The sequence below is a fragment of the Sphaeramia orbicularis genome, chromosome 16 (assembly GCF_902148855.1).
Source record: "Sphaeramia orbicularis chromosome 16, fSphaOr1.1, whole genome shotgun sequence".
Taxonomy (NCBI): Eukaryota; Metazoa; Chordata; class Actinopteri; order Kurtiformes; family Apogonidae; genus Sphaeramia; species Sphaeramia orbicularis.
Window position 1 is genome coordinate 59,503,144 of NC_043972.1, and position 62,500 is coordinate 59,565,643.

General features: G+C 39.6%; 3 protein-coding genes across 3 annotated transcripts; 2 read left to right on the plus strand and 1 right to left on the minus strand.

Moving 5' to 3' along the window:
- Positions 1-1,153: 1,153 nt before the first annotated feature.
- On the minus strand, positions 1,154-20,778 carry LOC115436377 (HORMA domain-containing protein 1-like). Its single transcript, XM_030159239.1, has 16 exons — positions 20,677-20,778; positions 19,720-19,757; positions 17,599-17,743; positions 17,409-17,472; positions 13,024-13,060; positions 12,867-12,887; positions 12,663-12,689; positions 12,494-12,561; positions 12,261-12,409; positions 11,479-11,636; positions 8,592-8,657; positions 7,778-7,835; positions 6,600-6,661; positions 3,133-3,216; positions 2,913-2,996; positions 1,154-1,385 (listed from the first exon to the last, which is right to left on the minus strand). The coding sequence occupies exons 2-16, from the start codon at positions 19,750-19,752 to the stop codon at positions 1,290-1,292; spliced, it is 1,152 nt and encodes a 383-aa protein (XP_030015099.1). The 5' UTR covers positions 19,753-19,757; positions 20,677-20,778; the 3' UTR covers positions 1,154-1,289.
- On the plus strand, positions 20,356-28,350 carry LOC115436379 (alpha-endosulfine). The gene is made up of 3 exons (XM_030159241.1): positions 20,356-20,546; positions 23,710-23,832; positions 26,727-28,350. Exons 1-3 carry the CDS (start codon positions 20,490-20,492, stop codon positions 26,895-26,897), a joined length of 351 nt encoding a protein of 116 aa, XP_030015101.1. The 5' UTR covers positions 20,356-20,489; the 3' UTR covers positions 26,898-28,350.
- A 5,697-nt stretch (positions 28,351-34,047) lies between these two features.
- Positions 34,048-36,588, plus strand: LOC115436378 (induced myeloid leukemia cell differentiation protein Mcl-1-like). The gene is made up of 3 exons (XM_030159240.1): positions 34,048-34,675; positions 35,269-35,519; positions 35,666-36,588. Exons 1-3 carry the CDS (start codon positions 34,159-34,161, stop codon positions 35,780-35,782), a joined length of 885 nt encoding a protein of 294 aa, XP_030015100.1. The 5' UTR covers positions 34,048-34,158; the 3' UTR covers positions 35,783-36,588.
- The last annotated feature ends 25,912 nt before the right edge of the window (positions 36,589-62,500 follow it).

Below are 62,500 nucleotides of genomic sequence, written 5' to 3' on the forward strand. Positions count from 1 at the left end.
ACCTGTTCCTGCTTCGAACTACGTCAGAAGACTTCATCCATCCGCCGTCAAGGTCGTGCCAGTTGCTGCATCCGCACCGCAACAACTTGTAAGAAAACTTGCTCCTGATTTATCTGAGTTGGTGTTATTCCAAGTTAGTAGGTTTACCTCAACGTAACCTCACTAACATTATAATCTCTTGAATATAGCTATCTGCCAACTTAATCTACTATTCTCCCTGTCCATAATCTCCTGCTCCTTTTGTTGTATTTGTCTCTTGTCTTATGTTATTTGTGTGTCTTAGTTTTAGTTAATAAATTATTTATATGTATATAAATCCATTGTTTCAGTTGTGCTTTGTGTACTGTTATTCCACATGGGTTCACTGTGCAGTCAACGAACTATCACCTATGCAAGATTTCCAAATTATTGTTTTGGGGTTGATTTAGGTTTAAGCTTAGTTATAAATCTATAATTAAATAATCAATGAATCAACACTCAATTAATCAATAAATTGGTATCCTATTCGTTGCTACAGCTAAAATTAATTTGTTTTTGATCAAGTAATAGTTTGCTATGCTATGTTGTAAATAAATGTTAATTTAGATGACATTTAGTCTATATAATGTATATTATTGTGGATTGAGGCAGTAAAGCCAGGTGTAGATTACTGCACAAAGTGAGAATTTTTTTTTCCTTGATCAAGATATGTACAGTCAGTCCAGCTTGGATTTACAAGGCTGCAAATTAATACTGAACAAACAACTCAAACTATGAACTATGAAAGAGCTGCAGCATCTGAAACTGACCACAATGAACATTTGAAAGATAAACAGAACCACAGTGCTGCAGTTTCAGCTTCAGCTTGTCATGTCTTTTATGGATTGTGATTGTCTCTGTCAACTCATCATATATTTTTATTAATTATCTATTAATATTTTATAAGTTTTTGGGGTTTTTTTATCAATTACTAGAAATTTCACGCAACCCCATTTGAATTCCAGGCGACCCCACAGGGGTCCCGAACCCACGGTTGAACAACACTGTATTAAATGCAGATTTGTAAATTCAAGACTTTTCAGACTTTTAAGGGATTTGTTCTGTTTTTATTCAAGTGTGTGAAGTTAGTGGTACAACGCAGGCAGTGAAACAAATACAGCAGGAACACACACACACACACACACACACACACACACACTGCTCTGAGTCCTTGAACTTGGTGAATGTCACGTTTTCATCTGTAGTAACACTGAGTATAAAAATCCCACCTACAGGACAGAGGTGAGGACTTCCTTGGACCCTCCACCGTGTCAGTAGTGGTCTTTGGGTTCACTGAACTTGCGTTTCTTCTTTGCTGAAGAGGTGGACAGTTTTTCCTGACTGTCAGGAATCTCATACTCAGATACCTGGAGAAGAAAACAGGAAAAACAGGACCTGCATTAGTTTGGACATCTACTGAAAACAAACACTTAAACATGAATCATCACCAAAACAGAGATGGACAGAAGTTTTAGGTGAAAACACGTTTCCTCTGACAGAAAAACCATTAAACTAAGACCATGTGACGATCATCGAACATTACAGACAAATGGAGAACATGCGATGGTAGAGGGAGAGGAACACAGACAGCCTCTGACTGCAGTCTGTTGGTGGACGACAGACAGACGGACACACAGACAGAAATACAGAGACAGACAGAAATACAGACAGACGGACACACAGACAGAATACAGACGGACAGACGGAGAGACAGGCACAGACAGAATACAGACGGACAGAGACAGACAGACACACAGAAATACAGATGGACGGACAACATGAGACAGATGCAGAGAAAGAAATACTGACAGAGACAGACAGACAGACAGGACACACAGACAGAAATACTGACGGACAAACGGACAGACAGAGACAAACAGAAATACAGACAGACAGAGACACACACACACAGATGGACACACACACACACACAGACAGACACACAGACAGAAATACAGATGGAGGACGGACGGACAGACAGAGAGAAATACAGACGGACAGAGACACCACACACAGATGGACACACACACAGACAGACAGACACCACCAGACTGACACACAGACAGAAATACAGACAGACGGACGGACAGGCAGAGAGAAATACAGATGAACAGAGGACACACACAGAGGACACACACACAGGGGACACACACACACACAGAGGGGACACAGACACACAGAGGGGACACACACATACACAGACACACACCCAGACAGATACACACACAGAGACAGAAACACAGACAGACAGACACACACACACACAGAGACAGACACACAGACAGACACATACACAGACAGACAGACACACACAGAGACAGACAGACAGACAGACAGACACATACACAGACAGACAGACACCACACACAGGACAGTTAGACACACAGACAGACCCAAGCAGACGTGATGATGCGTCCACTCCCTGGTCCTCCTCTGTCCACCTCCATGTGGGCGGAGTCCTTCAGCGGTATGTCCACCTGACGGAGGACAAGGGGTCTGTAAGTGGTCTCTGAGACAGACACATACACAGACAGACACACACAGACAGACACACACACAGACAGACAGACAGACAGACAGACAGACAGACAGACAGAGACACAGACAGACAGACAGACAGACAGAGACACAGACAGACAGACAGACACACACACATACACACACACAGACAGACAGACAGACAGACAGAGACACAGACAGACAGACAGAGACACAGACAGACAGACAGACAGAGACACAGACAGACAGAGACACAGACAGACAGACAGACACACACATACACACACACAGACAGACAGACAGACAGACAGACAGAGACACAGACAGACAGACAGACAGACACACACACACACACAGACAGACAGAGACACAGACAGACAGACACACAGACAGACCATAGCAGACGTGATGATGCGTCCACTCCTGGACCTCTTCTGTCCCACCTCCATGTGGGCGGAGTCCTTCAGCGGTGTGTCCACCTGACAGAGGACAAAGGGGTCTGTAAGTGGTCTCTGAGACAGACACATACACAGACAGACAGACACACAGACACACACACACACACACACACAGATCGACACACAGACCGATACACAGACCGACACACAGACAAACCGTAGTAGATGTGATGATGCGTCCACTCCTGGTCCTCTTCTGTCCCACCTCCATGTGGGCGGAGTCCTTCAGCAATGTGTCCACCTGACAGAGGACAAAGGGTCTGTAAGTGGTCTCTGAGTGGTCTCTGTGTCCTGTTGACTCAGGGACCTGTCCACTCTGGACATGGACATGTCTGGTTTTATTCATTATTGAAGCACACACACATGCTCAGATACATTTACCTGTTCACTGGCAGACACTGACACACCTGAGTGGAAACTACAGCTGTCGACTGACAAGACACCGTCCTTCTTTAATGAGATTAATGGATTTTTGCTCCGCCCCCCAAAGGGGAGGCAAGGGCTATGTTTTTGGTTTGTTTGTTAACACTCTAGCAGTAAAACTATTAGTTGAATTCATACCAAATTTGGGTTACAGATTGCCAGTGACCAAGAAGAGATGTGATTACATTTTGGGAAAAGTAGGTCAAAGTTCAAGTTTTTAATGAATTTTTCTTTTATCTTGTTTCCCCCCATTTACTTACGCTGGGTGAAAATTTCACATGTCTATAAAAGTATCCATTTGTTTCAATTTACCTCAAACTTGGCCAATATATAGAGGCAGTTGATATGACATCAGCACATGATGACATCAGCTGGATCCATGACAAAATAAGCTACAATATGTGTGAGGGGCGGAGTTTGTTGTGCCTGGAACCACTTGTTTTTAAATGATTTCTCAGTATGATTTAACCTTTAAGCTTTCATTTAAGTTAGAGAACTTAACTTTAATAAATGGCTGAATTTGGTGGTTGTTCTTTTTTTTTTTTGGGGGGGGGGGGGGTTTACATAAATGTAAGGGCCTGCATGATGGGAAATGAAGTTCAAAACAGAAATGCCTTTCCTCCCGGCTTCGTCATGCATGCAGAGGTTGTAGTTGGAGTTTAATGACGAGACGATGTTTCTGCTTCAACTGAGCGTTTATTACAAAACATGCTGCAGCTACAGAACACAAACAGGGAACTGGACCTCCACATCTGCAAAGGGCACAGTTTTTTTTTTTTTGTCAACACAATCTAAGGTACTTCCTGTTTTGACAGACTTCAAAATAAAAGCACTTCCTGAAATTACTTAAATTAAAGCGTTTTCTCTTTATAATTATCAGCTTTGTTATGACTCTCTTTTACTATTAACAATCAACTGAAATATCTGAAAATAATTAAAATAAATCATGCATGCTTTACTATAAACTTAACCCCACATGAGTTGCCTGGTTTTCTCGAAACTCAAATCAGCGGTATTTCAGTTCGACCACATGCTGGGACCCAAGCCTAACTGCAAACTGGTCAAACATTAGATAAGGACACATTATCTTTGTCTGAAATAAATACTTTATTTCTGAAAGTTTTAAGTGGTGATAATGCTTTTGTGTGTGTGTGGGGGGGGGTGGTTCAGAAAATCCTGGAGGAAACCCTGACAGAGATAGGTAAGGTGCATATGGGCACTTGCAGAGAACTCCCTCTGCCCTGGTCTTACAAACTGTTCACCCCCCACCCCGTCCGTGCACTTCCTGTGTACCTCACAGTTCACTCAGCAGGCGCCTGAGGATTAATACTGGATATTATTTCCTGCTTACATTTTAAAGAATGATTTACCAAACAATTTTTATGTCACTACTGATAAAATATACACATCTTTTCCCAAAAGTCAACTCTCCCCAGCATAAAACTACCACATGTAGAAGCCGTGGTTCCCCACAGGTCACATACTAGTTCTTCAATAATGTCATGGGGTTCCATGTCTCTCCAGTGAGCTGCATTCAAATTCCCTGGTGTTTTTCTCCCTGGTTGTGGTAATGTTTCCTCTGATACTACAGCCTTCCTACCACAGAAGAAGTGGATCCACCAGTCAGCTGAGCCCAACACTCTGTCTGTGGAGTTTTTCTACTTTTGTATTTACCTCAGTGTCTGTTTTTTGGACAAGTTGGACATTGTTATTTCAGACCACTGTTTTGGTCCTGGTTACATTCATGTGTCAGATGTGCTTGGATACTTCTGCTGCCTCTTTGGTCTGTCATTTCCTACATTCTCTTCAGTTCGTCATATTACAGTCCAGGCAGTGCTGTATTAATGTTGGCTGTTTCATGTCTTGTTTCTGTCACCTGCCTAGGGACTGCAGATGAAAAGTAGCTATTTTTACTAATTCTGGCAGATTTACATGGGTGCATTTTTTATACAGCAATGTTCACAAATATGCAATGTCCCCATTAAATAAACCAATAAAATAAATAAAGAATAGAATCTCCCAGGTGTGTGTCTGTGTAAGCCCCCTCCTCTTCACCTTGCTGACCCATGACTGCACACCGAGGCACAGCTCCAACCTTTTCATTAAGTTTGCGGACGACACAACTGTAGTGGGTTTGATCAGCAATGACGACGAGACCCACTACAGGAGTGAGGTGAGCCACCTGGCGACGTGGTGCAGGGACAATAATCTGTCCTTGAATGTGGATAAGACAAAGGAGATGGTGGTGGACTTCAGGAGAGTGCACACCCAGCCTGCTCCTCTGACTATTGATGGTGCTGCTGTGGAGAGGGTGAGCAGCACCAAGTTCCTGGGTGTGCACATCTCGGAGGACCTCTCCTGGCTATAAACACCAGCATCACTGGCCAGAAAGGCCAGGCACGCCTATACTTCCTCCGCAAAACTTAGGAGAGCCAGAGCCCCGGCCCCTAGCATGCACACGTTTTACAGAGGCACCATCAAGATGTCCTGACCAGCTGTATCCTGTGTGGTTCGGTGTCTGCACCGCATCCTGTAAAAAGACCCTCCAGCATATAGTGAGAGCACTGAGAAGATCATTGGAGCCCCTGTCCCCTCCCTTCAGACATCTATAACACCCGCCTCCCCGAAAAGCTGTCCACATCATAAAGGACCCCACCCACCCGTCTCACAGCCTCTTCAGCCTCCTGCCATCAGGGAGGAGACTGCCGAGCCTCAGGGCCAAGACCAGCAGACTGAAAGACAGCTTTTTCTCCACCGGGCTATCAGAATGCTGAACTCCCTCCCTGCTCTTCCCCCTCACACTCACACTCAGGACTCTAACCCCCCCCCAACCATCGCCACTTTAGTGCAAGTGATGCACATTGCACCTTGTTTGTTCTTTGTTACTCCTCTATTGCACTCTTTTATATTTACCTTCACACTCTCCTATGTTATTTGCACTTTCCGTGTTATTTGCACTTGATGTTTACTGCACTGTGGGGCCTCAGAGTCCAGTAATTTCAGCTCTCTCTGTATTCAATGTACATGGCAGAACTGACAATAAAGATGACTTTGACTGTGTATTGGATGTAGATCACCTGTACAAACAGCCTCTCCTATTAGTGCCTGTTGTGTATTGCGGCTCCCTGTTAAATGTGACTGTCAATGTTTTTTGAATGTGTTTCAGTATCTTAGAGTGTATGGGGTTAATGCGACACTTACCTCTGTGATCTCCACAGTAGTTCTGATCTCCTCATGGCAGCTCAGCTCGATGTCTGGAGTTACTACAAAACCAGAAAAATACTCAATGACATTCACACAGAAAATGATTTTCATTTATCCACAAATATCACTGACATTTACGTTGATAATCCTCATAGTATATAGCCTAAGTCATATTTTGCCCAAACTGTGGTATGTGTGTAACTTTCCTCTCCTAACACTGCTTCATTTTGCACCATGGCTTTGTCCTGAACAAACAGACCTTAGGTAATTATGCTACCAGACTAACCTTATTTACACATTAACAGACATATCTTTTTTCTTTCTTTTTGAGAGCTGATCTCAAGAAATCATGCTGGTTGTCATGCCAGTTCTTATGGCATTTGGTGTGCTATACCTATGCATTTTCAACCTTTCACATGTTATTGAACGCCATTTGATCATGTGTCAATTAACACCAAGATCTCCGGTTCACTGAACCCTGACCCTAACCCTACCCCTGACCTGGGACAGCAGGGTTAACCCGCTGTTCGCAGAGAAGCTGGTAACAACTGGTTGACCTTCTGGGATTCTTTGAGTCCCTGGGGGCACAAGTAGGGAGGTGCACTCACGACGAGGCAGGTAACCCCAGGGGCAGCGGTTTCCACCAGAGTGGAGCATCTTTTCTGCACTTTCCTTTTGTTTAATGTTTTATTCTGCTACTGCCCTATGGAATTTTATGTGTTTTTATGCCTTGCAAAGCACTTTGAATTGCCTTGTGTGTGAATGGTGCTATACAAATACATTTGCCTTGCCTAACCCTAACCTCTAACCCGTTTTCAACCTTGGGGTCAGGACCACATGGGGTCACCTGGAATTCAATGGGGTCGCCTGAAATTTCTTACTTACATGATACTCCATTTTAAAAATGCAAACCTCTGTTGGTAGGAGGATTATTTCTGAGGTGAAGAGTATATAATACACATTTGTTATCATTCTAAGACCAATTTTTCAAAAACTCAATAAACTGGTGTAAAGAATTAACTTTGACATTGTTGGATGGTCCACACCCAAAAGAATAACCTCAGACAAAGATTCCCCTACTTGAACCACTGTCTCTTCATGTCATTGAATGTGTTCTTTAATGGCATCAGTCAAATATCATCAGGAACATGTTAAAGCCACAGGGCTGGACTCACCACTGGCATCCATATGGGAGTTGGTGTCAGGCTCCTCCATCTCTTCAGTTACATAACTCTAAAGATTAAAACATCTTGTCTGAACAGTGAATGCACAGTGTCAGTGTAGATGTGTGAGGACATGCTCAGTTCTGACTTTAGGCCTTTCTCAACTCAAGGATGGTTCCATGGTAGTAACTTCAACCCGTCTGAGTGGAACAGTGTAAGAGCATCAGGTCAGTGGATCAGCTCCACATCCACACACAACACTAAGATTTAACTGAAAACTAAGACACAGATTTACAGCATCATGATAAAGATGATGCAGCGTTTTTAGGCATTCTACTGCAACATGAAACAAACTTCATTTAAATGTATCCCAAAGGTCGATACTTTTAGGTCCAACAAAAAATTCACTTGTCATGTGTCTGTGTTTTAACTCTTCATTGATTTTTATTTCACTGAATTCAGGACTGTTCTTTCTACTAATCATTTTAAACATTCTTTAATATATTACTTGTTCTGTTTGATCATTTATGTCCATTCTTTTCTCAATAATTCTGGTCTTTTTATGGTTGTATTTTCCTCTGGATATTCCAGTTGTGTAGAGGCACATTAAACTGCCTTGAACTGTAAGAATAAAATAAAAGTCTTGCCTTGTCTAATAAGATCGCCTGATAATTACATTTAAATGCATTTTACATGACCAGCTCTTTGAGGATTTATTCACTGTTGGCATCAGCAAAATCCGATGACGTAGCTTTATATAAAGAACTCTTGAAGGATCCTTGTTTGTGTTTGAGAAAGGGCCTTTGTGTACTGTTAGTGTGCTGACCTGTGACAGGACGCCCTCCTCCATCTTCAGAAACCACCTCTTCATCTCATGGATGCTCTCCTCCACCTGGGCACATGATGGTGATCAAACAGATGCTAAAAGTGCAGACTTTCATATATGGTGATGATTAAGAAGCAGAGGCCAACAGGCAGCAAGATGACAGCAACTTTGAAAATGTGAGTTTCCTATTTAGATCATTCATTTTAGGGAGAGTTCAAATGAGTAACCCAGTGTTTCAGACGTGTAGAAGTGGGTTCACTGCTAATTGGACAATTATTTAAGACCCAAAATACGCTTGAACCTATTGAATGTGGAATGACTGTGACAGTTGTACGTGGAGGAGGCACTGCTGAGAACAGACAGCAGGTGGAGGAGGAGAGTTGTGTTTATTATTCATTTATGTGGAATGTATTAAGATGTTACTGGTGCAGGCTAGGGATGCACTGATACCACTTTTTTCCAGACCGAGTATAAGTAAAAGTACTTACATTTGAGTACTTGCCGATACCGAGTACTGATACTAGTCCTTAATAATCCCATTCCAGTTGTTAGTTCCTTTTGTAAATGTGCTTTATTGTCGTTGTCATGAGTCTGACTGGAACAAGGTGCTGCAACTGACATTTAATGTGTTGGAATGAGCGTTTCTGAATTAATCCACCAGGGGGCGCCACTCTTAATTAACCATACTGGACAAATACCACGAAGAAGAGTTAAGTTTTTTGAGAAGAAGAAAGTCAGTATAACAAACATGGAGACGACAGAGGCAACACTAATGTGATACTAATATTGCAGCGTTTTCTCTGGTAAGGTTTAAAAGCTTAGCTTCAGGAGGTAGAGAAAAGAGAAATGAGCGATAAATTTGGTTTTCATTTCCGCTGGCGGCGGTCCGCATCGCTCCGAACCTTCATAGTATTATCAGTAGGATGGAAACCGGCCCAGCCCTGGGTGGTTGTCCTAAATGCGTCGGTAGTTTTTCTCTAACTCACACAGTGGCTCTTTGAACAGATCCTCTACCTCCACAGTTCCCGCTGGTATTCTCCGTCTGGGTACTCATCCACCAGCACCTGGAAATGGACGGAATGTACAAAGAGGACGGACAGAACACTGCGTCCATATCCGTCTGTGTCTGTAACGTTACTTTCAGTCAGCGTTACTTTTATCACCGTCATTTATTAGTTAAATCTCCACACTCTTCACACTCCCCACACATTATTCCTCCTCCTCGAACCTGCTGCACTGAACTGTGAATGTCACACGTGTAGGTGGAATCAGAACAGTTGTATCGGATTACTTTTACAAGTACGAGTACAAGTACACACACTGAGTATCGGAGCTGATACCCGATACTGGTATCGGATCGGTGCATCCCTAGTGCAGGCAGTTTGAAAACACTTCACATCTGGACTTGTGTTGGTCCTGGTTCTGAGAGTCTATGTTAGAAAATTTCCCACAAAATTCAGCAAGAAGACAAGCAGGAGTTTAATAAAGTCTGACTTACACTTAGTCAAGATTTTGTACCCAAAAAAAAAAAAAAAAATGCATGAAATATTCACCTTAATAACATTCAAATTCAATGTTTTCTTCATGGTTCAGCTGCTGATACAGTGACCAATATTTCCTCCATCTTACTAACATTAAAGAACAACTCCCTCCCAAACATATAGAATAAGGGTTTCCATTTCTATTGGTCAGATCCGACCACAAAGTGTGTCGATTGTGGAAATCACATTTCTGTGTTATATTCACCTATAATCTTTACTTTCCATGTGTTTCCTTTGCATCACTGCCATGTCATTTTCTTTAATTACTTAATGTCTTCCCTCACTTGCATCCTTAAAAACTTACAGCATTTACTCTTCTATGTAAACACCCATCACAATTAAATAATCATGTTATTGTTCTCATATGAGCTAACCCATAGACCGTGGATAGAGCCACTGTAATGTGTTTCATGCATGAAGTTTTCAGTTTTGTCCCTCACCATGTTAACTTTCAGGTGCCAGACGTCACCAAACTGCACAATGGGCATAGCTTGGGCTGATGCTAAATGTAAACTTACTGACATGATCAAATGGTTAACTACTACAGTTGAGCTGTCACAAAAAATGTGTCATCCAACAAACACAAGCTATGAAGATATGATTATTTATCTGTTCTGTTCATCTTATAGTGTGATGAATGTAGCAGTAGCTTAAAGATGGACCAGAACATGTTTTAGAGGATCCAAACGAAACTTATAACACCAGACTAACTCCTGGGAAAAAAAATAGCATTAGCATTAGCTTCATTTTAGAGAGGAAATTCTTTCCACTTGAGCAGAAATGGTGACAGGTGTGTCCACTGTATCTGTGCTTCATTTCAGTAGTTTTTCGTTTTACGTTGCACTTTTACCCCCTGCAGTTTTATGTAACTATCTGTGGTTTTTACTTCTTATATTAAAATATGCCCATTACTTTACATCTAAAAGTAACAAGAACAAAATGGCACAAAAGAATGTAAAAAGAATGAGAAAAAAAATGCAACAAAATGAAACTGGTGTAAAAGATGAAAAATGACAGTAACACTGCAAAAGCAGAAACTAGGTGAAAACCAAAGAAAAATGAAACTAAATGAAATGAAAAGGACATAAACAGATGCAACGAAGTGAAAATAACTCAAAAGACCAAATGAAATTAAAATTAAATGAAAGGTGCAAGTGACAACTTTTGATGTTAATATTTAGAGTCAGTTCCAAAGGAACACCATCTACTGGAGCACAGACTGGTCAGACTTCTGCCACCGCTGAATGTCACATCAATCACTAGGACAATCCAATGTTTCTCGCCACATGCAGCTCTAACTGTAATTTGTACGACGAATTCCCAAAATGTCTTTATGTGTCCCTCACCTCTTCCAGTCTATGTCTCTCGGTGGCCATGTCCAACTTCAGAGCGTGGAAAGGGGCGACCACCTCACCCACGGCCAGTTTCACCGGCTCCCTCCCAAACTCTATGGTGTCGCCATCAGCGTTCTTGAAGCCCGGTGGTTGGTAGTCCTGTGGAGTCACTGAGCCAAAGCAAACAAATGGAAAATAAAACTAATCTTTTCAAACATATTCTTTAATTACATTGCATTTAATAATCTAGAAAATGCACCTATGTCTGCAGAGCTCAGGACTGCTTTTCTAATTGACTTTCATTCTGTTTTTAATAGATCTTGTTAAGGACAATTTGTTTACCCTACTGACTGTCTGAATAATAAAACTATAATTACAAGTATCTTAATAATATGCTTCCGTCAGTTTGCCCCAGGGCAGCTGTGGATACAGATGTAGTTTACCACCACCACAGAGTGAATATGTGACTGAATGAAAAATGGATCCACTGTACACACTTTGAGTATGCGTTCATAGAAAAGCACTATAGAAATCGAATCCATTATTATTATTATTATCATTATTATTATTATTATTATTATTATTATTATTAAATAATGTGATACTTGTGATGCTAATGTCCATTTCACCCAGCCCTACATAATCCTAGAAAACTTTGATTATATTTTAGAATATTGTACTTCTTTTTCCATGTGGATGCAGTACACGCTCTAACAAATGATATATACTTCAGTAATAGAGGTGAAAATGACAGAACGGTATGTGTGTGTTTTTAGTGTTTTAATGCGTGTCACCATCATTGTAATAAGCCAGCTTCATGTTGAGACAGACGTTATCTGGCAGAGGGCCGAGGTTCTGCATCAGAGTGTAAAGCTTCCTCACCAGCAGGACGCTGGCCCTCTTAGTGTCACCGTATGACATTGTTGACACCATGTTGTTGTTGCTGATAAGAGGAAGCAGAATGAAAAATAAATGTGGTGAGTCCAGTGGATCTGGCTCCATTTTACTTTGTGTGACTGAATTATACCTTTCAAATTCCATCTGTGCTCCGTTTGTTGTGTACTGGATCCTAAACTGGTAAAACTCTGTCACTTTCTGAAACATGGATACTGTATGAGACACGTCTATTACTGAATATCAAGAACTCATTTTTGAACAGTAGCTTATCTTTGTAGAATATTTACGAGCAGAAGTACCTGGGGGTTCTCTGGATCGGTGTAGATCTGTGAGGACACACAAATTCAGCAACAACACATTCTACACTTCTTAAGGGCTTTAAGAGGAAACTGTGACATAGCCTTAAACCTCCTCCAAACCACTGCCAATCGTACTGAAGTGAGCACAAAATGTGATTATATTACAAGTATTCAAAAAGACTGGAAGCCCAATAAAATACTCACTGACAAAATCATGGTCCGGAGCTGGTACGATGAAAAACAAAGGAAAAAATGAAAGAGAAGACTTACTGTTATTATTTGTGAAATTGGATTGATATTGACTAAAGCTGACGTACTTATGACACGTGTTGTGGATGGCAGAAAAGGTCACATGACTTACATATTTCTTCTGGATGGCATCAAAGCATCCCTGCATCCTAAGAGATTAAAAATGACAGTAAAATACTCCTCCTTCCTTTATGAACCACCTCTGCTCTTTCTTCTCTTTCCTTTTCAACAGCTTAGTGATACCTGTCCACAGATGCAGTGTGTAAGATTAGCGAGCATCTGCAGCAGCTTTATGGGCTGGACTGAACAATGACCTGCTGCCTCTGTACATATGTGAACTAGAGGCCGACCGATTAATCGGCTGGCCGATTATAGCATATCACCAATTAATCAACATCGGCCAATATGTAGCCGATATATTAACTTTTTTTTGCTGCGCGGAGATTCTGTCGCTCGCTGCTCCTGTGTGTGTGAGTGTGTGTGTGTGTGTGTGTGTGTGTGAGTGTGTGCTGGCCGGAGAATAAGAGGAACTTTAAAACGAGTTAGTTTCACTTTCACTCCTGCTCGGACAATGACGCTATCACCCCCCCGCACACACACAATCACATTATCACCCCCCCGCTTTTTGACAAGGATGGACCGCTATGCGCCCCCCCCCCGAAAATCACGGACCTTGTCTTCCCCCGCACACACACCCATGTCCATGCACTTCCTGTCTACCTCACAGTTTCATTCTGCCAGCAGGCCTGGGTGTTATTAGTATAGGGGAGACTGGGGACAACTCGGGTAAGTTGTAACTCTTGCAATTGCTCCAATCAGAAACAACTTAGGACTCACCTAATTCACTCTGCACATGCTCAGTTTAGTCCTTAGTCCACTTAAGAAGTTGTAGTGCCGTGAGGCAGACACATCAAAATTTGTGAGTGAAAACATAATTTTGTGGTAGTAATATTTTTTGCTCTAATTATTTTTGTGATTGCATAGTTTGCATTTGAAAGTTGTGTAAATTATATTTGTGAGATAAACAAAGATTTATGCAACTGTTTATCCAGCTGTCCACAATTATCTAATATAAAATTATTATATCCTGTGTAGATCAGTGTTCTTATTTCATATATCGGCCAATATATCGGTTATCGGCCAACATCGGATATCGGCCAATATATTGGATATCGGCTTTTTTTAGCCCCCAATATCAGTATCGGCATTGGCCCCAAAAATCCCATATCGGTCGGGCTCTAATGTGAACCACTCATTTTATGGAAACAAAATCAAATAACTGTCATGTTTGTACAATAATACATTCATGAAAACATCATTATGAATATTATATTTCCTTCACTTACTATATATTCATTTACTTAAAGTCCCAGTGTATAGAATTTAGGATTGTCTAATGCTGAAAGAAAATATCAAGTACTGTTCTGTATTTGTAATTTATGCACAGGAAAAATTTGGCCACCCCTTGAAAAATAGCACAATTAGGTGATTTTTAATTGAAAACACGTCTCTGTAGAATATGAAAAAACATAATGTGCGCGCACTTGAAAACCCTCGGTCTGACTTATCAGGCGCACTACTGCCCCCAGTGGCCTGATTTATCAGTGCATGACAAAGTTTTTGAGCAGACGAATGGATGACCAACTGATGACAATACCCTGTGGCCAGTGTGGCCGAGGGTAACAATATTACCAGCAAACATTAATGCATAGTTACTTCTTATTTCAGAAACTAGACAGACATGAAATAAATGAATACACATTTGTGGCATGTGCAAAAATTACTGCTCCCAAGTCTTTTTCTCCACTTTTTATGAGCTCAGATCTTGATCAGATGTTTAGGCACGTGAACAGTTGTCATTAGGAAGTGTCAGCTGGTGCCAGTTTCAAAGCTTTTAAATACTCACTCAGCAATCATGGGCTCCTCTGAGCAACTGAGGAAAACTAAAAATGAACATTTATGCCCACGAAGCAGACAGAGGCTGGAAGAAGAGAGCGAAGCTTTTTCAGCTTTAAGTTTGATACTGAAAAAATGGCAGCTAAGGGGAACAGTGGAGGTCAAGATCATATCTGACTCTTCATAAGACCTGCATGTAAGATGGTCGGAATGGCAAATCAAAACCCCCATTTGAAAACACAAAACCTGCAGGAAGATTTAGCACATTCAGGAGCAATGGTGCACCGTTCTACTGGGCAAGAGTACTCACTTGCTTCCTCAGTTTTTACAGTTTTGCCGTCATTATTGCAGGCCTGAAGTCATTATTCCATTTTATTTCCAGAATATTTGCAAAACAGGGTAAGTGTGGATTTTTTTTTTTTTTCAATTACATAATTTTAGGTTGGAAATAAAGATAACTAAAGTCATTATTCCATTTTATTTCCAGAATATTTGCAAAACAGGGTAAGTGTGGATTTTTTTTTTTTTTTCAATTACATAATTTTAGGTTGGAAATAAAGATAACTAAAAACTCCCAATCTTTTTCTTTGTTGTCCTAAATGCCTAATTCCTAAATTTCCTAACTGCACCAAAATGTTACATTATTCTATAAACTGACACATCCTGGATACTTTAAACAACTACTGCACTAAACCTACCGAATGCTTTTAGTCATGTTGATGTTGGCTAATTTAGGCCACCTGCATGCATAGATTAACATTTTTTCATCTCCAGCCGTACACTATATAATTTTCATTTATGTATTTACTTTCTTGATAAAAATGGTCCTTATCATTCTTAGGATTACATGATGAATTCCATTTTCTTGTGAAATACCATCACATGTAACCCACACTTATTCCCAGACTAATGTGGCTACATTTCTCTTCCCATTTTAAGTTTAACCTTCGTATTATTAATGCATCTGTTGAAGGAACCTAAAATGAATTTATTATTCAAGGTTGCAATACAGCAATGCTCAAAATAAATGCAAACAAGGTTACGTAATAGGTTTTACTGTGACATTAGTGTCACAGTTTAAACTTATCGCTTTAAAGCCCAACTGATCACATACTGATGCTTCGACTGTTGTGTTTTATAGAACACCCCTACACCATGTTTGACATGTGAGCTTGCCGGAATGATGACTAGACAATGCCACGGTTAAAGTTTGGTTAAGTTTAGGCATGAAAACACCTTAGCTGGGGTAAGTCTGAAGTAAGAAAAACAAAGGCCCTGTTCAGATGGCAAATGTAATCATATGTGGACAACTCCAATGCAAGATCTGAACCTGTGAAGAAAAAGGACAGGACTGCTGTTGTCCTTACAGCACTGGGCCCATGTTGTCATTCTCTGACATTTAAGGCTTACATTGACGTCTTTCTGGTTCCCTATGCGCTGAAATTGATGCTACAAATTTACCCTGGTTGCTGGAAAGAGCTTCTGACTAAGTGGCAGAATGTGATGACCTATCGGTGAGAACGTAGTGTTGAAGGATCAAACCATATGAGTGAGTTAGATTATAAGACGGACCATCCGTGTCCCATCTGTCATGGTAATCTTTTCTTTTACCGCCACAGACAATTGTGAGACGCCATTATCTCTTTGACTCTCTAAAACAGGGGTGTCAAACTCATTTTAGTTCAGGGGCCACATACAGCCTAATATGATAAACAGTGGGCCGGACCAGTAAAATAATATAAATAATAGGATAAGAACTTTTGAGTGAAAAAAGTAAAATTCTGTAATGAAAATGTTTAAATTTACGAACTGTACTTGAACATAACATGAACAAATATGAACAACTTGAAAATTCTTAAGTAAAATAAGTGCAATGTTACAATATTACGCCTCAGTGTATCATTTATACATGTGCATTACAACGTATAGATCAGAGTTTATCTACAAATGCACAAAACATTTAATAACAGGGATAATGTTTTTAAAATTCCTCATATGTCTATTAAGACATTCAGGTTATTCATTTTTTGTAAAAGGCTAGTCTGTAAATGTAAAAATTTTTGTGAAATGTAACTTTTTTTTTACACTAAAACAAAGAGGAAAATTCGCAGTTTTCATTATTTATAGGTTATTATGATAGTATTTTACTGGTCTGATCCACTTTAGGTTGAATTGACCTAAAATGATTCTAACAGCTTTGATCGTTAATATCTTCAGTGTAATTTTTGTGTTTCACAAATTCAACCCACGGGCCAGACTGACGCCTTTGGCGGGCCGGATTTGGCCCCCGGGCCGCATGTTTGACACCTGTGCTCTAAAAAGATGGTCCAGCGTATCCTACAGTAAGAACCGAGTCTCCTTTACTTAGCATATAGAAAATTAGACCAGCTCTTATCATGGCTGGAAATCAGATACTTTGGGATCATTCTTTTCTTTCAGTCCTTCCTATTAAAAACATAAGACTCAAATGTAACACTGTTCTAGTCCAGCATGAGTCATATTTCATATTACATCCTACACTGAACCAAAGGGTATTTAACAATTCACTTATGCAAAGGCTGTGCTCTAGAGGGATTCAATTGGTATTGAGTTGTTGCCTACCACTGAACAATCTCAGTAGCGCCAGGACAGCTGTGCTCCTCTCTTAGAATCATCACTTTCTGATCTGTGGAAATCAAACAGTGAGATACGGGTAAGCGAATTCTGCAAATGGCACACATTATCTTAGCTCATTTTTGTTTATGAACCCTGGTTTGTTTGATGACATGAGCATAGAAGAGTATGGTCAAACCTTCAACATGTTTGGTCCCGTAGGCTTTCTTTGGAAACAGCCCCCTCAGGTACGTTATGCCAGAAACTGCAATAGCCAGAAGCTTCTTTATAACAGTGAGAGACTGCTGCTCACCCACCACCTGATTAGGCAACAGCTGAGTGTCCTGTAGAAGTGGAACATATGTATCACAGACTTATCACAGCTTATTCACCACAACAAACAGGAGCATATGTGGCTAAAAGCACAACACGCCTGTGATTACTAACCAGCCTCTTGATGTTGTAATTTTTATTTATTTATTTTTTTACAATTTTTATTTCTCATTTGTATCAGCACACTACAATCTCCTCAAGTTGAGGAGCAGGAAAAGAGCAAAAGAACAGAAAAACAAACAAGTGAAAAGAACAGCCTGTGTTGGTGTCAGAATATTCAAGGTTCCTTAATAGTTACATTTGTCTCTGAATGTCATCCATTTTCCCCAGTTTTTCATAGAGATTTTCTTTTAACTTCAGTTTATATGTAAGATGTGATGTTGTAATTTTTAAGGAAATTTGACTCTGTTTATGAATTTGTCACATGTTGATATGTTGCATTTTAGAATGTGCTGCTGTGTTACGTATTATCTCTCTTATGTCATGTACTGGTATCTTTTAATGTGTCCTCTCCTGCCCAGGGACCACAGACGCAAATGAGCTTATAGCTAACTGTGACTCAACAGAAGAGTTGTGCATGGGCCCCTGTTAAATACAGTAATAAACTAAACTAAAAGTAGATGAGCGAGGCTGTGACTTACTGCATAACATACATCAGACAAGTTTTACTGGTAATGTGGTAACTGTTCCTGCTATTACCTTCAGAGGATGAGAAAATGGCAATGACAAAGAAACAAAGTTAATATGGTTTGGAATTTTATTGGTTTTCGTTTATTGAGTGTTTTAGGTTTCGTTTACAAGTGGATAACTAGTTTTTGTGTACTTTTAATTAAATGAATTAATGTTTTACAGGCACAATTTTTACAATAAAAGAAAAAGTTACTTATATAGCATCAAAAATGCATATTATTAAAGAAAGCAGTGATGTGAACTAACACATTTCGATTTTTTTGCTGACCACAACATATTTTATGTTTTGTCTGGTCACCTTCCTTTCATTTGTGAATATACATCATCCCTCATATTAACAGTGGCAATACATTTAAGAAAAAGTTGGAAATGGGGAAATTTGGGCTTGAAATGGGTTCAGGTAATGAGATAACAATGTGATTTGATGTGACTGTAATTATGATTTGGCCCAAAAGCAGCATCCACGAAAGGTCCAGCACTTTTGGAACAAATATGGGACAGAGTATGTCAACAAATGTGAGAAAATTATTCAAATGTTAAAAAAACAGTGATCCCCGAAAATAGCAAGACATTTGGACATTTCATCCTTCATAATGCACCATGCAAATGAAACATTGATGGAATTGGTATGTACTGAAGTTCCCCCTGGGGTCCAATAAAGATGAACTGTATTCTAATCTATATTTATGTGTGTAAAAGGCTTAAAGCCGGGACACCATGATCTGTGACATCTCAGACATTAAAGAGCATCCATTCATCTAGAGCTCCACCACATGGGCTCAGGATGGCTGTGGTAAACCTCTATAAAGCCCCACAATACATAGTTAGAGCCAATACTTAGTTAGAAATACCACAAATGTCAGTATTTCTGTCTTTTGTAAAAAGCATGTGATGTCCAGTTGTTTGAGAAAAGTCCTGGAACACTGAGGTTTGGACACATTCAACATAAGGCTTACTGTTGGCACAGTAAAGTCTGAAATGACATTTGTGGATGTAAGTATGTGTTGTAGCCTGTATAAGTTTTCATTTGTCCAGGTCATCATTCATCTTTAGTTGGACAAATGAGAACTTAAAACAGGCATCTTGCCAAAGTTTCTGGGATGGACACCCTGTGACTGTAAAGGGAGCACAAACACACATCCAGGAAGCTGGCAGACTTACATACACCATCAAATACACAAAACAATACTTTTTAAAATTATTATTATAATTAAGTAGAGGGAAACAACATATTTATCTGTCATTGTTTCAATATTTTTTCACCATTACAAAATAATAAGTTTAGCTAGCTACATACCTGGGCTGGCCTCACTTTTTGTAAACACTCCATTGTTTCTGGTGAAAAGGGAGCAAAAAAAGAAAAGATTGGGTATGATAGTAGAAGTATAACTATCTTAAATCATTTACACACTTTGCAACCGAGCCTGTGGGTAATTATATCATACTTACACACACAATAAAGGATATTTTACCGACACAAACTACAGCTAAAGCTACAAACGCTAATTATTTTTTGCTAACCGCTAACTGTTCCCGCTAATTGTTTGATTGACAGGCATCGGCCTTTGACATGAAATCAATCATGGGTCAGGAAGTTTCTCGGTGCTGTTATTGAAAGAAATTATGACAGCCAAAGCACTGCTTTAGTGTCTTATTTGACTACCTGTCTGTTTAACAAGGTATAACGCTATGTAATAAAAAAGGCAAGTTGCTTGGACTTATATTTTTTTTGTAGTTCAACTGATTTGTATTGGTAAAGCGCCCGCCCCTCAACTCTCCTTTTGGTAAAATGATTGGGTGACAGGGTGTCAATCAGAGAAGGCCGGGCTGTTGATAATATCCCATTGGGTCAAAATGAGCCTATCTTACTCTACTATTGGTTATTATATATGCCAATCTCCTCCCGGCGGTGATGTCACAGTCCATTACGCCATTTTTGTTGGGGAGCAGTCGTGCTCAGAAAAGGAGGATTAGATTCAGTACAGGTACATCAAACGGTACTTCGTACATTTGTTTCATTGGGCTGTCTGGGAAAAGGGACACTTGCCAGTCCTCCATACATAAATAATGTCGTCAGAAAACCTGGACTTGGACACGCAGGTGGACTACGAAGACGAAAAACAGGTGGGTTTCTGACTGCTGTCTTAGTGTTGTTGGCTAACCACCGAGCATGCTAGCAAAAGGTGACTAAAATGTACTAGCATGAGTGAAGCGTTACAGAATGCTCGGCAGTGCAGTAAGGCAGTGAGCGCACCTCACAAACAGTCTACGCTAGATTGATAACTGTAAGTGCGGTTTTATAGCGGACGTTTTTTCCACCTTAGCTCCAGCTCTGTGTGTATACACAGCATCTTGGCAGTGTGTCACTTGTTTTGTCCCTTGCCTTATGTCATTGGCTGGCGAGTCTACAGAAGCTCGGGCCTCATTGGTCTGTCCGGGCGGTCTCTGAACGTATCGTGTTGGGCTTACAGTAGTTAAATAAATAGGTAATTTCATGATGTCCTTCAGCACTTAAAATAATGCAAATAAAACAATTTTCTCTCTAAATACAAGACGTACGATTGTTGGTCCTGACAGAGACCGAAGATTCCGCATTCAAATCCAATGTGATTTTATTTATATGGTGTCACATCATAACAAAAGTTATCAGATGACCCTTTCCATTTAGAGCTGGTCTAAACCAGACTCTTAAGTCAATTCACAGACACCAACAGAATCCTCCAGGAGTTAAACACTTGGTGACAGAGGAAGGAAAAACCACCTTTAACAGGTAGAAACCTGGAGCAGGCCCCGACTCTGGAGGATGGACCACTGACCTGAGCAGTTAAAGGGGGGGGGGGGGGGGACATGGATGTACAGCAAACCTAACTATAACTGTTAAAAACTAGAACTACCAATAACTAGTACAAATTCCCAGAACTGTTAATACTACTACACCAAATACAAGTTCTACCAGTGGAAACACTACTACTGCAGCTGTTAGTACCAATATTATAAACCTGTACCATCTGTGGAACTATATAATAAACACTATCACAACCAGGCTATATATATGGATAAATGAATAATGATGATGGAGGAAGAGAAGCAGGACCACAGCAACAGGTCCAGAGATGATCCAGGGAAAAACTGTGAGGACGTAAAGCACAGAGACTCCAGGGAAGAGTCAAGTATTTGGCATGTACTTCCTCAACAGCAGCAATGATAAATGACAGAAGTTAAAGATTTCACCCTGGAATAGCTTTTTAAGTAATAATCAGTAGTAATTCTTTAACATAAATTTTGAGATCAAGATCACTGAATATTGATCCAAGACTGGGATTTTTTTTTTTTTTTTTAATTAGTTTAAATGCATCTTTCTCGCTCCTTTTTCTGCTCCTTTGTCTTTTTGATATTTCTAAACATCTCGAGTCATTTGCCAGATTTTTGCCTCATATTTACATATAAGAATACTGATGTTTTTTTAAAATTATTTTTTAATCATGTGCATGACCCATATTTGTGCAATTCATCTTTCTGTGCATTGATAGAGAGATTTTAGATGTGATGTAAAAAGGGATATTTACTAGGTTTCGTTGTTCCAACAGAATATCCTGAATGTGATTAATCTCAGGAAGTTACTCAAAATTGGCCTACTAGTGTACATGTAAAGATAAGTATTAAGTGATTAGTGATCAGCGCTGAAATGCTACCTGGAAGAAAGTGTACTTTTATGAACTGCTCTTTTCAGTGTATAGAACTCAGTAAAGTATGCTACACTGTTGGTAGATGATAAACATACCCTACAATCAGGGCACTGTCTATGTACACTCTGCTCAGGTTTATGTTTTTGGTGGCAGATCTCTCAGTTCCTTTGCATCTGCCCCAAAGAATTTGTGTGTTATGACAAGAAGTTGCAGTTAACAACTCTTTTTTTGCTTATTCGTTTTTGGAAAAATAAGAACTTTGATGCAATCTGAGCTAAGTTTATAGAAACATAATACTTCTTGTCCAGACAAGTTTTTCTAAAGAGGGCATACTGAAGCATGTGTGGGACTCTGCAGTTTCCTTGCACCGGGGCCTAATATAGCAGCTCATAATTTTCTCCTTAAGGACTCAAGTAAATCAGCACACTTGTGCCACTTGTCCCCCTCCTCCTGAGGGAATCTGTTCATCGGCTTCTGTGTCCTGAGTCACATTTTATCCCTGTTCCTGCAACCTTTGCAGACTCAGTGCTCTATCTTGTCTGCATAGAGGAAGTAGGTCTGGGCTGCTTAGTACAGGTGTACGAGCAAAGAGTGTGTAGAAGGCCTTTGGAGTTTGTCCTTTTGTGTGCTTTTACACCCACTGTTTCCAGAGATGATTTGTAAGTGCAATAAAAACACTTTCTTTGTGCTGTGTTTCTGTACAGGGTGTGTCCATGTGACCCACTTTAACTGAGCTCTGTATCCTCACTGACAGAGACCTAATCAACAAGTACAGACCAGTTTGGTTAGTCTTAGTCAGTGACACCTGCACAAATGAATGAACCTCACACCTCAGGCTAGTCTAACTTCTGCCAGCTGTTTTAGTAATTGGAAAGCATTCTGAAGTTTTTGTCCCTTTAACCCTTGATTACAGTTTTCTGCAACACACATGCATATTATGCATAGACAACTCTAAGGTGGCCTCTAGGACAGAGTACCAACCTTCAGCAGCTCATCAGTCTCAGTCTATGCAGCATACATGACCATGACTTATGGTACATTATTATAGTGTTTGGAAAAGTACTCAAAGAAAGATAAGACAAATCTGCACATTGTTGCATTTCCAACTCTACAGTTTATTAGTTATAGATTAATAACAGTGAACTTTAATGGTTTTTAAAGTCAAGTAAAGGATTTTTTTTTTTTATTCTGTAAAACTGGTTTGAGTGGACAACCAAGTGAAGACCACAAACCAGTATTGTCGTCATCCTTGTTCAGTTTTGAAATTTTGCTCTTTTAATGGTTTTGAAGTGGCTCTTTCTCAAAATGGGTCTGTGTGCTTTGTGTAATGACATGAACGTCCTCTAACCTTTTAACTAAATGCATTCAGAACTTTGACACATAAGTGCCAGCATAGCATTTGTATTTGTTGGCTTGTTATTGAACTGCAGAGTCTGTTATGTGTTGTTTCAGTGTGACTGTAAACCAGTTTTACATGAACAGCTGTTTCAGTCCTACTTGGATTGACTAATGTCTAGAAAAAAGCTTCCTGTCCATATGAAGACGCGCTGGATGATGTATTAGTTGTGTATGTTTCTATTTGTGTGTGCTTGTCTCCGCAGGACTCCCAGGAGAAGAATGCTAACCCAGTGAAGGCAGAGGAGGCCAAGCTAAAGGCCAAGTACCCCAGTCTGGCTCAGAAACCTGGAGCCTCAGACTTGCTCATGAAAAGACTACAGAAAGGGGTGCGTGATGCCAGCTGGTCTCTTATGATACTCGTGTTTTGTATCAGCCGTCTTCACCCCACAACCCATGAATGTCATCCTAACCACACTGAGTGCTATATTAAGTTTGAATAGTTTAAATTATCACTGAAATCTCTGAGCTTTTTGTCGACTGTTATGTAATGGACCTATGTGATTTGGGGCCGCAACTAAACACCTTACAAATTAATAGGTTTCTGGCACTTAATTTAATGGCTGACAATTTGGACTGGACAATATATTGAATTATATTGTTTGTTTGCTTTCAATCAAAACTGAGATTCATGTTTTGACAAACGTGCATATGTTTGTTACAGTCATTGCTTAACTTAATTTTCTATTTCATTTTATTTAAAATTCTCTTATTTATTACAATGATTCGCTTTTACCCAGTCCCAATTGCTGTGTATTGTTTTTATTGTTGCACATATTAGGCCTACTTCTTCCTAGGGTGGCACAGTTATGCAGTGCTTAGCGCTTTCACCTCACTTACTGGCCAGTATGTGGAGTTTTTGGAGCATTTATCCCCATGTCTGAGTGGGTTGTCTCTGGGTAGCCTGGTTCCTTGCCCCTTAGTAGGTTAACTGGTCAGTCTAAGTCACCCGTAAATGTGAATGTGAGAGAGACAGGTGGTTTGTCTGTATATGTCAGCCCTGTGTTGAACTAGTGACATGACCAGTGTGTGCTGGGATAGGCTCCAGCATCCCTTCAACCCTCCTGAGGTTGAAAGGGTTTCTCACTAGTACAGTTTTGTATAATATTTTACCTTGATTTCATGTAGACAGTAAAATTTGTTTGAAGGTGCTGGAGACTTTTGTGACCAATTTTTCATCAAATCTGTTAAACCTCAGTCATATCCTCAGTATCATGAATCTGTAAGTCTTTCTGTCATTACTCACCTGAATCTCTTGCATTACAATGAACAATTTCGAAGTGCCATCCACCATAAACAGTCCATGTGTTTACAAACAAGCCGGGAGGTAACTCGGGCATCTTCTGAATTTTGTTGTGACGTGCATTGTAGGAAGTGAAGGCTCGTGCAGCCACCTTACAGCAGCAGCTGGAGCAGACACGATCAGAAATGGCAGGAACTCCCTTCCTTCTATGCATATTCCTCCAACCGTTTATGCGTTTGTTTCATCCATATTATACCATATGGCCAGTGGCAGCGCGAACCTCCGTTTCCCACAATGCATGTCGCGACAAAATTCCGAAGATGTCCAAGTGGCCTCCCGGGTCGGTTTGTAAACACATGGTTTGTTTATAGTGGATGGCACTTAGAAATTGTTCACTGTAATGAAAGAGATTCAGGTGAGTAATGACAGACAGACTTACAGATTTGTGACACTGAGGATATGACTGAGGTTTGACAGATTTGATGAAAAATTGGTCACAAAAGCCTCCAGCACCTTTAAAAACTTGAATCATCTGTAATACTGAAAGGGTTGGTGTTGAAGTTTTTGTTCATATTGCTTTATTCATAGGTAACTGACAGAGTAATGGTTGAATAATTGCTGCAATCATAATGCAGGCGTTTTCCTTGGTTTACGGGGGGCTTAGGTGCTGTGATGGTTTTTAGTCAAACAACAATTATGTATTTTTGCACAATCTCCTTAAATCTATTGTACATTATTAAAGTATTTAGGAAATTGCTCAAATAAAAATGAGACAAATCTGCACATTGTTGCATCTCCAAATTCACAAATACCAGACAACCACCACATCATAAAAGCAGAGTCTGTCTGTTCAAGTAGTTTCCAGTTCTGTAGCTTAGATGCTGCACAAATAATGATTGCATACAAGTCATATAATGGTTGGGAAAACTTTGTGTAATGGACTTTATTTACTGACAAATAACATGCCCTACAATACCTTCTGTATGTGTCTTATAATACATTTGTCCTCAAGAAGAAATCATATTTTAGATGCATTTTTTTTTTTCACTGTCTAGTGAAATAGATAAACATTGTTTAAAGTTTAATTTGGAAGTTGACCAGGGTTTATCACAGAAAGATGTTGCACTTTTCCTAATTTTGTTTTTCCCTAACTTTGAAAGAAAGACAAAAAATGATCCACCTCCACATACATGGTGCAAAGAACCTCCACCTCTGGAGACTCGCCAGTCTGGGAAATGTGGGACATCACCACTGAGTAGGTGTAGCCGAAGTAAAGTGAGAGAAAACCAAAAGGCAAAGGTCAACGTAATATAACCAGCAGAAGGCACATCACCACAGACGGGTAATATTAAGCAGGATTAGAGAATCTGAGAAAGGTTTACCCACACAATGCTACACAAAATGGATGAGTTGGAGACACCACTGACCACCCAGAGGGTCTGTCATGAGCTCACCCTCATGGGCTGTACTGAAAGCTGTGGATATGCCTGTGTTAACCAGGATTAGTGCAGACACACATGCACTCAGTGTTAAGGTGAAGGGAGGAGGACACTGTGTGTAAACAGCAGGTGGCGTAACCCTGGTCAAAGATCAGGAACAAATCTGCAGTCAGGACATTGAACAGTTGGACTCAGACTTTACTATTTACCAAAGGAGCTCTCATACATGAGTGTAGTTTACATTCAACCCAGAACAGTGGCATCTGTGTTATCCAGAAGACTGGTGACAAGATCCAAAACCACCACCCTGATGCATTTATTGTTAAAGGGGCTTAGCCACCAGGCCGGTGTTGGAGCCCAGGTCTGCTGGTGCACATAGTCTGTAAAACATCCTGTTGGTGCCAAACCAGTTTAGCTTTTGGATGTGGAGGATCTGGGATGATTGACAGTTGACCTCTTTAGTTTGTGTTTTAATTGAGAGACACCTAATGTAAAAAGTGTTGCTGTACAATTACATCCTGTCGTTTCTCTTTTTCCACAGCAAAAGTACTTTGACTCTGGCGACTACAACATGGCAAAGGCCAAGATGAAGAACAAACAGCTTCCTGTTGCCGGCCCGGACAAGAACCTTGTGACCGGAGACCACATTCCCACACCGCAGGACCTGCCTCCCAGGAAGCCCTCCTTGGTGACCAGCAAGTTAGCCGGCTAGCCTTTATCATCCCAGAAGCACCGTGATCCCTGGGGCTCCTATCAAATGTACACCCACCCCCTCCTTTTCCTCAGCACTGTCCCTCCGTATGTCCCACCTCTACCCTTTTCTCACTCATCCCTTTTTAACCCCAGACGCCACTGGCTTTAACATATCGGGCAGAGTTGTATAAGTTCAAACTCCATTTTCCTGTCTGTGGGGGGAGGGGTGGGGTGGGTGGATGGATGGATGGATGGATGAGTGGGTGGATGGATGGATGAATGTATGAATGGGTGGGTGGACGGAGCCTTCTCACCATGCACAGCTCTGCCCCTCTGCACACTCCGCTCTAATGCCTCCCTTATGTCTTGGTTTTTGGTGTTATCCAAGATGCATCACTAGGTGTGTGTCATCAGGCAGGGGTTGGATGGGATGAGTTAATGCACTTTGTATTCTGTGTAGTATGTTTTCTTTTGTTATCTTTCACATCCTAAATGACACCAAAATAATGTGTGCAGGAGTTAGGAACCATGATTATGTCATGTTTTTGGATCTTTCTGTTCCCTGTCTCTGCTGGTGGCTGGCTTTAGTGGGAGGAGGGGACTAAAAGATGAGGTAGTAGGTTTGGGAATATTTGCTTGTGTACCAAATGTGTAAGGGATAGATGTCCAGCCTCAGTTAGCCTATAGAGGGAAAAGGAGGAGAGTGAACAGAGGCTTCCTTTCACTTAGGGCTGGGCAATCTGGATGAAAGTTCAGATGACAGACTGTCTGAACGAGTCTGATGACAGGTGGAATCAGTCTGTGGTCACAGTCACAATTGTGTTGAACATTTTAGAAAAGGTAGATAGGTAGTTCTAATCAAACCGTCTTCTCTATTTTCCCATGGTTTCCAGAGGCCCAAGGCTGTATGTAATGGCCTTTTGCTGTTTATTGGTCAAAAACTATTTTGCGCAATTTAGGATTGACATTCTTGCAAAACTTTCACAATATCTATAATCCTGAAAAAATCAGCTCCCAGTTGAGGTAAACCCGAGTCCACGTTACCGTGACTACATCTGTGAGACGGCAGTGTTTCCATTAATTTATAGGACTGTGGCCGTATTTGTCCAGACAGACTTTTATACTAAACCAACAGTGTTTTTACACTGGAGTTGTGTTTGTGAGGTTCTGGTCCAGTTCTGAAATCAGACAGAGTTACTTTGATTATTTATTGTCTGAAGTCATCTGTAATTATGTCTTTTCAGGTTAAAATGGCTAAAACCGGACAGCGTTAGTGCAGACAGAAGCTAAAGCGAGACAGAGGTAGATCTCATGACAAATTAAATTGGTACTGAATGTTGCATTAATTTTAGCGTAACATTGATTGGTTAATCATATATTTGACCTCCTACAGCAGGGGTGCCAAACATACGGCCCATGGGCCAAAACTGGGCCACCAAATGGTCCAGTCCGGCCCGTTGGATGAATTTGTGAGAAGCAAAAATTACACTGATTATATTAACAATCAAGGATGTTCAAATCATTTTAGTTCAGATTCCACATACAGACCAATACAATCTAAAGTGGACTGAGCCACTAAAATATGATCATGGTTACCTACAAACAATAACGTCATTTTTTTTCTCTTTGTTTTAGTGTAAAAAAAAGTAAAATTACATGAAAATGTTTACATTTACAAATTATCCTTTTACAATAAATGTGAATAACTTGAACAAATATGAACAACCTGAAATGTCTTTAGAGAAGTGTAACTGTACCAATATTCTGCCTGTTTTTAAATGTGTGTTTGTAGATCCACTGTGATCTCTACATTGTAATGTACATGTGTAAAAGATAATCTGAATATTGTTAAAATTGCACTTATTTTTCTTGAGAAATTTCAGGTAGGTCATGCTTGCTCATGTTTACTTTTTTTAAAGGATAGTTTGTAGATGTAAACATTTTCATAATATAATTTTACTTTTTTCACTCTATAACAGAGAAAACTACTCGATGTTATTGTATTATTATTGTACTGGTGCAGCCCACTTTGGATCATATTGGTCTGAATGTGGCCCCTGTCCTACAGGTCTGAAAACACCTATGAGCAAACTGCTCCACACCCTGGAAATAAAGTCCACATAATTGAACTTACAATATGCATAAAGGCAGCGATGCAGTTTTTGTCTAATGAAGCCAAAAAACGTAAGGCCCACTGCAGCTTTGCACTCCCTGAGGCCGTCGGACTGCCAGGCCGCCCAGCCCGATGGTCATGTGGTTTTACCCTTGAATTAAACCTGAGGTCAGCTGCTGCTGCTTCACCACACAACACTTTAAAAGTCATGTGGCTTTAATTCTCTGGTCCCTTTCCTCCTGTTCTCTCTTTAAAAACACTGCATGATTGTAACAAAACAGAAACTTCAAATGTGTTCTGGTGGGGGGTGGGGGTGGCATCTGTTAGAAAGCATCAAAAGAGACAGGTAACCTGAAATGCTACATTTTTCTTGCCTTCTTTGACTTTTTGCTCTCCTGACAATCCATGCACATGCGCTCAAGGTTGGCAAGAGTCATCTCAGTGTATGACTGTATTATTTTTCAATTCCACAAGTCCTGCCAGCCTCTGAGCTCAGTTTTAGTTTGGTTGCTACTGAGCTGCATCAAGAAATGTTTACTCTGAGCCTTGAAAGACCTGTGGGGGAGCTTGACACACCCTGCAATAGACTTTATGTTTAGTGTAAATAAGAGTCAAACAACCTGGAAATGTGCAATAAACACTGAGGACTAGACAAGCTAGTGTGATCTACAGGAAACCATAGGGCTAAATCAACTCAACATGGGATCTGTCACATGCACATTCAAATAGTTTATATGAGTTCAGTTCAGATACTATGGTTCCACGTTGTTCCCTTTAATGTGACCACAGCAGCAGCCCAATCCAGTGGAGATGTGAACACTTAGAGGATGTTTGAACTCCTGTCTCACCACCTCCTTCAGATGTTACATTTCTGCCAATATGTTGAAATAGCTGTGATCACCAATCACAAAGATTAGATTAAAATATAAACATAACCATAGTCTGGACATTCAGTCATCAAATACGTTTTTTTTTTTTTTTTTGCGTGTATGACCAAGAAATAATGATTCTAGCAGTTTGGTGTGTCTACCACCAATGTTTGTAAGACAGATATATATGATTATTGGACACATGGGGTCCCTGGACAGTTTGCACTTTTTTGGATAACTCATTGTAAACACTTCCTTTGGATAGAGAATCCCACCTGTTATCTTCGCTGTGTTCTACACATGTTCATCCATGTGCTTTTTTTCCCCAAAGTGAAACACTGAACACACTGATCTCAGGGTTGTCAAAGGGGTAAACAGCAAAGCAACCTGATAAGCACAGGGTCCAACCCAGGTCCCAACACTCTCACCGTGGGCTCAAAGTGGAAAACCACATGCTTGCAGGGTGTGCCATCCCCCAACGCTTGGCAAAGAGGTTGACTAAAAGCCGGTGAGGGCAGGGTGGAAGCATGAGTCTGAGTCCACCTGCTCATGTGGTTCAACGTCTGAGAGGTCGGTGGTGTGACCTGGTCCACAAACCTGATGACTGCTACAGACGGGGTCAAACGCTCCTTCCTGTCACCAGTATTTAGAAGCAATGTACTGCAGTTTAAAGAAAATTAATAGAAACCTTACATTTGGTGTTTAGTCAAGAAATATTAAAACATTCTTGTCATCAAATACATAACTGTTTGGGTCTTAGCAGCAGATACTAGGGAGCAACATTAGCTTTTTTTAACCGATGGTCTCTTTTCATCGCACTTTTTTATTGAATAGAAGACAAACTTGTCACAACAGAATACAAAAACGTGTCATTTGTGTCTGTAGGTGTGCAAGACAATTCCATGAAGGTCTGGAGTTTTCCAGTTCTTCATACAACTGCTCTTTCCTTAAACCTTCCATATTCGACTTACTTACAGACTCAAAATGAAGATCTAAAGTGACAAATGGAGATGACAAAAGGTTGAAAATGACTGTTGTGAAGCAGACGTCCACAGATCGCACAGTTTAGGCTCTCATTAAACCAGCTCCCTTTAGCAGCAAGTCAAAGGTCCAACACTTATTAGTGTTGTTTAGGTTGTTTCATTGTCATGTACCTCTGTTAAGTAAAAGTGCAATTGGACAAAAAAAGGTTGAGAGGTTACTATATTTTTTCCTTGAAGTATATTTTTATGTGTTTTCATATTCAACTTGTTTGGGGAAAAAAATGCTAATGACCTAGCAACAGCCTTGGAGTATATTTACACACTGTCCAAAAGAAAATATCTCCTTATTTAATGAGAAATGAGTCGATAGCAGAGTAAAAGATAGAACAGACTTTATTTTGAAATACTGGTGACAGGATGTAGTATTTGGGTGATGTAGTGATGCAGGCTGACTGTGCCGTTGGTCACTGGATGCTGGAGCTCATTGATAAACATTCTCGTCCTTGTATAAAACTGCTTCAGGGAACTTTAGTCACCGTGCATCTCCACCAGGTAGGCTGTGCATGCACCATCACACCGTCAGCCTCACTCCACATTTGTTGAGTTAGTCCAGTTTTTCAGTGGGATGAGTGCGACTGTGCTGTGAATGCGCTGCTTTTCTGGGTTCCAGCCGCTGTAAATAGATGGAAGCAGGACAGGGAGGTTCATGTCCTTTGACCCCCCTCGCTGGTTTTCACCCTTTCAAAGCCTCCGCTGTTTTTGATTCAGTGGTTCCTCTCTCCTTTTCCGTTTGACACTACTTCTGCTCTGTCTTATTGTATCGCAGAGGCTTTGTGAATCTGTATCATATGAAAATATGTGTAAATGCTGCTGATTCAAAGACAAATCTATGAGATGATGCCCTGTAAACAGCCCCTGTGGTCACGGCTGTACTCGTATGACTCTAGTCCCGTTCTCCTCCACCCTGGGTAACTCCATTTACACTTTTATTATGGCTCCTCCAGCCAAAGTTGATTCAGTTTGGAGACTGTGATCAAATGGAATTGGAACCATAAAAGCTTAATGTTGCTTTGTGGAGTTTCACAGTCTGAGCAGAGTTTTCAAGGAAACTCTGTACTGCTTTATTTTACTCTGGATGACAGGGACAGGTCCGTTACATCCTGTTGTAACCTGCCACCTTCAGCTTTAACATGGAAACAGTTTTAAAAGGAATAAGCTACAATGGTGTCCGACAGCACAACAGTGACAGGAGTCCTTGAAAGCTGCTTGATGTCTGTTGTGGAGCAGTTGTTTACCAGGGTATGGATGAACAAACCCCAGCCACAGGGTGTCTCTCATTCAGCTATGATTAAACATGTGCCAGAATGTATAAAGAAATGACAGGCTCTGTGCTCTGAAGTACTTTTGTGCTGCTTTTACCTTATCTATTATCTTATTGTTTTTTGCAAGTAAATGTTTCTGTTTAAAAAATTTTTTTTCATGTGTTCTCTAATTGCAATATGTGTATATTTCATCCTGGCCCAAAATAACTGCAGGGAAATCAGAGGCACCCTCGCTTCCAAGAAAAGAATCATAAAAGGGTTTACACGCTAAGAGGATGATAGGAGAACATAGGAATGATTTCAAGACTTCAGAAAGTACCAGAATGTTTCAGCTGAGTGTGAGGCGGTGAGAGGATTTTTGTCAGTATTTGAAATAAACTTTTACATTAAAAAGATTTTCTTGCTGTGTCTTATTGATGTGTCTGTAAAGTTGAACAGAAAGGTCCTTAACTGGAAGTGTTGGAGACTGTACTTGGTGAGTTCTGGACAAAAATGGTCAAAGGGAGTACAAGCCTTTGTTTCCCACTAGGGGGAAGCAAAGGTATTTTGTTCCGTCGCGGCCGTTCACTGAAACTGGAAGTTACCAGTATTTTCCAGAATGGGAACTAACAGAAGGCAGATATTCATGGTCTGTATTTGCTTTGTGCTACTTGTAGAGTTAGTGACGCCTGTGTGACATTTTACAGGCACTAATGTTTACTTAACATGACTGAACTGATCCATGTCATTCATCTAAACAGAAGTATGTTCATTATAAAACAGTATGTTTTTTTCTGCGTTGACTTTTTAAAATGCTTGCTGCAATGTTTGTGATTTAAAGTGGGCAGTGTGTGGAACAAACTGACAGCATGTGATACAGAATATATGCACAAATGTAGTTGGCACTGACCAAGATAGATAACAGGAGCTTTTAACAACACCGCCTGGAATATTAAAATGTTGCGCTTACATTGGCTTTATTAGTATTGATTGACTTAAGTGTTTATTTCGAATATGACTGTAAAAAAAAAAAAAAAAAATATATATATATATATATATATATATATATATATATATATATATATATATATATATATATATATATAAACAAACAAAACATTAAAGCATCAGACATAACTTATAAACTCCCACCCCTTCTCCTTAAATAATTGACAACACAGCTTCCTAGTCTGAACATATCTGTACTCTAACGCCTGATGCGTATAGTTCAATAATTTAGTTTGACTATATTATTAAGAAATATGATTTACATGAACACATAACACAATACCACATATATACGTACACAGATATATACACATGCATATATATGTGTGTGTGTGTGTATCTATCTATCTATCTATCTATCTATCTATCTATCTATATATATATATATATATATATATATATATATATATATATATATATATATAATATCACATATAAACCTATACATCCTTGTCATCTCAATCTCATCTCTTAAACGTAATGTGTTTGTACCTCATTTTAATTGTTTCATGCTCGGACATTGCTTCAATTCTATATTTATTATTTGTTGATGTTGGTATTTACGTCGTACATTTTTTACGTTAATATTTCTGGTGTTCCGGTAACTTCCATTTGAATTCATGATGTCATGGAAAAATACAAAGGTAATTCCGTAGAACAGAATAAAACCTTGTGTCGGGTTTTGCCCAGATTTAACCACTATGTCAAAGTAAGTATCCCTAACTTCTCGTTTTTATGTCCATAACACGTATACGCTGGTTAAAAAATAAAATTAACAAGAAAAAAAAAGAAGAAAAGAAATGGACAATTGTGGAAAGCGGAAGTGGGCGTGCCAGTGACGTAGGGCTGACGCAGGACGCAGAGGGTCGTGGTGTCTTTGAATAGGCTTGTAACTTCCGCTCTGCTCCGACCGACCTGAAGCAGCCATGGGGTTTCGACCGTAGGGGAGGGTAGTTTTTATTGAACAACTTAGCAGTTTACCTTTCATTTTGAATCTAACCAATTAATGTTAATCGCGAGTTTAAAGTTACTGATTAAGATGAATATTATTCCCCCATCAAAGCGTACTGCGTTTGGAATCATGAGTGTTTCTTTGCTTCATCAAAATGGAGTCGCGGATCCTTTCGGAGCAGAGGACTCAGCCCAGTTTATCCGGGACTCAGCCCAGTTCAACCGGGCCTCGGCCTTGGACTCTCGGAACAGCAATCCACAGCACCGACCCAACAATCTGGGAGTGAAAGCAAAGAACGAGCACTTACCCAAAAGCCTTCAGGAGGACCGGGATGAGGCGGACGCGGACGGCTCTCTGCCCTGTACGCCGGAGTTCCAGTCCCTGGAGCCGGACGTGCCCAGCTGCCCGGCGGGACATGAAGTCCTGGAGGCCGACACAAGGCAGCTTATTATCGGCTTCCTCAAAGTCTTTACAGGAGTTTCGAAACCTCGGTGGAGTCAAAACGAAGCACTATCAACAATGAAAAGAGTTGTGGAGGACCTTTTGGAAAAACACAGATACGCATACAATGGTAAGTGACGAGGACGGAGCACGAGCCCTGTTCCCAGACGGCTCTCGTGGCACTTATGCTAATGCTATGCTAACCCCCCCCCCCCCTTCCCTTCAGCTCCAGTTCTAGATAACATTAGATTAGATTAGATTAAATAGAATTTTATTGATCCCTTGGGCAGAGCCCTCAGGAAATTGAGGTTCCAAAAGCAGCACAAACACCAAATATACACTCTAGAAAAAAGCAAAACAATAACATAACTAAAAACTATTAAAAACAATCAATTATATTCCTATACAGTGTTATTATACGCACAATATGTAATTATATAGCTTAATAATCACACAATAAAAGTACTAGTAGAGACAAGAGTGGCAAAGTAGTAAATGATTAATAAAAAGTGTCTTATGTCATATATTACAGTATGCACAATATGTGTAGTATATGATAATAAGTATTGGTGAGCCTTACAACACAGCCCATGTTTAAAGTAACTGCTGCTTTTGCTGTGTCCAACTCCTTTATCCTCACAGAATGTTCCTATATTTCGTTGTAACAGAATGTAAGCCAGGGGCCTTTTCGTTTCTCACTCTGGTCTGTTTTATTTTGTTAAGGTATGATCAACAAATTGTCATTGGATGACAGAGGAGATGATATGAGGTTCGTAAGTGCAGTAGCAACAAGTCTCTTTGAAGATGGGACCACGAACTGGGGTCGTGTTGCCAGCCTGGTGGCCTTCGGGGCAGTGGTGTGTCAGTATCTTAAGAAGAAAGGCAGGGAAAACTGTGTGGAGCTGGTGGGAGAAGAGATTTCAGCATATCTGCTGTCTGATCAGCGAGACTGGCTGCTCAAAAACAACTCCTGGGTAAGAATCATGACTAATGAGTGTATGACGGGAAATAGCCCAAAATGAGTGGTTGCGCAACTGCTGTTGTTGTGTAATGTAGGATGTGTCACCATGAAACACAACTGTATCCCAGTATTTGGACAATATTCTGTTTCATTTTTCAGGACGGCTTTGTAGAGTTCTTCCGAGTATCAGACCCAGAATCAACAGTGAGGAACACACTGATGACCGTGGCTGGATTAGCTGGTATTGGGGCAACACTGGCCATGTTAATCAGGTGAATTTCTTGGACTGTCTAAGACTGATTTGTCTGACCAAGATTGGGACTTCATCTTGTTTTATCAGCGCATTTCCATCGTGGGTTTGGACTTCACAGAACGGAAATGAAAGAATCACTCTTTCTCGGTGGTACACTTCCAACTCTGAGCCCTTGATAAGAACTTTTTTTTTGTGGATATATGAGAAAACGGAGATGGACATCAGTTTCCAACAGTCAACATTCAATTAGGTTGTATTTAATTTACAAAGGAATTTATTTTTTTATTAAATGTCAAAAATGTCTCTATGCAAATTAAAACTTTCTTAGGCTGTCAGTTGACCTGATATCTGCTCTTGATTCTGTTTACTTTGAGATCACACATATTTTAAGGCTTGGCTGTATTGATAAGCTGGCCCCAAAGCATTAAGGAAAGGCTGCACCCCCCATGCAGGCCTGAAGCCCATTTCCATAAAGTCTGCGCATAAGCCCTGGATCCTTTGTGCACTAACTCCAGCCCTGTCAGAGGAGGTGGTGGGTGGATTTGCATGTGTTGCTCCACTTCCTTGTTCCTGTACGTACTTGGCAGTAGCAGAAAAGAGCAACCAAATGCAGCTGAACTAAACAAAGGACTCTAATGTGGAGCAGTATATGATCCAAGAAATTATTCAAAGCTACAAATAAGTGAGGAAGGCTATCTATCAAATATGTTTCAAATGAGAACACTTAAAATGATTGATGGTAATGATCCAGTTGTAAGCTAATATTATATGTACAGCAATTAAGAATTTTGTTCATAGTTAATAAAACAACATAATTTGCATGGTTTGACCTTTGGGTATTTGTCTTTCTATTATGGGATTGTTGCCACAGCAGACCGTAGTGTTGACTTGAACTTATTGCTCGGTTCACCCCACACCTGGCCTTTTTTTTTGTATACGTGTAAGTCAGCCATTGATGTCTATTTATTCACACTACAACCAAAAGACGCCGCCTTGGCTGCACTTTCCTAGAAATCTGCTGAGGCCGCGGTAGTGCACCGTCGTCTCATTTGGCGTACGTGCAGCCACAGCTCTGCAGTGTGTGTGTGTGTTATCTGCAAAGACATGGTGCACAACAACACTGCTGGGGCTACACTGAGAGCTGACGTCAAGAACGGTTCACTACATCCTCAAAATTGCATAACACTGTCTACTTCCTCAGTGCTGAGTTTTGCACCCGCTTGCTTTTAGAGATGTGTGGCAAAACCAAGTCCAGATCTTTCTATTGTGTTCTGGAGTAATGGGTCTGGTTTTGGATGTAGTGGCATTATTTACATGCCTACTGCAGTTGAACCCCAGTGCTTTTCTCCTGACCTACATTTCTGCTGAGGTGTTTGTTGGTTTGATCTGTTCACATTAGGTCTGGGTTAAAATGTTAGCTGTCTGTATTGGTTCTTTCCAATTAAAAGCTGATGTTCAGTCCTGTTGAAAGAGAAGATAATTAGTGGTTTTAAATGTGACTTTCTGGAGGATCATAACTGCTCCTCTCTAAGGAGACAGCTCTAGGTTTATATAAAAACAATCTAAAATTACAGCTGACGTTTGTCCCACATTTAGTTCATGATGTTCTGCCTTCCTTTTTATCTTTAATATTGATATTTGATCTTTCCATGTACTGAGTCACTGTGGTGCAGCCGGTCATGGCTTAATCAGACAGTGTCCAGGGTGTCCCACTTTGGAAGACACTTTTTTGCCCCGCCCCCTGAAGGGGACACAAAGGCTATTGTTTTTGGTTCGTTTTGGTTGTTTACACTTAAACAGTAACACTATTGGTTGAATTCATACCTTATTATAGATTGTCAGTGACTCAGAATAGATGTGATTACATTTTGGGAAACAGGTCAAAGTTAAAAGTGTTTCTGATTTTTAAGATCTTCCCATTTACTTATCATGGGTGAAATACATGCGAGGGGCGGGGTTTGTTGTGTCTGGCACCACTTGTTATCTTTTGTTGCACATACTGGGAAAATGTCCCACATCGCAAAACAAAAAAAAACCCTCATATTACTAGTATCAGATTAGTCTGGATTAGACTGAAGTGAACAGTATTCAAGCCTGTGTTCTGGATTCATCAGTGTCTGTTTTCCTTCGGTTACCATGAGCGAGGTGAACAGCATCAAAACATTTGATCAGATCTAAAGTGAACAGGTTCTCTGGATGTTTGATGTGTGTTTAAGGGGTTCTCACACATCCAAAACGTTAGAGGAAAGGCCAAAGTGATGTGAAATGAGGTCAGTCCATTGTGGATTTTTAAATGCCAGTGGGAAACCAGCCAGTTTGGAGCTGTCCTCTAAAATACACAAAAACCACTTTACTCTGACATCAGATCAGTCTGAAGTGGATCTATAACCTCTGCCAGTTCTACTTTCTACAATAACATACTTCCTGATCAAAACCATTTTCTCCATTTAAAAAAAACTTTTACATCTCTGTCAAGCTTTAAAATGGATATTATGAGATTTTTTTTTTTTTTCAAATAATTATAATTTTGAATAAATATTGTTATTAAAGTTAATAGTGCATATACATATGAGTTTGAACAAATATTATTAAAGTTAATAGTGCATTTACATATATGTCAGAAATATAACTTTACATAATCAGTTATATCTTTTTTCTACAGTGATACTGACATTTTGTAAACAGTTCCATAAAATACAGTTCTGAAGCTAAAAAAATGAGTCTATTTGTGAAATGATTGGTGGAACTTTAATATATGACACTGATGTTGAGTTTGGTGGCTGTGTTCCAACAGTACCACAGACAGTTTAAAACCAGGTCTTCTTCATGTTTCTCAGCCCCAGTCAGTTTATATAGAAAAGGACCAAACAAACCAGGCCCCTTTAGACTCTGACGACTCAACTGAATATGGTTCTGTTTCACTCTGATCCTTCTGAACGTCAGCCCAACAGTTCCTCTGAGTGTTTGAACGTATCCGTCTGGGAGTGAAACCTGATCCATAAGGTCCACTGGTGGTCCTGGGGTGTACTGGTCTGGGGATTTGGAAAGTCATGGGAATGTTTTGAACTGTGGTTTGCAAAAGGAGGTGAAATGCTTGGGTGTAAGCGCTAACGTCGGCGGCTCTACCCACCTCCCGCCTTAAACCGGGGGAATCCTGGGTGGGTGTGGATCTGCTCCTTTGTTTGTTCAGATCTCCTTGTAGTCTTGGGTACAGAACAAACACTACACACACATCAAGGTCTGGGAGGAAACCGAGTCAAGCATCTCCCTGGTGATGATCCACAGCAGACCTCCCGTAGTCCTCTGCTGCTCCTGCCGGCGTTGGCTGGCGCCTTGGTTACCTCCGAGCCGCTCATTGTGAAGAACAGGGTTGCTTCTGTACAGTACAATGGGGAATTATGGCTGAGGCAATTTCACAGAAGCCTTTGCACCATGCACTGGTGGGTTGGGGGTTGGAGAAAACAGCCCTGCAGCGTCTACAGCAGGGGTGTCAAACATGAGGCCCGGGGGCCAAAACCCACCCGACAAAGGGTCCAATCTGGCCCGTGGGATGAATTTGTGGAATGCAAAAATTACACTGAAGATATTAACGATCAATGGTGTCAAAATCATTTTAATTCAGGTTCCACATACGCACACATACAGTCCAATTAGATTTCAAGTGGGTCAGAACCAGTGAAATATTATCATAATAACCTATAAATAATGACAACCCCAAATATTCTCTTTGTTTTTTTAGTACAAAAAGTTAAATTACATGAAAATGTTTGCATTACCAAACTTTATGTTTAAAAAAAATGTGAATAACCTGAACAAATACAAACAAACGGAAATGTCTTAAGAAAAGTAAATAATCTCGTGAGATGACTGTGAAATACTGCACAAATTACACTGAACTAGGAATGTAACGATTACCGGTATAACAATAAACCGCGGTAAAATTCCCGATGGTTAGTGTTACCATTTAAATTCTAATTATCATGAAAACCGTGTTCGATTACTGCACTTTTAAAGCTGACGGTGATTCCGCTCATTTCCTGGAGAAGCAGCGGCACTCCAGACCAAGGTTATTATTATTAATGAAAACTAACGAAATGACGAAAACTAGAATTGAAAAAACATTTTCGTTAACTGAAATAAATAAGAACTATAATTAAAATTTTAAAACATGGATAACTAACTGAAAATGCATTGTGTGTTTACAAAACTAACTAAAACAGATAAAAATTATGGATAAAATTCCCTTCATTTTCATTTTTGTCAACGTCAGATTGATACGAGATTGATTTATTTCCCTCAAGCAATTTTAGCTGCATGCACCATCCGACACTTTTTGGTCCGGCACTTGTGTTCACTTGTGGTTTCCAGTCGTCTTCTGGTCCCCACTCTACCTGGAAACATGGAGACTAAAGCAGCAGAGTCCTGTCTGGGATTGATTTGAATACAACAGAGAAGAAGATAAAAAAAAAATATGAAAAAACTAAAACTATGCATTTAGAAAATAATGAAAACTAATAAAAACTAGCAAACCTGCTCTATAAATGAATTAAAACTAACTGAATTAGAGAAAAAAAAGTCAAAACTAAAAAAAACTAAACTATAATGATAAATCCCAAACTATAATAACCTTGCTGCAGACATGCATGTGCAGTTTGCAGTGTCTGGCCTGTGAAAACATGGTGGAAGACTCCTGCATGAGTGTGTACAATAGTGTGTATGTGTGACACTGTGGATGATTTGATCTGGAAAATGCTCAAACAAGTTCCACTATGAACTGTCCAACTACTTTTTTTCCCACTAAAAAAAAACACTCAGGAATCGATAGGATAATTGATAAGGTATTAGATTGTTAAGCAGAATTGACAATGGCATTGATACTGATAAAATCCTATCAGTTCCCATCCCTGGTGCAGATATCTCTGGACATAAGGTTCCATCTTTAATGCACATTTGTATGTTTGAGATTTACATGTTAATATTTGAATGTTTCGGTAACATTTTATAATAAATACACACTATCAAGCATTAGTTAAGCATTAACAAATACTGAATTCATCATTTATAAAGCATATTTCTGACATGAATACTCATTAATATATGGTTTATAAACACAGTTATAATGGTTTTACTCATTAATAAACTCATCTACATTGTGCTTAATGATTGTATTTTCATACTTTATAAATTATGGATTCAGCATTTAAACATTTAGTATTGCATCACTTACAAACCAGTTCTGATGTGCATTTATGCTCACACATACACTATTCAGACATGTATTAATGGTTAGTGGATATTTTGGTGGATATTTTACACTAACTCACACATTTATTTTCCAATAGATGTCCTATAAACAGTTCTTAACACATGAATTCATTATTTCAGGTAGTTCTAAAGCACTTACTACTCATTAATTAAGTCTATGGTGTGAGCTCATCTAAAGTGTGCACTATCTGTGACATCTAAAGCATTTACAAATGAGATTTGAAGACTGGAAATGCCTAAAGACTCACAAAAGTCTGAGTTATTGTAACAAAGGAAAGACGCAGCACATGGGATTATTAAAACAAACTGTATGATTGAATGATGAATGATTATGAATGATTAGTAAAGCATTTATAACTGTGCTTATAAACCATATATTAATGAGTATTCATATCAGAAATCTGCTTTATAAATGATGAATTCAGTATTTTTTAATGACTAACTAATGCTTCATAGTGTGGACTTATTATAAAATGTTACCAATGTTTCTGCCAAGAGAGAGTACATTGTGTGTGTAACTATAATTGTTTTTTCAAAATACAACTTGGTTACATAATTTCAGTGTGTTCATAAGTACTTTTTGAACATTTCGAGCACATTTCAACAATACTGCAATAACAATGATAACCGTGATATGAAATTTTCATATGGTTGCATCCCTACACTGAACAAATGAACAATCAAGTGTTTTAGTTTAGGGGTCTTTTAAAGCCCCCCGTTGGTCTCATGTGGGTTGGACCAGTAAAATCTGATCAGAAGAACCTACTAAAAAGGAGAACGCCAAAGTCTGTCCTCTTTGTTTTAGTGTAAAGTAGGACTGCCCAAGTCAGGTCAGTTCAGGTTCCACATTCAATCTGATCTGCACTGGACCGGACCAGTCCAATAACAACAGAAGAAACTATAAATAATGACTTTATTTTAGTGGGGAAAAAAATAACCAACCCGAAAAAACTGACATTTCTTAACCTTCTAGGACCTACTGTCCACATTTGTGGACAAGAGTTTCACAACTTTAAACAAAAAAAAAGAAAAAATAAGAAAAGAAAACTGTCCACCACAAAGGACATTCCATAAAAAGTTTAAAAACTGCTTCTGAAAAAACTGTTGCATCATGATGTTTCCAATATAGGCACTGATTTAATTTAAAAAAAAAAAAAAAAAAAAAGCTTGTTCTTTGCTGACATGTCCTGGGTCTTAGAAGGTTAAGTGCAATTTTAACAATATTATGCCTCGACTTATTATTTATACACGAGCATTATGGATCAGATCTACAAAGAAAAAAAACATTTATTAACAGGCATTATTTTGGTAAAATTGCACTTAATTTTCTTTAGACATTTCAGGTTGTTCATATTTGTTCAGGTTATTCACATTTTAATGTTAAAGCATAGTTTGTAAATGTAAATATTTCCATAATTTAATGTTATTTTTTGCACTAAAACAAAGAAACATTTGGAGTTGTCATTATTTATTGGCATAATGGTTTTTTGTTTTTTTTTTTCACATTACACTAAGTAAACTTGGACTCATTATTTCTCAGTTATTATGCTTTTATTTGACCTGAGCTCACATTGGTGTGTATGTGGACCAAAGTAAAACCACTTCAACACCTTTCAACACCATTCATCCTGTGGACCAGATCAGAACCTTTGGAGGGCTGGTTTTGGTCCACGGGCCGCATGTTTGACACCCCTGGTGTAAAGGCATCATGTTGGAGGGATAACACTGGTCAACAACGAATTTATTGTTTCAGTTTTTTGAGCTGATTTAGGATAATTTTGGTGTGCTGAATCCAAAAATCACATTAATTTGCTCAATCAGGTCAACTTTCTGAACTATGCTACTTTTGCTTACATTTATGGGCATTTTCACATCATATGATACAAAATTCTTTCATATTTCTTGCAATAAACGAGTTCTGAAGATTTTACTTTTGCCAATTTATGATTAATGTTTTTTTTAATATTACAGGTGAATGAAATGGCTTCGACTAGAAGATCTTGCAAAAATAAGCCTGACGTATTCTGCTACATCTGTGGTGAAGACACCATTGTACCTAACAGGAATCAAGTCACAAGTTTCATAAAGCGAGCTTACCAGTCTTATTTTGGTATTAAACTTAGTGACCAAGATAAAGTTTGGGCGCAGATTGTGAGAAGATCAAATTTTTCAAAATCAAATTAGCAAAAAAACCCTGACCTGATTGAGAAAAACAGATGTCATTTTTGGATTTAGCGGTGCAAAATGGTCCTAATTCAGTTGAAAAAACCTAGACAACTTGCAAAAAACATTTTTTTGTAACCCAGTGTAATAGTGTGAAAATGGACTCTATGCACAGCTCCACTACTTCCTGAACTTCAGGTGGGTTCTTTATTTCCTGTCTTTCCTTACTGGACACACTGATTAATCCAGGTGTGTCTAATTAATCAGTAATCACAACAAGCAGTAGCAGACACACCTGGATTAATCAGTGTCCAGTCATGAAAGACAGGAAATGAAGGAGCCAGCTGAAGTCCAGGACGTAGTGGGGCTGTGCAGAGAGCCCTTTGCTCCTATTTTTCTCAAGAGATTTCAGGTTCATGTTCTTCACATTTTTTTTAAAGGATACTTTTTAGATGCAAACATTTTCGTGATGTAATTGTCCTTTGTTCACTGTTCAAACTGTATTAGCATGTGCTGAAGTGTCTGTGGCCCCTGAACTAACAGGAGTCTGGCAGACCTGGTCTACATGGACTGATCTAACAACAGCCTGGAGCTTATTAGAGCAGTGCATTATTGACAGCCGTGTGCATATATGATCTGACCTCCACCCCAGGAGGATCCAGCTGAGTCAGCTGTTCATATTCAGACTTTATGTTTTGGGTTTCCTGCAAGGTTCTAATAGTTTGGGATTTTTCATTCTAGTTTAGTTTTATTTAGTTTTGACTTTTTTTTCTCTAATTCAGTTAGTTTTAATTAGTTTTTAGAGCAGGTTTGATCATTTTTATCAGTTTTTGTTTTTTTCTAAATGCTTAGTTTTAGTTTATTTTTTTAATATATTTTCTCTTCTTCTCTGTCGTCGTACTCAAATAAATCCCAGACAGGACTCTTCTGTTTTAGTCTCCATGTTTCCAGGTAGAGTGGGGACCAGAAGACGACTGGAAACCACAAGTGACAAGAAGCGACGAACTGTTAAATATCATATGGTGCCAGCAGCTAAAATTGCTCGAGGGGAATAAATCGATTTCGTATCAATCCAACATTGACAAAGACGAAAACAAAGGGAATTTTATCCATAACTTTTATCCGTTTTAGTTAGTTTTGTAAACACACAATACAGTTTCAGTTAGTTATCCATTTTTTTTTTAAATTTTAATTATAGTTTTTATTTATTTCAGTTGACAAAAATGTTTTTACAATTCTATTTTTCGTCATTTCGTTAGTTTTCATTTGCGATAACTTGGTTTCCTGCACCTCCTACTTCAGTGTTCTAATCTTAAATCTGTCATGTTAGAAGTAGACTTTTTGATTCTAGCAGTGGCAGAAGCACAACACACTAATATTCTCTGTAGAAATGAGGCTGTCAGACTCACTGAACAGCTGAATGAGATAAAAGGGAAAAATAATGAATGAAACCTGTCATTAGTCTCTTTGGTCCATCGTACGTCTGAGCTAAACTTTCCCCATATTTCCTAAATGTGTTAAAAACAGAAGTAAGACACTACTTTACTTTACTACAAATAAGACACTACTTTGAAAAAGAGATAAAAACTGACACAACAAATGAAATAATAGGGATATTTCAGAAAGCATACAAGGGGAAGAGATGCAGAACAGTCTCAGCTTTATACACGGGTTTGATGTCATGTAGAAAATTCCTCTTTTTATATCAAAGAGAAATGGGAAAAGGAGCTTGAGGAAGAAATAACTGAAGAGGAATGGTCTGCCATGTGTGAAACACAGTTCACATCCACTAACTCCAGGATGTGGAAAGAGTTGGAAAAATTTGATCCAATATTTTATTACTCCTAAAATCAGGAGGGGAGTGGTAACAGTCCAGCAACCATACTGGAGATCATGCGGACTCATGGATGTAGACCAGTGGTTTCCAACCTTTTGTGGCTCATGACCCCATTTTAACATCACAAATTTCAAATACGGAGACTTTTTTTTTTTTTGCTAAAATGTATTTGTTTTTGATCATGTAATAGTTTGCTATACTATGTTGCAAATGAATGTTAATTTTACATGACATTAAGGTTATATAATGCATATTACACTGGTCTACAAGGAAAATGCTTCCAGAATAAAAGTAATGAAATTTTACCACATGAGAGTCACTGATAAAGAAAAATCAAGTCAAAAATGTTGGTTGGCTGAACTTTCCAAGATACAGCCTTGGGTCAAAATGTGAAATTCAAGAATTAACGAGAGAATGGGTTTGACTCCAAAGGAATATTTGTCTCAGAGCTACAAGATCTACTTCAAAACACTGTCTGCACATTAGAATACATTCACTTTACAGGTTCTATTTAGTGGAAGATTTATAAAACTATTATATAAATGTACATAAACCAATATATATGTGTAATAACACTTAATCATATACCTTGAAAACATCAGCAAACCGGCACTTTTGTCATTTATTTTCCAATTAATCTTATTAAGATACGTAACATTTAGCACATTTAATGTCTGAAGCAAATCATTTCTAAAAAATTGTAGACCAGTGTTATTGTGGACGGAGGCAGAAAAGCCAGGTGTAGATTACTGCACAAAGGGAGAATTTTGTGCAGTCAGTCCAAAGGCTGCAAATGAATACTGAAAAAAATAATAACTTAAACTATAAATTATGAAAGAGCTGCAGCATCTGAAACCAGCCACAATGAACATTTGAAAGAAACAGAACCACAGTGTTTCAGGTTCAGCTTCAGTTTGTCATGTCTTTTGTATATTGTGATTGTCTCTCTCAACTCACCATATATTTTTTATTAGTAAGTTTTTATTTTATTTTTATCAATTACTAGAAATTTCAGGTGACCCCATTTGAATTCCAGGTGACCTTACGTGGGGTCCCAACCCCAAGGTTGAAAAACACTGATGTAGACCATACGCATATATTTTGGACTTGCCAAAAAATAAAACTGTATTGGGACAAAATATGGCAGACCTTTAAAAAAAAAAAAAATAGGATATGAAATACCCAAATCTTGTAAGATACTGTACTTGTCTGTGCTGTACTTCTGACAGGTGAGGTGGTACGAAAAGAGGATCAGTACCTAATTAAACTAGAAGCACTCAGAGAGCACAGACTTCCACCAAAGCAGATCAATGGGCCCCCGTGGCCCCCCCACCGCCCCCAATCACCACCAAAATTTATCACGCGACTGTGGTCCAAACTAACAGCCCCGACCATGGACCAGTGGGCGTCCACTGTGGAGGAGATCTATGTTCTGGAGAGGCTGACACACAAACGGACATTGCAAGAGTCACAACTGGATCACAAGTGGAAACTAGAAGCACTCGGAGAGTGCAGACCTCCGCCAAGGCTGATCAGTGGCCCCCCCACCCCCGATCACCACCAAAATTTAATCATTTCTTCCTTATCCCATTTCCAACAAACCCTGAAAATTTCATCCAAATCTGTCCATAACTTTTTGAGTTATGTTGCACACTAACGGACAGACAAACAAACAAACAAACCCTGGCAAAAACATAACCTCCTTGGCGGAGGTAAAAATAAGTAAAAAAAAACCAGAAGTGTGTTCTGTTGGTTTGTCCGTTCGGTCCCTGCTGTGCTCCTGAGCTTCTGTCTTGTGGTAGATGTCAGTGTCAGTCCTCCATAAACATGAACATAAATCTGTGTTGGTTTGAATCTAGAATGCTGGTTCCTCCTCTGTCTTCTACTAAATTCTAAACTGATGTGTTTTCCTGGTGTGTCCACACATACACACACGTTTGAGTTCAACTCTTCTTCTTCTCTTCTTCTAACATCCATCACCATCTGTTTGTTTTGGTCATGTGACTCTAGTTGGACTCAAAGGTCTTTCCAGTACAGTTTTGTGTCATACACCAATTTAACTACGAAAACTCACCTGTTGCAAGAACAAAAACTTTTCATAGAAAAATTAGCGTTTTGGCGAAATTGTCCTTTTTCTGTTAGACTAATTTTTATGAACAAGTTCTATTCACACAACTTGAGGGTCAGTGGAAAAGAGACGAATGTGTTCTCAGTGACACTTGTAGTTTAATCTGACCCAAATGGGACAGCGGTTCACCACAGAGACCAACCTGAACCCTGTAAAGCACGGCTCTCAAACTCATGTTCTTGCAGGTTCCACATTCAGCCTGATTTGATCTCCAGTGGGCCGGACAAGTGAAATAATAGCATAAAAAAAAATAAAATAATGACAACTCCAAATTTTTGTCTTTGTTTTAGTGCAAAAAAATGCCATTAAATTATGCAAATACTTACTTTTATAAACTATCCAAACAAAAAAGATGTGAATAACCTGAAAAAAACTGAAACTTCTTAAAAAAAAATAAGTGTAACTTTAACAATATTATGCTTCAACATATATGGATCGGATCTACAAAGACACTAAACACTTAGTAATAGGCAGAAAATTGTTAAAATTGGACTTAATTTTCTTTAGACATTTCAGGTTGTTCATATTTGTTCAGGTTATTCACATTTTATTGTTACAGGATGGTTTTTAAATGTAAATATTTTCATAATCTAATGTTTTTTGCACTAAAACAACAACAAAAATTTGAAGTTTATAGACAGAATGTAGTATTTTTTTCACATCAAACTGAGAACAAAACATGGAGTCATTCTTTTTTGTGGGTTCTTCTGCTGTTATTATTTGACTGTAGATCATATTGGTCTGTACGTGGAACCTGAACTAAAATGAGGTCCACAGCCTGGACTGTGGAATTCAAATTCATCCCAGGGGCCGGATTGGAACCTTTGGCGGGCCGCATTTGGCCCCCGGGCCGCTTGTTTGAGACAACTGCTGTAAAGGAAAGAGCTGTTGTTTGAGGACAATGGCACAGGAACTGTCTTGAAGGTGTGGAGTTTATTGGAAAACAATCTGTAGTGCTAAGAACAAAAATAACAAAATAAGCAACAATGAAGAAACTGAGGCACAAAATCAACAGAAATGAGCTCAATAATGTGCTGATGGGAATCTTTTGGTAGATTGTCTCCTGTCTGATACTCATTTTAATAACATGTCAATCTTGCATTAGTACCTGCCATGAACATGAAAGAGCAACAAGTCCAAAAGTGTTGTGAAAACGCTGCACGTCAAACTGAAAACAAAACAAAGACTAGTGGTTGGATGTGTCAACATAGTCTGAAGTCTGCATGTTACTTATGTTATTTCATGTTGTGTTATTTTATTTTATGTTATGATGTGAAAAACAACTTGATGAGGAAGCTGTTTTTTTAAGTGTTTGCTTCCAATGAAAAACAGCCTGGTTCGATATCTGTCGTATTTGTGATTAACAACTGCTTTGACATTTTCAGCTGCAGCCTCGGTAGTTTTTTCTTCTCTGAAAAAGTCGAAGTGTTGTGGTTGAACAAACTTGAAGACTGTAATGGTGCAGACTGAAACTCATCTGCTGCACTCCACACCAACAGTGCAGCTGTAAAAATGTAAAGCTTGAAAAACCCCAGAGCAGGTGAACACATTCCCCTCATGGGAGAGTCCAAGGTGTGTCTGTGCAGGAACAGCACACAAACCCCACATCTGAATATTAGAAGCACTATTGATTATTTTAGGCTGAACTGTGTAAAAGGAAGTGCATCAGAACTTCCCTGAAGTTTGTCTTATATAAGGGTCTGTGTGTGTGTGTGTGTGTGTGTGTGTGTTACATTTTGTCAGAATGATGCCTGTTTGACCTATATTTGAGAAAGTCTGCAAACTTAGAGCCATCTCATGTAAGTTTCAGAATAAATCCTGGCTCAGTTTGACCTTTTTTTTGGTGTAAAATGCTGGTGCAGGCTGATTTCTATGAACCTAAACCAGTCCCTTTGAGTTTTTCTTGCTGTTTTGCAACTTGAGCTTTGAGGAACGGCCCTTTTCAAACAGTCCCAGTATTGGTCGGAGCCTCTCACTTCCTCTTAGCAACAGCCCGCCCCTCTGTTTCAAAAAAAGCAACAGTTTCTGAGAAGTCAGCTGACGCACCGGTTTATCTTTAAACAGCCGCGGCGCGCCGCATACTTACTGGTTAAAGGCTGTCAATACTCAGAACTCCAACCCTGAGATGCAGAGATAGAGGCCAGCGCTCAGCAGTTTATACAGAGAAACTGTCAAAGCGAAACACAGAAGGTTCAAGTCAAACAGCAGATGCACAAATGTGTAGAGTGGAGACAACGGCAGCACCACGGAGTCTGAAGAGTCCTGAGCAGAAGATGAACAAGTTAGAACATTCTGGAGACCACCACAGACACAGGCTGATTCTGGGGTGGGAAGGGGACGTCTTCAAATAGACGTCCAGTAGAAGTCCAATAGAAGTCCAGTAGAAGTCCAATAAAAGTCCAATAGAAGTCCAATAAAAGTCCAGTAGAAGTACAATAAAAGTCCAATAGAAGTCCCATAGAAGTCCAGTAGAAGTCCAATAGAAGTCCAATAAAAATCCAGTAGAAGTCCAGAAGAAGTCCAATAAAAGTCCAGTAGAAGTCCAATAAAAGTCCAGTAGAAGTACAATAAAAGTCCAGTAGAAGTCCAGAAGAAGTCCAATAGAAGTCCAGTAGAAGTCCAATAGAAGTCCAGTAGAAGTCCAGTAGAAGTCCAATAAAAGTCCAATAGAAGTCCCATAGAAGTCCAGTAGAAGTCCAATAGAAGTCCGATAAAAGTCCAATAAAAGTCCAGTAGAAGTCCAATAAAAGTCCAGTAGAAGTCCAATAGAAGTCTGATAAAAGTCCAATAAAAGTCCAGTAGAAGTCCGATAAAAGTCCAATAGAAGTCCAGTAGAATTTCCCTTGTGGATCAGTAAAGTTTGTCTAATATTAATCTGACTTTTAAACTGCTTTTCAAATCAAAATCAGTAGATTGAAAATAATCATGACTTTAATTTTTTTTAGTACAAATCTGTTTAAATATTCAGTTTCAACAACATCAACATCATGACTCAAATCCTTCTGATTCCTGTCAGTCTGGGATCCAGTCCTTCAGTCAGATCCATCCTTTGTTCATTATTCTGTGGTTGGTCCCAACAGACTGGATCTACTGACTCTAAAATGGAATTATGGAGTTCATCCATTATTATTATTATTATTATTATTATTATTATTATTATTATTATTATTATTATTATTTGTGCTTAACTGGACTGAATATCAGTAGAATATTGTGTGTTTATTTAAAGTAATTTTAGCCAGATTGTGTGTTTTCGATCAGAAAAAGTAACTGAGCAAAGCCCCAGTTTAATAGAGCCAAGTATACTGAGGTGGGTTGTTGTTTTGGTGTTAATGCTGTTGTTGTTGTTGTTGTTGTTGTGTTGTTGTACACAGATGTAATTACTCTCTGATGTAAGTTTGTGTCTCATGTATGATTTCTGCCACGACTGGAATTAAAAGGACTTCCTCCTGTTTTCATCTGAGGACCCCACCTCCAGACCTTTACCTGTTCTTTGTGGAGGACTTCCACCTCCAGGGTTGTACCTGGACGTTGTGGAGGACTTCCACCTCCAGGGTTGTACCTGGACGTTGTGGAGTTTCTTGTTCCTTCCCCGTTTACTGTTTTCTAATGTTTTTTTACGGAACGGCTCAGATTAACTGACTTCTGGGAAATGAATTCCAATGACATCAGTGCTTTTATAGCGGAAAGTGCAGAATATTCCACACACTCACATGATGAGAGCTGTCAGGACTGAAGCGCTTCTCTGTGATGCACTTCCTCATTCGTCTGTTTCACATCAGCGTCTGCAGGTACGTTTGTTTCAGACTCAGACGTTTATGTTTGAAGTCGGTCCTGGTTCAACCCTCTGTTTATTTTGGCTTAGTTTTTTGGAAAAGTTCATGACCCGGACACAGTGACAGCACCGTTTGTAAACCTCTGAGCCTCTGAACGTACCTTCGGCGTTCCTCTGCTGCAGGATCCTTCATCAGCCTCTACGAACATACGCCAAATGAGTGACAGCTGACCTCTGAGGTCACCAAACCCAGTCCGGACTCTGACAGTTATCAGTGAATCTGTTCTAGAATCCACAGTTAGTCCAGTCTGCTGTGGCCATGGAGGCAGCTTTATTCAGGCAGAGGTCAGAGGTCAAAGGCTCCCATTCACCAGCATTTGATCTGAACTCTGATCAGTTTATGGAGGATGGTCAGATGAACTCCATCCACTGGTGACGGGTCATGACATGACGACGTGTTGTGACATGGACATGAACATGAAGCTGTTGTGCACTTCATTTTCCTATTCTCTAACTTTGGAAACTTGTATTTGAGGGGCAGGACGTTTGTTGCCCCCCCCCCCCTGGTGTTTGTTCTGCCGGTAGATTCACAAGCTTCTGCTCAGTAGTGTATCGAACATGTGACATTCCTGCAAATTAATTTCATGCTGAGGACAAATGTTTTCACATACTGGAGGGATTTGAACAAATGGAAGCTTCGACAGTGTCCCGGTGTTCCAGTGGACCTGGTGTCCCGGTGTTCCAGTGGACCTGGTGTTCCGGTGTTCCAGTGGACCTGGTGTCCCGGTGTTCCAGTGGACCTGGTGTCCCGGTGTTCCAGTGGACCTGGTGTTCCAGTGGACCTGGTGTTCCAGTGGACCTGGTGTCCCGGTGTTCCAGTGGACCTGGTGTCCCGGTGTTCCAGTGGACCTGGTGTTCCGGTGTTCCAGTGGACCTGGTGTCCCGGTGTTCCAGTGGACCTGGTGTCCCGGTGTTCCAGTGGACCTGGTGTTCCGGTGTTCCAGTGGACCTGGTGTTCCAGTGATCCAGTGGACCTGGTGTTCCGGTGTTCCAGTGGACCTGGTGTCCCGGTGTTCCAGTGGACCTGGTGTTCCAGTGTTCCAGTGGACCTGGTGTCCCGGTGTTCCAGTGGACCTGGTGTCCCGGTGTTCCAGTGGACCTGGTGTCCCGGTGTTCCAGTGGACCTGGTGTCCCGGTGTTCCAGTGGACCTGGTGTCCCGGTGTTCCAGTGGACCTGGTGTTCCGGTGTTCCAGTGGACCTGGTGTCCCGGTGTTCCAGTGGACCTGGTGTTCCGGTGTTCCAGTGGACCTGGTGTCGTCCTTTAGTGTGAAACATAGACATACTGTACTTTGGAGCGTTTCTGCCTCGTCGCCATGTTGGCTACGTTCTGAACCAAACCAATGCAGCGTATGTGACGTCATCAAGCATGTGCAACGAAGGTGGAATCAATAAGCAGACTAATTAAGCAGGCAAACGATTCCACGGAACTGGGCTACAGGGAACCGGTTCTGTTTGAGGTGGACTAGTGCACTATAGGCCCCTCCCCTGTGGCACCGCCTAGGCTTTTGTTCTAGTGGTATTTGTTTCCCTCACATTAACTTTTATATGTTCAGTACTTTTGAAACCAGTACTTTTACTCTTTTACTGCAGTAAAAGCTTGAGTTGATCGTTGTGCTCCTACAGAAGTCTGTTTAAACCCTAGTGTCTGTTCTTCCACCTGAGGAAGGAATATGAACACTGTGGACACGCCTGCGCAGAAGGTCAGAACTGGGAATAAGGCCCGGTCACTCCTGGATGACCCCGGTCAGTCCTGGATGACCCCGCCCACCCTCTATGGCAGGGGCGTCAAATTCATTTTCTTCCGGGGGGCCACATTCAGCCCAAGTTAATCTGAAGTGGGCCGGACCAGTAAAATAATAGCATGATAGCCAATAAATCATGACAACTCCAAATTGATTTTAGTGCAAAAAAATTTCATTCAATTATGCCATTATTTACATTTAGAAACTATCCAAACAAGAAGGATGTGAATAACCTGAAAAATGAAATTTGTTAAGAAATGTAAGTACAATTTTATCAAAATTATGCCTCGACTTACCATTCTTAAGGCGTCCATACACTGTGCGATGATTTCGATCGTTGCATGCAGCTCCATCTCAAACTGTGCAAATCAATCGTAAAGTCAGGCTCACGATTCATGTTCTCACACTGTATGCGACCTCACTGCTCACACTGTAGGACCATACACCAGAGGATACACCACACTGTAGGACCATACACCAGAGGATAAACCACACTGTAGGACCACACACCAGAGGATAAACCACACTGTAGGACCATACACCAGAGGATACACCACACTGTAGGACCATACACCAGAGGATAAACCACACTGTAGGACCATACACCAGAGGATAAACCACACTGTAGGACCATACACCAGAGGATGCACCACACTGTAGGACCATACACCAGAGGATAAACCACACGTTCCAGTGTTGTATCCAGGAATACAACGTTAAAATACCAAGGAATCCGAAAGTGCGTAGACGATTGTGAATTGGCATGAGTCACGAAATGGTAGTGCTAAACAAAAACCAACGAGCTGCTTTGGTATATGTGCTGTTATCTGTGAGGAATCAAAAAAGAAGAAAAGACGACGATGTGTTTGGTGCAGGAACTGGTTGTCCAGACGTGGACAGTATGGGCTGTCAGTCCTACAGCGAAGGGAACTAGAGGGAAGATGCAACAGATAAACTGCACTAGGACAATAGACAGTTACTGTTAGCTTAGAATTAGCAACCGCTTCTGTATTCATGCATGCACAGTGTGAGAATTTGAGGCCCATGGGCTCGTGGCAGTGCTTTGACAGTGCCACACGCTCACCAGGAGCGAGCAGGGTTTCAAACAGCTGCTGGTGGTGAGGTGTTCATGTCTTCTCCTTAGCCCATGTCCACTGCACCAAGCAGCACACACCATCAGAGGCACATCTGGACCCAGCCCAGAAAGAGAAGCACCAGTGAGAAACCAGCTCTAAAATCACGCAGCGTATGGACGCCTTTAGGCTACATGTGCATTGCAGATCAGATCTACAAAGGCACAAAATATTTAGTAACCGGCAGAATATTGTTAAAATTGCACTTAGTTTTCTGAAGACATTTCAGGTTGTTGTATTTGTGCAGGTTATTCACATTTTATTGTTAAAGAATAGTTTCTTAATGTAAATACTTTCATAATTTAATGTTTTTTGCTCAAAATCAAAGAGAAAAAATTGGTGTTGTCATTATTTATAGGTTGTTATGATATTATTTTTGAGCTCGATGCCTGATGCCTTGCACTTTGCCAGTGCATCCCGCAGGCCGGATTGGAACCTTTGTTGGGCCAGTTTTGGCCCCCGGGCCGCATGTTTGACACCTGTGCTCTATGGTCTGAGCTGGCGCTGCTCCAGTCTGGTCACAGGTTGGTCCTACCATAACAGCACCAACAGGCACTAGAACTCTGTGTTTGGTGCTGCTGTCAGACTCCCGAACAGTGAACAGTGTGTGATCTGGGCTTTTGTTTGTATCTGTCAGTTGTCGTTGATGTGTGTGTAACTGCTGGCTGTGCAAGAATTTGCCCCTAGGGGATAATAAAGTACCTTGAACCTTGAATAAATTGTGCAAAAAGATAGTTCCAGAGGTGACTCACCATGAAATATCACCCATGACAGATAGTACATTCTATAAAACCAACTATGTCAAAGGTGAAAAAGCTTAAAAGATGAATATGATTCAGGAGATGTGATGATACATAATATTTAACCAGAAGGACGTCCCATACGGCATCAAAAAATACTAACAACAAACAGCGTAAAAGACACAACGGAACAAAAACCAGATGATGAAAATGGTCTGAAGGACGCAAAAAACTATTTAACAGATTTAACAAACTGGAAAAAAGCTAGAAAGAAAAAGATGTAAAAAAAAATTCTTCATCATACGACCAAAGGACAAACTTTACTGAATATATAAACTCACAAACTCAACATGTGCAGTGATTCAATCATTTAATGCAGATTTGAATTATTACTGGTTGATTTTTAATGTGTGTTTAGACATTACAGGGACACCAGTATGTTTTATCAAGTAATTCACTTAAAATGGGCTTATAATGGATGGGTTTACAGAGCATTCACACTGTCACTGCAATTAGGAATTGCATCCTTTCATGAATTCATTCACACAAGTAAAAAAAAAAAAAAAGTCCTTGGGGGTTCAGCGCAGAGGGGATGTTAGACTAGACCAGGGGTGTCAAACTCGTTTTAGTTCTGGGGCCACATTAAGCCAAATTTGATCTGAAGTGGGCTGGACCAGTGAAATAATAACATAATAATATATAAATAATGTCAACTACCAAAATTTCTTCTATGTTTCAGAGTGAAAAAAGTAAAATTATGCAATGAGAATGTTTACTTCAACCAACTATCCTTTAAAACAATGTGAATAACATGAACAAACTGAAGTTTCTTAAGAAAACAAAGTGCAAATTTAACAATATTATGTCTCAGTTTATTACTTAAACATGTAAGTTATGACTTACAGATCACAGTGGATCAACAAATACACAATACATTTAATAAAGGGGCAGAATATTGGTAAACTTGCTGTTCATACATTTCAAATTTTTCATATTTGTTCAGGTTGTTCATGTTTTTTTTGTGAAATCTTAGTTTGTTTTAGTGTAAATACAGTAAAATGACATGAAAATATTTACGTTTACAAAAACAAAAATTTGGAGTTGTGAGTATTTATATGTTATTATGATAGTATTTGACTGATCCGACCCACTGGAGATTAAATTGGTCGGTATGTGGAACCTGAACTAAAATGATTCAGTGTAATTTTTTGCATTTCACAAATGCAGCCCAGGGGCCGGACTGGACCCTTTGGTGGGCTGGATTTGGCCCCCGGACCGCATTTTGACACCTCTGGACTAGACTGAGTCTCACCTGAATCCCTGACGTTGATTCCTGATCCCCCTGCTCAGCCTGCTGTTCGTCCTGCATGTTCAAAAAAATCAACCGTTTAACGCAGATAATAAACTGGAAAAGCACTCAGAGAGCGCAGACCTCCAACAAGGCAGATCAGTGCCCACCCCCCCGATCACCACCAAAATGTAATCATTTGTTCCTTCTGCCAGTATCAACATTTCCTGAAATTTTCATCCAAATCCATTCATAACTTTTTGAGTTATCTTGCACACAGACAGACAGACAGACACACAGACAGACAGACAGACAGACACACAGACAGACAGACAGACACAGACACACAGACAGACAGACACAGACACACAGACAGACAGACAGACAGACACACAGACAGACACAGACAGACAGACACAGACAGACAGACACACAGACAGACAGACAGACACACAGACAGACAGACACACAGACAGACAGACAGACAGACACACAGACAGACAGACAGACAGACAGACACACAGACAGACAGACAGACAGACAGACAGACAGACACACAGACAGACAGACAGACAGACACAGACACACAGACAGACAGACACAGACAGACAGACAGACACACAGACAGACAGACAGACACACAGACAGACAGACAGACAGACACAGACAGACACACAGACAGACACACAGACAGACAGACACACAGACAGACAGACAGACAGACAGACACAGACAGACAGACACAGACAGACACACAGACAGACAGACAGACACAGACAGACAGACACACAGACAGACAGACAGACAGACACACAGACAGACAGACACACAGACAGACACACAGACAGACAGACAGACAGACAGACACAGGCAGACAGACACAGACAGACAGACAGACACAGACAGACAGACAGACAGACACACAGACAGACAGACACACAGACACACAGACAGACAGACACACAGACAGACAGACAGACACAGACAGACAGACAGACAGACAGACAGACACAGACAGACAGACAGACACACAGACAGACAGACAGACACAGGACAGACAGACACACAGACACACAGACACAGACAGACACAGACAGACAGACAGACAGACACAGACAGACACACAGACAGACAGACACACAGACAGACAGACAGACAGACAGACAGACAGACACAGACAGACAGACAGACACAGACAGACAGACACAGACAGACAGACAGACACAGACAGACAGACACAGACAGACAGACAGACACAGACAGACAGACAGACAGACACACAGACAGACAGACACAGACAGACACACAGACAGACACAGACAGACACACAGACAGACAGACAGACACAGACAGGCACACAGACAGACAGACAGACAGACACAGACAGACACACAGACAGACAGACAGACAGACAGACAGACACGCAGACAGACAGACACAGACAGACAGACACACAGACAGACAGACACACAGACAGACAGACAGACACGCAGACAGACAGACACAGACAGACACACAGACAGACACAGACAGACACACAGACAGACAGACAGACACAGACAGGCACACAGACAGACAGACAGACAGACACAGACAGACAGACAGACAGACAGACAGACACGCAGACACGCAGACAGACAGACACAGACAGACAGACAGACAGACAGACAGACAGACACACAGACAGACAGACAGACACGCAGACAGACAGACACAGACAGACAGACACACAGACAGACACAGACAGACAGACACACAGACAGACACAGACACACAGACAGACAGACACAGACAGACAGACAGACACACAGACAGACAGACACAGACAGACAGACAGACCAACGCCGGCAAAAACAGAACCTCTCTGGCGGAGGTAATGAATTCACTTAAGACAAAACATGAAAACAGATGAAGAAACAACAGATGAAAATGTTCAAACAGACGGTGGATTAAAGGAGGAAGTCCTGGTTCTGACATTCACACACATTCATTATGTCATGTCTGTGCAGGGTCTTTGTTTTTGTGCTCAGATGATTCAGACCCTTTATGTTCACGTCCACTGGACCAGTCCACCTTAAGCCAAGGTTATGATAGTTTTGGATTTTTCATTATAATTTAGTTTTATTTAGTTTTGACTTTTTTTTTCTCTCTAATTCAGTTAGTTTCAATTCGTTTTTAGAGCAGGTTTACTAGTTTTTATTAGTTTTCATTTTTTTTCTAAATGCTTAGTTTTAGTTTAATTTTATTTTATTATTTTTTATATATCTTTTCTCTTCTTCTCTGTCGTTGTATTCAAATAAATCCCAGACAGGACTCTGCTGCTTTCTCCCAACTTTAGTCTCCATGTTTCCAGGTAGAGTGGGGACCAGAAGACGACTGGAAACTACAAGTGAACACAAGTGACGAACCAAAAAGTGTCGTATGGTGCCGCTAGCTAAAATGCAATTTCGTATCAATCCGTCACTGTCAGATGAAAACGAAGGGAATTTAGTCTATAATTTTTATACGTTTTAGTTAGTTTTGTAAACACACAATTAGGGATGTAACGATATGAAAATTTCAGATCACGGTTATTGTGACCAAAATTATCACGGTTATCATTATTATCGCAATATTGTTGAAATTGTGCTCAAAATGCTCAAAAAGTACTAATACACATACTGAAATAATTTAACCAAGTTGTATTTTGAAAAAAACCCAAAAATAAATAAAATAATAGGCACAATGTACTTTCTGTTGCAGAAACATTCAAATATTAACATGTAAACATCAAACATACAAATGTGCATTAAAGATGGAACCTTATGGTCATTATTTGACCATTTTCCACTTCAAGTTTGAGTTGTAGTTTCTTTTTCAGAGATAGAGAGATACATAGTCTCTCTCTCTCTCTCTCTCTCTCTCTTTCGAAGTGCGGTAATCAAACACAGTTATCATGATAATTAGAATTTAAACAGTAATACTAACTGTCAGGAATTTTACAGCGGTTTATCGTTATACCGGTAATCGTTACATCCCTACATACAATACAGTTTGAGTTAGTTATCCTTTTTCTTTTAATTATAGTTTTTATTTATTTCAGTTAATGAAATAGTTTTTTCAATTCTACACTGTAAAAAAAAATCTGTAATTTAACAAAATTTTCACTGTTAATTTTATAGATTTTTCCTGTATTTTTAAGATACAGGAAAATATCAACGAAAAGACAAAAACAGACTGATTTTACATGTCAAATGTAAAATAACACGAAAAAACTGTAACTGTGAAAAAACATAAAATTTTCATTTTTTAAATTTTTTAATTTCATTGGTTATTTTCCGTTATTTTCCAGTATTTTTTCGGCACCCCTGCTGCCGGAATAATACTGTTTTTTTTACTTTTTTTTTTTTTTTTACAGTGCAGCCAAATAAATTGAAAAGCCAGAAGAGTGAAAAAGAAAAGTCCACTGCGTATGTTTTCACTCACACCTGACAACTTCTGCCACATGATCATCAGCTCAGCGCTCACATTTTCAGATTGTATGGTCCTACACTGTAAAAAAAAAAAATCTGTAATTAAACAGAATTTTCACTGTTTATTTTACAGATTTTTCCTGTGTTTTTAAGATACAGGAAAATATCAATGAAATGACAAAAATAGAGCGTGATTTTACATGTCAAATGTAAAATGACACAAAAAAACTGTAACTGTGAATAACCATAAAATTTCCATTTTTTAAAAGAAATTTCTTTTCTCACAGAAAAATACATTTGCAAATGTATCATAATGTCACAAATATTTCTTTTCTATTTATGAGATTAAACTGTTAATTTAAAGTTTAATACTGTAAAAAAAAAAAAAAAAAAAAACGAGATAAAATTACTGACAATTAACGGTAACAGAAGTATTTGTTCTGTCAGTTGAACCAGACTTGTTTGTTCATTGACAAATATCTTGTGTAATTACAGGAGGTTTCACAACACAAATGTTGAATAAATGTATTTTTGTGAATGTATAACATGTATAAGCACTGATAAACTGTCCAAATACAGTTTTTATCAGTGGATTGGACAACTGAGTCTCATTGAAAATTATTTATATATATATATTTATAGGTAATTTGATTGTTTTAATACATGAAAATATTCTTTATTAAACATTAAAAAGTCAAAAAATATGCAAAATCTCATGTAAAGTTAGAGCAAAAAACTGTATTTTAGTTATGGAAAATTACTGTATTTTTATGAGATGGTTATTTTAACAGTATTTTTTCGGCACCCCTGCTGTTTTGTTAGTTTACGTTAACGATAATAACCTTGCCTTACCCCCTCCCCCCCTCCATGTGAGTCTTTCCAGCTTCATTGGGTGTTTCTTGCCCTCAGACTGCACATGTTGCATCTCTGTCCCCCCCCCCCCCCCCCCCCCTCTCTCCCCTCTCTCTCTCTCTCTCCCCCCTCTCTCAGTACACTCTGTTCTCAGCCCGTTGTTGACCCTGCATCAGGTCACTGGAGGCTTTCCATGTTTTGTATGTATTCACAAAGGAATGCTTTGATTACAAGGCCAGCGTTGTGCCAGGAGGGGCGGGATGTTCCCAGCTGCATTCCAGGCTGGTTACAGAGAGGACGGAAGGAAGAGGACATTCAGGCTAAGAATAAACCCTGAGTCCCAGACGTGGACTCACAACACACGCCTGAAGGTCCTAAAGCGGCTCCAGATCTGGACGCTTTCAGCCTGCACCGTCTGCTCTAGACTCGCTCACACGTTCCTTCTGTCGTTTCTGTGTGGAACTTTACAGACTTTATAAAAACACTGGAACACAGGGGTCTCATACTCCTGTTCTTTCAGGTTCCACATTCAGCCTGATCTGATCTGCAGTGGACCGGACCAGTAAAATAAGAACAGAATAAACTATAAATAATGACAACTGACAATTTTTGTGTTTGTTTTAGTGCAGAAACCCCCATTAAATTCTGAAAATACTTACTTTTATAAACTATCCAAACAAAAAAGATGGGAATAACCTGAAAAAACTGAAATTACTTAAGAAAAATAAGTGCAATTTTAACACTATTCTTCCTCCACTTCTCATTAGTCCATGTGCATTCTGGATCAGATCTACAGACACTAAACACTGAGGAACAGGAAGAAAAGAGTTCAAACTGGACTGAATTTAATACAGACATTTCAGGTTGGTCATATTTGTTCAGGTTATTCACATTTTATTGTTACAGGAGAGTTTGTAAATGTAAATATTTTCATAATTTAATGTTATTTTTTGCACTAAAACGAAGACAAAAAATTGAAGTTAATTCAAGATTTTTTGCCTAATTCAAGATTTTTTTTTTCTTAATTCAAGCTAATTTTTTTTTTTTTTTGCTTAATTCATATCAAGACTGTGAAATTTTTGACTTTGCAAAAACATCCCAGGGACATTTCAAGTGGTTCATATTTGTTCAGGTTATTCACATTTTATTGTTACAGGATAGTTTATAAATGTAAATACTTTCATCATTTAATGTTATTTTTTGCACTAAAACAAAGACAAATATTTGAAGTTGTTATTATTTATGGGCATAGTGTAATTTTTTTTTTCTCACATCAAACTGAGAAGAAAATCAGCAGTCATTATGTTCTGTCGGTTCTTCTGCTGTTCTTATTCGACTGTAGATCAGATTGGTTTGTATGTGGAACCTGAACTAAAAGGAGTTCCACAGCCTGGACTGTGGAATTTTTGCACTTTGTAAATTCATCCCAGGGGCCGGACTGGAACCTTTGGCGGGACGCATTTGGCCCCCGGGCCACATGTTTGACACTCCTGGTGTAACAGCATGTACTCTTCATGTATTTCATTGGATTTATTCAGTTTTCTAAAGGTGTTTTTGTTTATTTGTGTGTGTAAACTATCTTAGTTTTACCTATAGTACAGACAGTGTTCCTACAGATCATACACAGACTAAATCCACCGGTGGCACATGTTCCACCACGTAAACACAGCTGTCTGTCATTCCTTAAACCTCCTTCTAGAAAAGGCTGGACCTGTGATATTTACTCATATCTAAAAACATGTTCGCATCATCTGTCGCAATATTGAAAGTAGCTGTCTTTTTCTTTCTAAATAAAATGTGGGCCGGTCTTCTGGATCATCCGTGTCCACACAGACAATCCAGCTGATGACACATTCCTTCAGAATGTGGAATCCAAAGAATGCTCCTCAAACCACATGGATGTTGGCAGGGACGTGCACAGGGTTACAGAGGGGCCGAAAAGCCCAAAAAAGGGCAATATGAGTGCCAAATACGGTAATTTTCCATAATTAAAATACAGTTTTTTTGTCCTAACTTTACATGAGATTTTGCTTTTTTTTTTTTTTTTAAACTTTTTAATGTTTAATAAAGAATATTTACATGTATTAAAACAATCAAATTACCTATAAATACACACACATATATATATATATATATATATAAAAAATTTTCAATGAGACTCAGTTGTCCAATCCACTGATAAAAACTGTATTTGGACAGTTTATCAGTGCTTATACATGTTATACATTCACAAAAATACATTTATTCAACATTTTTGTTGTGAAACCTCCTGTAATTACACAAGATATTTGTCAATTAACAAACA

Excerpts from the sequence above, each read along its gene's own strand:
- LOC115436377 (XM_030159239.1), bottom strand. The coding sequence starts at position 19,752 with ATGGAGTGTTTACAAAAAGTGAGGCCAGCCCAG. Across the intron at positions 12,562-12,662 it reads CCGATCCAGAGAACCCCCAG|AAAGTGACAGAGTTTTACCA; the intron begins GTACTTCTGCTC and ends TCCATGTTTCAG. Across the intron at positions 12,410-12,493 it reads GCACAGATGGAATTTGAAAG|CAACAACAACATGGTGTCAA; the intron begins GTATAATTCAGT and ends TCCTCTTATCAG.
- LOC115436379 (XM_030159241.1), top strand. The coding sequence starts at position 20,490 with ATGTCGTCAGAAAACCTGGACTTGGACACGCAGGTGGACTACGAAGAC. Across the intron at positions 20,547-23,709 it reads ACTACGAAGACGAAAAACAG|GACTCCCAGGAGAAGAATGC; the intron begins GTGGGTTTCTGA and ends TTGTCTCCGCAG. Across the intron at positions 23,833-26,726 it reads TGAAAAGACTACAGAAAGGG|CAAAAGTACTTTGACTCTGG; the intron begins GTGCGTGATGCC and ends CTTTTTCCACAG.
- LOC115436378 (XM_030159240.1), top strand. The coding sequence starts at position 34,159 with ATGTTAATCGCGAGTTTAAAGTTACTGATTAAGATGAATATTATTCCC. Across the intron at positions 34,676-35,268 it reads ACACAGATACGCATACAATG|GTATGATCAACAAATTGTCA; the intron begins GTAAGTGACGAG and ends TATTTTGTTAAG. Across the intron at positions 35,520-35,665 it reads TGCTCAAAAACAACTCCTGG|GACGGCTTTGTAGAGTTCTT; the intron begins GTAAGAATCATG and ends TTCATTTTTCAG.